We start from the raw sequence: 72,089 nt of genomic DNA on the forward strand, positions 1-72,089 counted from the left end.
ATATTCAATTATCGTAAAAAAATCAATCAATTATATTAGGTTTTCGTTCGACTTAAAAAAAGGGGAAAAAGCGCAATCGTGATTCCGTAAATGATACTTTTATCGCTAAAAGAGGGAAAAGCCTTGTTTGTTTAGTGTAGATAACAAATAATACTTGCAACAATCGGGATTAAAATCATTGAATTTCATTTATTATACTCCATTCATTTTAAATTTTATTCTTCTTCATTTCTAGATAATGATGCTCAATTTCAAAATTATTAATTTTTGGCTCTTTAAACTTACTATAATCAATTATCATCGATTAAAATCAAAATCGATGGGTTTTCCTAATTTTTTATCTTTTATTTCTATATATACATTTTCTATTTACACTGAATCAATTACAGTTTAGTGTATATGTAACAAACCCTAGATTATTTTTGATTTAGTTTAAATTTGAAATGCTGAATAATGGAGATTGGAACTGTTGTGTAAAGCGAGACAAAAGTGATGAAAGAAACAAGGAAATTTTTTATCAAGAACTAAAAAGGATTCCACTAGCATAATCCGACTACTGCTGTCAATTCACTTGTCCTATCAATGAATTTTTTTTAAGGAAATTGATTAAACACAAATTCTTAAATCAGACAGTTTTATAGTGAGTCATTTTTATTAGGGTAACCCATATATATTTAGTCTATTAAAATGATTACTTATAATTTTAAGATAAATAATTATAAAAGTAGACTAATTATAATAAGACGGTATCATACAAGATAAATTGTTAATTAAATAGACGTATACAATATTTTAATAATTTTACATTAACAATTTTATTTTAAATTTTACCTAATTTGAGTGAGAATTCTATCTTTATCCCGTAGCTTCAATTGAAGTTAAGGGTATACCCTTGAGGTTGACTGTGACTATAAGTCCAAATAGTGATGATGATGATGCATGTGGCCTGTGGGAAAAACTAGTTGCATTCCTTCTATCCTGCTTATTTTGGTGACCACTTCCCAATTGGACAAATCTCTTTTGGACTTCTTAAGAATACATATATTTCCATGCTCACAAAAATTCTGGTTCATTATATTACGGTTAATGTGCAAAAAATAATATATGCAAGTAGGTACTTATTTGAATCATATAATCATACATTTTCATGATCTGAAATTTTAATAATTTTTAGATATGCACATTGTAATATATAAATGATCAAAATAACATATTATGTTGCATAAAAAATCACATGTAGCAATTATAGTGAAACGATAGAAGTATAATTTATTTGTCTGATTTTTAGAGTTTGCTATATTTATTTTTAAAGGTTATCTAATAAACATAATGACGGAGTTGGAGTTGTTGCATAATGACTTATTCTTTTTAAAATTTATATCTATATCTACATTTTTGTAATGTACCATTTACTCATCCTATTTTTTAGAATAATTTGCAAATTACAGTTTTAAAAGTTTAGCACATTTGCGAATTACAGTTTTAAGGTTTATTTTTTGCGAATTACAGCCAATAAAGTATCAAAGTTTAGTTCAGGCAATAAACATAGAACTCCGACCACTTAACTTGAAATTCCGACCACCAAAATGGTCGAATTCTGTGTTTTGATTTGTACTTGCAAACTTTAATACTCTGGTGGCTATAATTTGTAAAAAAAAATAAACATTAAGATTGTAATTTACAAAAATATTAAACTTTGAAAATATAATTCGCAAATTATTCTATTTTTACATTTTCTCTTATAAAACAAAGTGCAATGACATGAACAATTAGAATTTGCAAGAATACATAACAATACATAATAAATGGAGGACAAGAATAAATTGAACTTAGAAAATTCTTGACATTATTGTTTGATATAGTCAACTTAATATGCTTGGAATAAGGCTTGACATTATTTTTGTAACACCTCGGTGTTATTGGATTGCCGGTCAGGCATTGACAATTTGACATGTTTAAAAGTAGAATTATTAGGAAATAAGCTATTTTAAATATAGATAGTCAATCAATCATTTTAAAGTTCAATATAGAATATCACACTCATTCTATAGACCGGCTTCACAAGTTAACATATGTCTTTTCAGTACACTTTATCCTCACTCTTACACATTTGGGAAAATTTCTCAGAAAGTCACTCGATCATCCTAAGATTACTCCACACCAAACACAATTAATTGTGGAGTTTTTAGCACATGAGCTCCTTTGAAAAAATGATAAACTTTGTTGATATAAATAATCTATCAACAATTTTTATAGCTCGAACTCCAACTATACAATTGTTATTGACTTGTATGAAAGTAAATAATTTTTTTGAATTAACATTAAGATCGAAAACTATTATATATGAATAAATGATATTAAGGTGAAACTTTTATATTTAATAAAAGGTGAGATTCTTATTATGGATGAGATAAAAGGTGAAATTTTTTATATCAATCAGATGTTAATTTTCATTGTCATGTGAGATTCTTATTAAGGGTTAGAAGATGTCACTCCAAACTATTTTTGTTTAGGTTACGCCACTTCTAATAAGTCTAATTTAGGTTAATTGATTTAAGACTTGTTATGCCAACTTATTTAAATTTAACGTAACAAGTGAACTAATTTTTGAGAAATGGTGATAATAGAAATGAATTTTAGTTGAAAAATCTCTTGGCTACCTAATGAACATGCTTGTCTAATTCAAATCATCTCATTTTCTTCATAAAATTCATTCCAATGCATTACCATTGGGGAATGTGGTATTAAGTGGTAATGGAAATTTGTATACAGATATTAGTTCTAACCAAACAGGTAAAAGAAATTAAAACACTAAGTATTTTAATTAAATTTCTTTTAACATGGGAATGATACGAAACTTTTGATGAATTTTACACTATAAATCATTCTCATTACTACAATTTAGTACTACTAATCACGGTCCTTTGTTAAATTTTTAGTGATTTAGGATAGTTATACGTTGGGTAAAAGAAATTTTTTAATACCAAGGAATTGTAAATAATCGTGAAATGATCGAGCATAACAAATTAATTCCAATCATGTATAGGAAGTTAAACTTTGCAAGAATCTATTTTTCAAAGAAAAATCTGAATGTGAGTATTTTTTTTTTCACTCCTTAGAGGGGCAAAGGTATGATTTGTTCGTTATAATATTCTATCCGAATCATATTTTATATAGAATATTAAACTGTTGACTATAACTATAACTATGTACAAGAATTAAGAAGTAATTTTTGAATGGCCAAGATTGTTGTTGATACTGTCAAATAAAGAACATCAAAATGCTCAACTTTCTACGAATTTTTATTTTAAATTATTTATATTGATGTGTTGGAAGTTAAAACTTTCTAGTAATTCTAAATTCCCATGATTATTAAAGTTCAATTGTCAAATAAAGAGCATCTAAATGATCAACTTCCCATAAATTTAAAATTCCTATAAAAATTATTTGTAAATAAACGACAACTTAGAAACAAAAAATTTTGGTAAAAGACCCAAATTTAGTGGTGGGGTTAGTTTATTTAAGATTTGATGACGATGGTAAAGAGTACTTAAAGATAAGTCTATTTCATTCCTCTTTTATTAATCTCAATTTTATATTAGATTTTATAAGAATTATTCTTAGCTTGTTTAAACTTGCTTTTGGTTTACAATCGAATTTAACAATTTTCAGGTATGTTAACTGCAATATTTTCAATATCATCACGTTCCTTTTGTTTCCACAGCTCTGTATAGAGACCTCATTTGAGCCTTTGAGCCATATTCCATTTTATATTTTAAATAGTTGTCAACAATTTAATGAGACTAAAATTTTATTTTAGAAAAATTTATCATTGGTTAGTTGCGTTAATACTCTAGATTAATGTTTTCCAGAATGTTGTTAATTTGTAGCGTTTTAAAATTAAAAATAATATTTTAAATTTTTTTTTACATTTTTCTCAATTAATTATATTTCAATAGCTTTATAACAGCTATATTACTTTACGTGTTCAGTTACCTAGTAGTTATCTCCACAACAACTATATTTTTAATATCATCTAGTTTTATACTTCCTCCGAATCAATTTAGTTGTTCCATTTGCTTGGGCACGGTTATTAGGGATGGTGTGGGGTTTATTAAAAAGCGTAAATAGTAAAGGGTAAGTAGTGAAGAGTAGTTGGGTAAGTAAGCTATATTGGGGTATATTCGTAATTACGTGTGTGAACTAAGAATATTTAAGTAAAAAAAGATTGACAAAAATAAAAATGTGACAACTAAAATAACTTTGCCAAATAAAAAAATGGGATAACTAAAATGATTCGGTGGGAGTATTAAGTTAATATCCGCCAAGACCTCAATTCGTTCGGAGAATGGAGCCATTCTACTCTACTAAATGTTGATAATTATATTAATATATTCTAATTTCTTTTGCTTGTTTATGTGAAAATGACGCGCGCAATTAGCAAGCATTGGATGACATGGCAAGTATTCAAGGAAATTGCATAGATATCTTTATGAAAGGAAGTCTAATTTTGATGTATAATTATAAGTGGCAAATTTAGAATTATTGGGTCATTTATCATCTTTTAATTGAATTAAAAATATTTATATTGTAATTTTGTAATTAAGGAAATAATTAATGGTTATATAAATTAAATATTAACATAATTTAATCATATTTGGTTATAATACTGAATCTCAAAATAAAAAAAAAACAAAATAATATTTAAAATCAGTAATCACAATGTGTCTAACAACCATAAATATGACAAATTATTTCACATGTACCAATACTGAATTCTTTTTTCAATTACAATTCTACATTAAAAGAAAAAATTAATAACTATTATAATTAATCTGCACTTAAGAAAAAAATATGCATTATAATAGTTAATTAATTCGATAAGAATTTTGTAAAGTTTAGTTGTTTCAAAAAATTATATTTTATATATAAGTATGGAATTATTTTTAAAAAAATATATTTATTTAGTTTATTAAAGGATGTTTGAATTACGTTATAATTTAATAGATTAAAATAAAATCAAATAAATTAATTTGAATTGACGGGAAATAAGTTTAATTCATTCATGATTAGTTAGTTTATCTTATTTAATGGAAGAGACCATCAAAAATATATTTTACTCCCTCCGTTCTTTTAAGTTCTTCCACCTTACTATAACGGGTAGTTTTATAAGTTCTTCCACTTTAGAATACTTTTTATTTTGGAAAGTTTTTATCCCACTTTTACCCCTTAAGATCCTCCTTTTTCTTCTAATTTACCCTTTTTCTTTTATTTATAATTATTTTCTCTCTCATACTTTCAATACAATCATTACTTTACACTACTATTTAACTAAAATAATACCCACTACAACCTTATACTTCCAATACAATCATTATTTACACTACTATTTAGTTAAAATAATACCCACTACAACCTAAAGATTCTATCTTCCTTAATATGTGTGAAAAACCCAAAGTAGAAGATCAAAAAAGAACGGAGGGAGTAATATAATTTTAAAGTTAAATTAGTTTAAATATTTTAGTAAGTTGTATTATTACTTTATTAGAAAATATAGTATTTATGTACTTTTCTTAAACAAACGAGTATATTTTACTTGAATTATTCTTTCTATTATATATTTTATAATAAACTCCGTTCATTACACGAGCATCTAAACTAGTATATATATAGCTAGAAATTTCGTAATTATCTTTTGTTTATCATACATAATGAAACACTAGTAAATAGATTGAATTATGACTAGAATTCATGTTCTCTTTGCATTGTCGGTCATAACAATTTCGTAAAAAGAAATAAATTGAATTTTGATTACTTCAATTTTCCTAATAGGTTAATTTTTAATTAATTTTATTCTTTATATTTATTGCTTTATTTATTTTAAATTATTAGTTGCGTTTGAAATATTTTATAGGAAGAAAGAAAAATTTAAAGATCATTTTTCCTAATTATAAAAAGTTTTTGTGTCTCAGCTTAATTTGCCGGAAAAATGAGCCTCTATGTGGAAAAATATAAGTATTGTATGCATGAAAACATTAAACAAAGAATTGGATCAAGATTGGAACAATTTCAACGACCATAGGGGGTAAGTCATTCGCATATAAAATAAAAAAAATAAAACAAAATTAAATTATAAAAATTAAAAAATCAAAAAGAGAAATCAAATAAATTTATTTTTTATTTTAAACTTTAAATTTTTAATATTTTTGAATTTTTATTTTATTTTTCCTTTGTATTAATTAACCTACAAAAGTTTGTAATAACTTAAACAACAATGTTTCTGACTAAGTGACCCTTAATTGGAATTACTCATGATTAATGAAAAATTTAAATTATTATAGGAAAATCAATAAAATATTAGATTAATCTGTGTAATTTTTCAAAAAATTATAACTTCAAAAACTAAAGGTTCGGACACAAAAATCTAACATGTCTTACTATTTTCCTCATAACTTATGATATACAAATCAAAATTATCTCAACTAGAGCTGTTTTTATGGGCGGATAGCGGACTGGATAGTGCCTAAAAAATCTACCCGTGGGCTCAAATATTTAAAAGCTCACTCGCATTTACGGACATATTTTTTGTCACTACCCACCCATTTTTAAAGCGGTTTTAAGACCCGTGGTAGGCAAATATTTCTTATACAAAAATTTAAAATATAATACAAATTATAAAGTTAAGTTTTGATAACAATTAAAATACAATTTATTGTCTAAAATACTCTAAATACATATGAAGTCTCAAAATAAATTACATGAATATTGAATGTTGACGATGGAGTCCTCTGCATGCTTGAACTTTGGTAGTCGGATGCTTGTGTGCTTTGAGGGTTAAAATATTGAATTTAGATGGTATAATTAGAAACTTTATAGGCTAAAAGAAGCAAACCCTACAGCTAGTACAATAGTAATATACTAAAGTTGGATATGGAACTAATTACTAGGACTGTTCAAATAAACCGGGTACCCAAGCTGAATGTACTACTAATAAGATAAATATGGGATGAATATATTTTGGGATATATTTGCTATATATGGCTTTATCTAAATTATGTAGCCAATTATTTTGATTGATTCCCTTGCCTATTATCTTGTAAATATATAGTTATGCATATTGAATGAAAAGACAGACAATTTAGCTTCCTTCCTCAATACAGCTTTTCATGGTATCGGATCGTTTTTTTTAACCCTCGAAAATATGACAGGCGGCGGTGAACCACCACCACCACCACCACTTAAAATTGAACCAAACTCCCCTTTTTATCTAGGACTACAAGATAAACTCGGAGAATTCATCATGGCTGTACGACTAAAGCTCGATAATTTTGACGATTGGTCTCATGCGATTTATGTGGCTCTTTTATCTCGTCGCAAGTATGGTTTCATTGATGGAACCATCACCGATGTCATATCTCCTGCTACTAAGGATGATTGGGTCACGATACATTGTATGCTTGTTTCGTGGCTCATGAATACAATTGATTCGAAAAGTGAAATCTTTGCTTTCACATTATGACAATGCAAAGAATTTATGGGATGATTTAAAAGAGAGATTTTGTGTGATCAATGGACCGCGTATACAACAACTAAAGGTAGAGACAATAGGTGTGAGCAAACAAAGACCATGTCAATTGCAACTTATTTTGGTAAATTGAAAGTCTTGTGGGATGATCTTGCCAAATATGAACCTCTGATCAGCTATAAGTGTGGTCTATGCACTTGTGGAGTTGGGAAGCAACATGAAACAAGGCGAGAGAATGACAGATTACAACAATTTCTGTTAAGCCTTTATTCCGATTATTACGCTTCTTTACGATCTAATTTACTATCACACGACCCCCTGCCTTCCTTAAACAGAGCCTATCAACAAATTTCCCAAGAGGAACGTGTTCGAGGCATATCACAAGTGAGGGATGAGAAGCCGGAAGTTGCGGGTTTTGCTGTTCGCATGGAAAATAGGACTAAGCCACTACTTAGTCGAGCAGAAAAGGCCGCGTTAACGTGCACCTATTGTCACCAAAGGGGCCATGATACCTCCTTATGTTTTGAACTTCATGGGGTTCCGGATTGGTATGTGGAGAAGTACTGCTCTCCTGGTGCAGATTCGAAGGGTACATCGAAAGTGAAACATGCTCCTACTACTGCAGGTCGCAGTCGTGGCGTTGTGAAGGCTAATGCTACGACCTCAAATGCTCCACCTATTGGGACTGACACACAGCCACTTTTGGGGTTCACTACCGAACAGTGGCAGTCCTTGGTTTAAGCCTTTTGGTACACCGCCACTTCCTTCAAATCGGTTGAATGGTGAGTGGATTATTGATACGGGATGCTCTCATCACGTCACGGGAAATTTATCATGTTTAACCAATATCAAGGAAGTGCCACCATTTCCTATTGGTCTCCCGGATGGCAAAAATATTGTAGCAGTTAAGGAGGGTGATGCCAAGCTCACAAATAACATCACCCTCACTAATGTTCTTTTTGTTCCCAAATTGCATTGTAATTTAATTTCGGTTTCACAATTGAGTGATGATTTAAATTGTTGTGTCATAACTAATTCATCTCAATGTATTATACACGACCTACACACGAGGGAAATGATTGGCACGGGTGATCGACGGGATGGACTTTATTTCTTGCGTGAGGATACAATGGTGCAAGTTGTTTCAGTTATTTCGGTGGATAACTCGTCTTCCTTGGAGTTGTGGCATAGTAGATTGGGGCATCCTTCCGAGAAAGTTGTAAAGTGGCTTCCTTTTTTTAATAATACACCATGTAGTTTACCTAAAGATTGTGAAGTTTGTTATCGTGCTAAGCAACCTAGGAGTAGTTTTCCTTTGAGTGAAAATAAAACAACTCGGATTTTCGAGTTAGAACATTGTGATTTATGGGGTCCATATGACCAACTCTCTTCTTGTGGTGCTCATTATTTTTTGACTATCGTAGATGAATTTTCTCATGCCGTTTGGGTTTATTTATTAATTGATAAAAAGGAGGTTTTTCGTATATTCATGTCTTTTATTGCTATGATTGACCAACAATTTGGCCAAAAATTAAAAATTGTTCGTAGTGATCATAGAACTGAATTTAATTGCTTGAAAGATTATTTTTTGGCAACTGGATTTCAAAAATCATGTGTCGGCACTCCTCAACAAAATGGGAGGGTCGAACGAAAACATAGACATATTCTTAATGTTGCTCGGGCTTTGAGGTTTTAAGGGGGGTTGCCGATTGATTTTTGGGGTGAATGCGTATTAGCCGCTGCTCATGTTATTAATTGAACACCATCTAGCATTTTAAATAAATGTACTCCCTATGAAGTCCTATTTGGTCATCCTCCCTCTTTTAAGGAGTTACATGTGTTTGGATCTTTGTGTTTTGCTCACAATCAACGGGCAAAAGGGGATAAATTTGCAAGCCGAACTAGGAAGTGTATTTTTGTTGGATATCCTTTTGGTACGAAGGGGGAGTCTCTTTGATTTGGACACTAACAAAATTTTTCGTGTCACGTGATGTAAAATTTTTCAAGCATGTTTTTCCTTATTTACATTCGGAGGATAAAAATCTTGTGCCTGAGAATGAGCAAAATGGTTTGGGAATTAATTTGGATCTTTATGATTATGATGACACTGATTTGGGCCAACTGCCAGCTCCATGCGTGCAGCCCTTACCTATGGCACAGCAGGCATTACAGCAGCCTGAAACAGCAACAACACAAGAGCTGTTGCAGCATGCTGCACAGCCTGTTGCCATGCCAATATAGGAACCGTTTTCTACTGCAGGGGCGGCGGCTACATCTCCACCAGTAGCGTCTCCTGCAGTAGGGGATGATGTTCCTCCATCCAATCATAGTACCACAGCAAGTGCAGAAACAGAAGAGAATATGGGTCGTGGTTTCCGAGAAAAATATTCTAATGTTTGGTATAGGGATTATGTTACTCATACCGTGTTCACGCAAAGTCCATCTCCCGACTCACCAACGCCCACATCACAACCTCCCTCAGGTATGCCCTATCCTATAGCACATTATGTTAGTTGTGACAAATTTTCTATGAAACACCGAAATTTTATTGCAGCTGTTACAGCAGAGAAGGAGCCTACATCTTTCAAGGAAGCAATGAAAGATGACGGATGGCGTAAACCTATGCAGGAAGAAATAAGTGCCTTGGAGAATAATGGTGCGTGGGTAATGGAGTATCTTCCACCGGGCAAGAAAGCCTTAGGAAGCAAATGGGTGTACAAAATCAAGTTCAAGTCTGACGGTAGCATTGAAAGGTTGAAGGCACGATTGGTGGTCTTTGGTAATCATCAGGTTGAAGGGATGATGAGACTTTTGCCCCTGTAGCAAAAATGGTTACAATACGAGCCTTTCTAGCAATTGCAGCTTCTAAGAACTGGGAGTTGCATCAAATGGATGTGCATAACGCATTTTTGCACGGTGACCTCGATGAGGAAGTTTACATGAAACTTCCTCCAGGCTTTCATTCGGATTCTCCTAGTAGGTTTTTCGCCTAAAAAAATCCTTATACAGATTAAAGTAGGCACCAAGATGTTGGAATGCAAAATTGGTCATCGCCTTGAAGAGGTACGGGTTTTTACAGTCCTATTCCGATTATTCACTCTTTACATATACTAAGGGTGAGGTTCACTTAAATGTGTTAATATTTGTTGATGATTTGATAATTTCTGGCAATAATTCCGCTGCAATTAAGGCTTTTAAATTGTTTGACAAATTGAAAAGAATTCTCATTAGTATTTTATTTTACTATTACTAGAGTCCTTGCCTTGACCAATGTGATACCATTGAGAGTTGGAAAGTGTAAAATGTCTTACAAACCTCGTGAGTACATTTGATAAACTACTCTGAATATTGTCAAACTCCGTTTTTTGTCCATATTCCTTTTCCTATCACCATTTTCTCTCATCCTTCTCAACACTGGCTTAGGTGTCTATCTTGTATCAAATATTTGCATTCATGTAGTTTAGAGCATATAGAATTCGTTGCATGTATTGTGTATGTATTGTATTCATATAGAATTCGTTGCATGTATTGTGTATGTATTGTATTCATATAGAATTCGTTGCATGTATTGTGAATGTATTGTATTCATATAGAATTCGTTGCATGTATTGTGTATGTATTGTATTCATATAGAATTCGTTGCATGTATTGTGTATGTATTGTATTCATATAGATTGTATATTACCTTCTTCATTTAAGTTGGGTGCATTTGTTATTCCCTGAAAACTTTTTATGTCGTTAGGAAAATTGATATATTTGAAAACTTCTAAAGAAAATTGATATCTGCGCAAGCCAAGCCCAAAATGAGAGTTTAGTTAGAGTTTTAAATAGCAAAAGGCTAATTAGTATTATTTATATCGACAAGTCTTATATGAGACCGTTTTATCATGAGACGGACTCTTATAATCATCTTATTTCTTCAATTGATCACTTTAAGATTGTAAGTTATCACTTTAATGCTATAAATAATAACTTTATGAGTACACTTTAAGCATATTGTTTTAAAATTCCAACTTTTTCTTAAAATCTTAAAGAAAAAAACATATGGATTAATAAATTGATACCACATATTCGTTTTTATTTCTGTTAGTGTTTTCAATAGGTTATGTATTTCAAACTAAGCTACCCTAAAGTTGGAATTTTTATGATAAAATGCAAATTTAAGATTTTTATAGTTTGAAAGTTAGAATATCTCAAGTTGAGAATTTAAAAATTATTTTTTCCTAAATAAAAATATGACAAAATTTAATAAGCTTACTATAAATAAAATAATAACAATTGATAAGAACAAAGAAACTATTCTAGTGATAGACTTGTATTTCTCATTTTACACTTGTTGTATATTTCATTCACATTGTTACATTTCTTTTAAATTGCTCTCATTTAAAATGTTTGACAAATATCTTTCTTGGAAGCTTTTCTAGACGTCTAAACATATTTTTTCTATTCCACAAAACATTACAAAATTAATATTTTATGGAGAAGTGAGATAAATATTTCGTGAACGAGATGAGAAGGAAAAATTAAATGTACGAATGAGAATTAATAAAGCTTATAATTCATGATCAAAAATAAAAATGACAAATTTAATAGAACAAATTTAAAACAAACTTAATAGGACAAAAACGGTAGCTTTTATATCATATTGAAAAAGTTGCTTTAGATGATTTAATTTCCTTAACCTTGGGTTTCAATTCTTTGCTATTTTTCTAATTAATAACCAACCTTTAGTAATTAATTTTATCAAATATTTCTACAAATAACCGACTTACTATACCGGCTTATTAAAACCAATAAAAATATTCAACAATTTCAGTCAGTTGAACAAAATAATAAAATAAGCAGACAATCATTTGCAAAATACTGCAACAACTATTTAATCTCCACTTATTTTGGCCCCTTAACCTTTTCACAAATTATTTTAAGAGATATATCTTATAATTGAATTAAACGATACATCTAATATGTTTCTTTCTATGAGAATACAAACCTGTTGAGATGTGATTTAAAATTAAAAATAATTATTATTTAGGAGTTAAGTTATTATAGTATTTTATAATAAGTTAGTTATTTTTTTAGTTACTTTAATTTAGTGGTTATTAGAAAAAACAGAGGTCTACTTAACATTATGCTCCCATGATTCTAGACCTGGGAAAATTTGATCTGACCCGAAAATGAACCCGGGACCCGACCCGACAAAACCCGAACCCGACCGACCCGAAAGCGACTTAATCCGAAACATGACCGACCCGATAATTACCCGACCGAAAATGACCCGACCGGAAACCGACCCGTTTTGACCGATTTAATATCAATTTTTAGAGTAATTTCAATGTTAGAATTCATTTCAAATAAAATTTTAGTTTTCAAAGTATCTCAACATATTGAGTATATCACTTGAACCCTAAAACTCATCAATAGATCTCAAAAAACACGTATTTAACGTCTTTTTAGCCATCGTAATTATTTTTCTTCAAAAACAGGACGTTATAATCATCTTAATTGAATACATGTATCTTGTTAAATCAGTCAAATGAGTTTTTAATTCTTCTACATTTCAGTAAGCAAATCAATATAATTTATACGAACGTTTCGCACGTTTGAATGAGCTTTTCAAAAAACGAATGTCGCTACCCTAAATTATAAAACGCGTATCTTATAAGACGAAATAAGTACTTAGTTAGTTGTATATCTTTCCAACATGAAAATTGTGAAGATAATTTTAACGTCATTTTTATCTAACGTTACAATTATAATAAACAAAATAACTTTTATAAAGCACGTATCTTACAAGTCTTTCAAAATAAGTATTAATTCGGTAATTCCCCTATTTTTCTTGCACTTAAATGAACCTGACATACCAACTATTTTTTGAAAATCGTACATGTAATTTCTCTAATGATTTTTTTTAGACATTTTAATGATTTTTTTTTATGTTGAATTAGTCGATTAGATATTCTAATGTTTTATGGTAACCCGTTGGATCAATCCGAACCTACCCGAAACCTAGAGTGATCTGACTTGAAACTGACCTGATCCGAAACTGACCCGACCCGAAAATGACCCGACCGAAATTGATCCGACCCAAAACCCGACCGACCGACTGTTTTCCCAGGTCTAAATCTAGTTGATTATAGTTATTCTAGTGCTATAAATTAGATTGTAATCACATTTAATTTAACATTATTATGAGAAAAAAAAAAAGAAAAAATCAATAATATAATAGTAGTTTTAAGTTTTACATTTATCACTTTACTATATTTACTTTCTTTAATTTTTTTTCCAACAAAACTCTATATTTAAAATCATTTCACTTAAAAACATTCTTTTTCAAGAGTAAATCTATTTTCTTTCTTCAATAAAAGTAGCAATGAAAAGCAAATTTGTTAGTCTCTTAACAGACCGATCTGTAAAAGATATATCTCAATCCAGTTCATAATGTCTACTTACCGTATTCTTAATGTCTATTTATATTATTCTTAATGTTCAAATTCAATATCTTAAATGTCTATTTACATTATTTATAATGGCTATTTATAATATTTTTAAAATTACAACCGATCCAATTAAAAATCGTTTTTCACAAGAATTTAAAAAATCAAATAAGTACTTATTAGGAGAGTAAAAACGTAAAAAAAAATGATATTAATGGATAATAGAGGAGAGAGAAAGAGAGAGAAAAAGGAAAGTAGGGGGAAAATAGTCAACCGACGCTTTAGTTTAATCCTGTGGGGTGGGGTGGGGTGGGGTGGTGTGTGTGTGTGTAAGTGTAAGTATTTGTATTTTGGAGGCAACTATTTGTAAGGCTTCGAAGACTCCACATATTGTCCTTTTTATCTTCTTCATCTTCTTCCTTCGCATTTCTTCTTCTTTCCCCACCTAAAACCTCTCTTTTTCTTTCTCTCTCTTCTTTTTTTTTGTTTTCTACTTTTGTAGGTCTTCAAATGGGCGCACCACCTTTTCTTTGTCAAACCATGCAGACACCCTTTTACATAAAAGACACTCTTTCCCCTTTTTAACTCACTTTGAGCTTCCTAGGGTTTTTTTTTTGAAGGAGGGTTTGAGAAGGAAAGGCTTTATTCTTTATACTTTATACTCATCATCAACAACACACATCACTGCCCTTCTTTCTCTAAAAGATAACTTCTTTTTATCTTGAGAGGAATTGTAGACATCTGGGTATTTTTATCCCCTCTTGTCTTCTCTATCCTCTCTTGCTTTCTTTCTCTTTCTTACACTTAAGAATTTTCCATTTTTTTGGGTGTTTAGACTTCACTTATACCCATTTCATACTGGGTCATTTTCTTATTTAAAGTCTATCAAGTGAATAATTAATTGCCATTGTTGAATTTTAAGGAAACAATAATAATAACAATAATAAATAGAAGGTGGGAAAAATTGAAGAACTCATAAAGTTCTGATATTTTTTCATGAATTTTGGGGGATTTCTTGATAGTAGTGGTGGTACTGGAAGCGAAGGTGGCGGCGGTGGTGGTGCAAGGCTAGTTACTGACATCCCCTACAACAACCATAACATGCCTCCCGGTGCCATTTCTCCTCATCATCAACAACAACAACAACAACAACAACATCGTCTTGTGGGTCCCACTTCCATGAACAAGTCTTTCTTCAATACTCCTGGCCTCTCTCTTGGTCTTGTATATACTTTCTCTCTCTTTTTTTCCATTTAACTAAGATTATTTTTATTGGGTTTAATCCTCCCTTTTAATGCTTTTTCTTGGTTGTGTAGCAAACAGGAATGGAGGGGCATGGAGAGGTAACAAGAGTAACAGATCAAAATTATGAAGCAAATGGAAATGGTGGAGGTGGTGGTGGTGGATCAACCATAGGAGCAAGAAGAAGTAGAGATAATGAAGAACATGAAAGTAGATCTGGAAGTGATAACTTGGATGGTGCATCTGGTGATGATCAAGATGCTTCTGATCTCCCTCCAAGAAAGAAAAGATACCACCGACACACCCCTCAGCAAATCCAAGAGCTTGAAGCGTATGCTTCCTACATCTTTTCCTCACTCTTCCTTTTTTTTTTTGCATCATCTTCTAATTTCTCTTTGTTTCCCCAAAAAAAAAACCACCTTTTTCCAGTGTGTTCAAAGAATGCCCTCATCCTGATGAAAAGCAAAGATTGGAGCTCAGCAAAAAACTTTGTCTTGAGACTAGACAAGTCAAGTTTTGGTTCCAAAATCGTCGGACCCAGATGAAGGTTAGTGAGTATAACTATCATTTGTATGTTAAATATAATAATTAATATAGATTTTTGAGTAATTATTATGTAAATTTGGTTTGTAGACCCAATTGGAGAGGCATGAGAATTCAATCCTAAGGCAAGAGAATGACAAGCTAAGAGCAGAAAACATGTCTATTAGAGAAGCATTAAGAAACCCAATTTGTAACAATTGTGGAGGTCCAGCCATGATAGGAGATATATCAATGGAGGAGCAACACTTAAGGATTGAAAATGGGCGTCTAAAGGAGGAATTAGACCGAGTTTGTGCACTTGCAAGTAAATTTATAGGTCGACCAGTATCATCCCTATCAGGCTTATCTGCTCCACCAATGCCTAGCTCATCTTTAGAGCTTGCTGTTGGGACCAATGGGTTTGGTCCTTTAAACACTGTGACCACATCTTCATTGCCCTTAGCACCTGATTTTGGAAGTGGGATATCCAATGCTTTGCCTGTAGTTTCTCCTACTAAATCTACTGCCAATGTATCGGGTATCGAACGATCTTTCGAGAGATCCATGTATTTGGAGCTGGCTTTGGGTGCTATGGATGAACTTGTTAAGTTGGCTCAAAGCGAAGAGCCATTATGGTTAAGGAGTATGGATTCTGGTGGAAGGGAAGTGTTGAATCATGATGAGTATATGAGATCTTTTAATCCTATTATTGGTATGAAACCTAATGGTTTTGTCTCTGAAGCTACTAGAGAAACTGGTATGGTGATCATCAACAGTTTAGCTTTTGTTGAGACTATTATGGATGCGGTATGCTTTTTTTTTTTTTTTTCACAAATCTCAATAAATACTTAATTCTATTCTTTGGGACATCCTCCTTTATGGGTATGGATTGTTGCCACTTTTTTCCCTTCCCAGACGATGATATATCAGTTTTCGATGAGCGGGATACACTACATATTATATAATCGTTAACTTAATGATGTAGAATCGGTGGGCTGAAATGTTCCCTGGGATGATTGCTAGAGCTACAACTACTGATGTGATTTCAAGTGGAATGGGAGGAACAAGAAATGGTGCACTTCAATTGGTAATTAACATTGATAATTATTCATTAATCAAACCAATAATCTTAATAATAATAATTATTGTTGTTGATTTTAATTAGATGCATTGTGAGCTCCAAGTTTTATCACCATTGGTGCCGGTTCGAGTGGTGAACTTCCTGAGGTTCTGCAAACAGCATGCTGAGGGTGTGTGGGCTGTTGTCGATGTATCCATCGACTGCATCCGGGAAAGCTCCATTTCACCTACGTACGTAAATTGTAGGAGGCTTCCCTCTGGGTGCGTAGTACAAGATATGCCAAACGGCTATTCTAAGGTACTTATTACAACACTTTTACTTAATGGACCATCATTCCTTCCTTACTCAACTGTTTAGAATAATTTAATTAATAAATTTAATTTAATTAATATACCTTTTTCTTTTTATTACCTCAATATCATTAAGTGCTATTTCACGTCCAAGTGGAATCTAGAACGATTGAATACACGCAACCTTATTTTTTGTGATAATCTAAATGTTTAAACTTTGACCCTATGTAATAGACCGAACTTAGCTACATTTACCCACCAAGTAATATATTTTATTTGTCTATTGAGTCGACCAAGTTTCTTTCATTAAGAGTAAGCCTTTAACATGATGTTGTTGTGATAATTAATTTAGTCTTATTATGTTAATAATGACTCCTATATTCATTGAGTTGATCCCAAGTTGGGTGTCCTCTCCACTTTAGCCTTTAATGAGTTTAGTTGCAACTGCTAAATTGGACTTATAACCAGCTAACATAAAACCATTTGATTCATGAAAGCAACATGTAACACCATCTCTATGTTAGCTTTTTTTATTTTTTTATTTTTATTTTTTAATTTTCAAGCTCATGCATCAATGAATCTTGTTTGTCGGCCGATTAATCACTTAATTCATTAATTTAATTAAAATCCTTCCTAATTATTTTATTGAGTTAGATGCTTCTTTTGTGCCATATATATTGCTAACCTCAAGTTTCGACAACTCCTTGTTCAATGCTCAACACCATTAATATATCATTAATCCGTACGCCACCAGATCGAGGATTCAGTCATTGTTTAATGAATAGAAGCCTCTATTATCCGTTTTTTTTTCTGAACCTTCAACATATTAATTTTTTAATTAATTAACTAATGCCTTGTAATCCTCAAACATAGGGTCATTAAACTATACATTTGATGTTTCTATTCTGATTCCTCTGATTAATTTTTTATTATTCTAAATTCTTGCGCATTAATTTATTTGTGTATTAGTTGCTCACTCATCACTATGTAGTCAAAAAAACTCTCTAGACTGTCAATATTATCTTGTTCTCATCTAATTAGTGTCTAATAACCCATATGTGATCTCACATCGAAATATTATAGATAGATTAACTGAGATTTATATAAGTTTGATGAGTTGATTTTAAGATGGAACCTTATCGGACTTGTGTTCAGCCAACTTTCCTTTTATACGAATTTTTACTGTGTACAAGCCCAATAAAAAATTTATCTTATAGTCCGCATCTCAATGCTTAAATGATCTTACTATGTTTGAATCCTTGTGTCTTATCTCACATTATTATAATAGTACAGACCAATCTGGAGCAAAATATCCAATATTTTTGCTTATCATATTGTCTTTATCATGTAACTTAATTATTTTATAGTACCCAATTGCATTGTGTTATGTTTTTGCAAATAATTTAATGTTGATATTATTATTTAGCGTATATGAATGATAGAATTCTTCTATTCCACTGTGCTTCTCCCCTCACTTGCGCCGTCTCTAGTGTCTTCTGTCAGAACTCTGACTGTAATGCATTGATCTTTCTTTTGTCCTCTTCTCTTCACAATTTGACTAAGCCATCTGTGACTAACGTTCGCACCCTGCTTAAGTGAGAGCCACTTGGTATCGGGATAATTACTTGGTATAATCGACATGTACATACGCTAATAAAACGCTTATATTGATAACAATAGTGATGTATAATTTTATTTTATAGGTTACATGGGTGGAACATTCTGAATACGAGGAAGGTAGCATCCACCAACTCTATCGCCCATTAGTTAGCTCGGGATTAGGCTTTGGCGCCCAGAGATGGATCACCACCCTCCAACGCCAATGCGAGTGCTTAGCTATTCTCATGTCCGCTAACATACCTTCAGGAGACCACAACGGTAGCTTTTGTTTTCACACTATTTAATGCATTGTATGTTATTAAATATCTTAGTTATGTATAATTAAAAATTAAAAAATGATGGAAATACGTATTGAGATGAATTAAATAAATCTGACTTGACATCGACTATGTTTTCGTCATACATAAAAGAATAAAAAGTAAAACAATAGATACGAATTAATAATTATTACTACGCAAGTGTAGCAACTTTTTCAATCCGAGATATTTAGTAGATTTTCATGTAGTCTTAGTTAAAAAATCTAGGAATTTTCTTGCAGCTATCACAACAGGCGGGCGTAGGAGTATGTTAAAGCTAGCACAAAGGATGACTAACAACTTCTGCGCCGGAGTGTGCGCATCAACAGTACACAAGTGGAACAAGTTGAACATGGGGAATATAGACGAAGATGTCCGGGTTATGACCCGAAAGAGCATGGATGATCCGGGAGAGCCATCGGGTATAGTACTGAGTGCAGCAACATCAGTATGGTTGCCTGTTTCCCCTCAGAGACTGTTTGATTTCCTGCGTGATGAACGGTTGAGAAGCGAGTGGGACATCTTATCTAACGGTGGGCCTATGCAAGAGATGGCCCACATTGCCAAGGGCCAAGATCAAGGCAACTGTGTCTCTCTCCTCAGAGCTGGTGTATGTCTCCTATATTTTCTTTTTTCCTTATATTTATCTGCATAATAAATTAATAATAATATTAGTATTATCTTTTCCTGTAATGCACGATGATGGTACAAGAGAGATCTGAAAATGTGCCTGTGTCTTGGAGTGAAAGGTCAAAAAAGAAGTTTGTCTTTGTTATGGTAAAAAATTGGGTTCCAAATCATAAACTTGGAAGCATACTAGTACTAGTATGTTAAAGGACATGTTACTTTGAGGCAGATATAGGGACAGCTTTTTTGTAACATATTATTTCTATTTTTTTCACAATATTATCAGAAAAGTCAATATGTTTGGACACATTTTAGTTTTTTTTATTTTTTATTTATTTTTTTTTTATTTGGACCACTCAACACTCAACAGTTTATAACTATTGGGTATTCAATTTTGACCCTTTTTCTAGGTGTAGTAACAAAGTATAGCAGTAATTAGAGGTATTTACAATAGACCTGACGATCCGAAACTTACTCGATCTTGTAATCGAATTCGATTTCACCCGACTTAAAAAATGAGCTACAATTGTGTAAAACACAAACCCGATTTTAAGTCGACCCGAAATAGTTAATTCGAAATCAACCCGATGATCCGAATGAACAACTGTTAACTAGTACTGTTGTGATTTCTGATTTTCCAACTTTTTAGTACAAAAAGGTGAAATATTATTTTATGGAAATGTGATAAAGATTGAGGGTATTTTGGCTTTTGTGTACTGTGTGCAGGCTGTGAACCCCAATCAGAGCAGTATGCTGATTTTACAAGAAACATGCACAGATGCATCTGGGTCACTTGTTGTGTACGCTCCGGTTGATATCCCGGCAATGCATGTGGTTATGAACGGTGGTGACTCTGCCTATGTTGCGCTTCTTCCCTCGGGATTTGCAATTGTCCCTGACGGTTCAGGATCTCGTGGGCCCAACATTAGCATGGATGGAGGCCAACAAAGGGTGGGTGGATCCCTCCTTACAGTTGCATTTCAAATTCTTGTTAATAGCCTCCCTACTGCAAAACTCACTGTAGAATCAGTGGAAACTGTAAGCAACCTTATATCATGCACTGTTCAAAAAATCAAGGCCGCTCTTAACTGTGAAAGTTAGCTGATCCGACGGCTGAGATTTATCAATCATGACAGTGGCTGAGATCATGAGTTACTGTACAAATAAATTTTTGGTGTTTTTTCATTGGTAATCTTTGAATTTGTAATGCGATGGTAAAAAAGGAGGAAATATGGTGAGTTTTAATGGGGAAAACTCAGAAAGTGGGGTGTGAGTCAAGAACGAACCGCGTGTGGTTTGCAAAAACCCTTGTGACAAGGTGGTTTTCCGGTTGTGTTTTCCGAGAAAACTAGCTTGAAACAAGGGTGGTGGTTCGGGTATTGACTCAGGGTTTTGACCCATATGAGTTTTTGAACTTTTGGTTAACTTAATTAATTAATGTAACCATGTAATTTTCTGTACTTGTTCAATGATCAAAGGAATTGTTCATTGTTACTAAGGTTTTTCAGAGGTAAATCTTTTAGAGGATTTAAGATTAAGTACACTTCTCAATTACTAGTAGCTCTTGGTATGATCTTGGAGTTTAATGATTTGAGTGCTTGTTTTCCCCTTTAATTTATATCTTGGTACAGTTAAATAGTAAGTATTAATTTGATTTTTTTTCTAAGTCTAATTCCAATTCATTTTCTGCAATGTAACTCTCAATTTTATTGCATTGAGATGGGTTTTTTTTTGTAAGAAAAAAGTTATCAATTTAATTTTTGTTTCATTACTTTACTTAAACACACTAAAAAATACGCACAATTAGCAATGACACTTGGTGTCGACTAGCGGCCTCTAAATGGCTTCAGTGAGGGATGGCTTTTTAAGTGCACGCTAACTTAAAGCGCCATGCTCGGGCTTCACTAGATCTGGCGGCGCCTCGGGCAGTAGCTCATCTCGATGCCATCTTCTAGTATATTATGCTGATTGTTTGGTTCTCGTCAATTCATTGTCCAACTTTTTTTAAAAAAAATAGCAACAATTTGTGTCGCTGGGACGTTGTCGCCATTTTGAAAAAATGTCCACGTTTTATTAATTGTTAATTAATTGATTACTCTATTGTTATAATAAATATTAATAATTTTTCATTGATATTAAATTAAGTATTTTATTTTATTAATTATAATAATTTTTTATTTTAAATATTTTTTTAATAAAATTTAAGTTATATCAAAATTAACTAATATATAGAAGTATAATACAAACTAAAATGCAATTTTTTTCCTTCTATATTTGCATTATTGTTTTTAATTAATAAATTCAAAATTAAGAGATAAGAAATCGAAAATGAAGTTAGAATAAATTCATTAAAAATTCAAAAATGAGGAAAAATCTTAAAGAAATTTGAAGTAAGGATAAGTCTTGAGAAAGTCGAAATGAGAAATCAAAAATGAAGTTGCAAATTTAGATACGGATTCTTTTTATTGATAACGTTTGAACATAGTGATTGACTGACTACAGCTTGGCAACAACATTGAAAGTGGCAACAGTTGGTGATTGCACCAAAAATGGCGATGACCTAGAGCCTTAGCCATACCGTCGCTAATTTTATTTATAAATTATTAAAGATGAAATGAAGACGACGTAAGGTTGCAGTTAGGCAGTCACTAAATTTTTTTTAACAATAAAATGGTGATGATTGTCACTAATTAGGTTGTCGCCATTTTAAAAAAATAAAATAAAAAAGTGCTATACATATTTAATACTAGGAGACAAACTGGCGACCAACAAGGGTCGTCGCCAACTTAGGTTATCATATCGTCGCCTTTCTTGAACATTGTCGACGAACTTGTGTTCGTTGCCTTTTGACCGTTGCAATTTAACATTTTTTTGGTAAAATAACAAATGTAAAATTTTAAATTAGTTAGTGGCGTCATGTTATGATAAAATATGAAATAATAGTGAGAATAAAAAAAATAATTATCTTTGAGCTAGACTATTGGATTGTTTAGAAATTAGAACACAGGGATCAACATTTATTTTGTACTTGGGATTCTTGATGTTTCAATCATAAGATATTAAGATTTACCCATCACATCACATTTGATGTATTGGTTCAAAGTTACATGGGAGTTTATATGAGAAATCAAATCTCATTTAATTAAATACACCAAGTAATATAACTTTGGCTCAATCAAAATTGAATAGAGCAATTTGAGTATGTATGGCTTACATAAGTAACATATTCAATTGACAAACTCACCTTAACTCAAATTGTAGGTTGCATCTAACATTAGCATGAATTTTGTTTACTAATAAAATTTAAGTTAAAACTAAAATTATACTATTGCATCTCAATCAACAACTAACAATAATATTGTCAAAGTTTTAATCTTGAAAATTTGCGATCGACTACATATAAAATGTGATTAGTTTTATCAGAGTTGGCCATCATAAGCCTACTGCTGACCCTTTTCCTTTTACTCGGGCTTGAGATTAACAATAAATGATATAACATTGCACAAATTTTACAAGCTTTACCACCAACTCAATTCTACTACCTCACAAATTTAACAAAAAAACACAATAATTATAAAAGCATTGGGAAAATTAAGAGTAGCACATAAAAATTTGTAGGTTCATAAAAGCGGAAAAAAGGAGTAAAGGAATAAATTGGAAATTGAAGTACATTTATGTAGTATAGTCCCATAATATCAAAGTAGAACCTAAAATGTTTTAAACTCTAGTGTGTTAATGATATTCTTTCTTCATTCCCTCATATAAAAAGTGGGCGCAACTTACAAATATAGCACCTACCCGTAGCCAACAGCTAAGGTAGATACTGTGAAAATAATACTCCATCCCCTTTCATTCTTAATTTTTTTCCTACCTAAAATATTCTATTTTAAATGAAAAATTTGATTATGACTTTTAAGATGTGTATCAATGATAAAATATATTTATTTGAGATCTCGTTTGATTCGTCTTAATGTATACTTTTTGTTATATATTTTTATAGTTTTTTATAATGTGTATTTAGAGATATTAAAGCTCATAATTTATTTTAAAAATTATACAAAAAGTAAATGGAAAAAACATTTGAAAATAAATAAAGTTGCTACTTCTTAGACTTTTTCATAATTCAATATGTTATTTAAATTATTTATATTTTAAATTATGTATATTTAAAAATTATAAAAAGTTAAAATTATCAAAGTATGTGATTAGACTATTCCAACAAGATCTTGACTATATTTTTTCTTACACATTAGCTAAGTTTGAACGATAAATGATGTCAATAACCGTGACGTAAAAAGTATTTCAGAACGGATGAAGTATATTATGGTTATTGACACAGATGATTACCATTTATTGTTTAAATTTATATTATATATTGCGGTTAATGTTTAAGAATACAATAGTCAAGTAGAATTTTGTTTGAATCGTTTAAACATATATTTTTGCTGACTTTTAATTATGTATAATTTAAAATATAAATGATACAGTTACGTAAAAAGTCAAATATAATAAGTATAATGCAATCATCTAGCGGAATAAGTAGAGCTGTTTAAATGTGACCCAACCTGAAAATCCTAACCGAAACCAAAAGTAAATCGACCCGAAAATATGTTCCTTTTTCAGGCTTATCGAACCGACATTACCCAAACTTAAGTTGTACCCGAATCGGTTGACAATCGAAAATGGGAAAAACTGAACCCAAGTTGCGATCGATTTTTGTAACCAACATAGAACCGTTAACCGAGATTACCCGAACCTAATAGTGACCGACGAGTCATATCCGAACCGAATCATGCTCGAAACTGAACTCAATCCGGCTAAAACCGACTCAACCCAAATGAAATTGTATCGAACTACTGTAAATCTAAACCAATTTTTAACATAGAAGCATGATCGACTCATATTCATTCATCTTATTAATTAATCTAATAAAATGATAGATATTTTAATAAAATTTATTAAATACATGGTTTCATATATTTAGAGTTAATAATTAATGATCAATGTTTATTGAACTACTTTAATCAAATTAGATGAAAATTGATAGTTATTTAATTTTAATTTACAATCAAATAAGTAAAAGTAACAAAGTTACAAAGTAATAATCACTAATTGATTTGCATTTTAACTATATTGCTTTAAGTAAAGGAAATCTTATCATCAATTAAAAAAATGACTAACAAAATCTGATATTGACTCGATCAATATTAATTAGTAATTTTTAATATTACTAAAAATTAACCGGTGACAACTCGAGACCGATTGACACTCAACTCGAATTTCAACTGAAACCGAATCGATGCTAACCAGATAGTTCGAATAACCGATTTTCACCGAACCGTGACTAACCGACCCGACCCGAGTGTGATCCGCCGTAACATATATCCGAAAAATAACTAATCAGAAATGCAGCCGAATCAAATAATACCCGTCCGAAATCAATCCAATTATCTGAATGAACACGTAGGAGGAAGTACTTCTATGTGCTGTAGTGTTTGCAGATCAATGAAATACTCCAGTTTGGTATTTAGTAATTGGTACTAATGTTATTTGGCATTTTTTGGGCTATTTTAGATTGGTGGTGAATGGAGATGATGAAATTTTGCATTTAATGAGGAGAGATAAATTTTGCATATAAAGGCAAGAGGAGTTGTTGAGTATTGCATTTAATGCAAATGGGCCTTTTCCAGTTTTTTATTTTTTATTTTTTATTTTTTAATAAATATATTATATTTTTACTTCTATTATTAGGAAGAATTAATCTACATAGAAAGAGTTAGATTTAGAGTTATATTAGTTAGATGAAATTAGAAGAAATCTGGACCAACACTTACATTCAAAATAGCCAAAATATAACTCTTTTTCTTAATAATCGAATGCATGACATTAATTTAACTAACTAAAGCCTAAACTGAAAAAACAAAAAACTAAAGCAATACTTAAAGTTGATAGTTGAAACTTAAGACTTGGATTTAAAGGATTAAAGTATTATTTCAATATATTTTTAAATATTTTGTTAAAAGTAATTTTAATTATTACTCATTTATTTAAAATTATACTCTATGTTTTTTAAGACTTGTATTATTTTCCTTTTTAAATATTTCCATGATTTTTGATGTATCTTGCTCTTTTTTACAATTATCATTTACATATTTCTCCAATTTCACTATAAAATAAATTTTCTTAGCCTTTTTTAGTTGCAAGTTGCAACCAAGAACAATTGCACAAGTAATAAGATAGTGTATACGCGAAAAGAAATATCAATGTTGCCCTTACTTATAATGAGATTAAGGATTATAGTGGTGCATTAAAATAAATAAATTAAAGTTTAAATGTGAAAACTATGATTTTTTTTTATTTGAAAGTAAAAAATATCAATATTGTTTTTTTTTTTGAAATAAATATCGAAATTACTCTTGTTTAAGGGTTTTATATTGTGGATCATGCACATAAAATTAAGTATGGAATAAAATAACTTTTTTTATTATATAGAAAAACAATGATATGCTAGTAAAAAAATAGGGGAGATAATATATTACTCCTATAACCTTTTTTATATTTTCTTAATTTGCATAACAATCTAGTTGGACCAACTTCAATACTAAAGACAACCGACCTGTTTTCTGTTTTATTTTTTGTTAACTTTTGACTTTTGTTTTATTTGTTGGTTAAACAACTAAAAAAATATTTGGTAAATGGATTTTAGTTTTTAAGCAAAATAAAAATGCTACTCTAATTAGTTTTTTTTGTTAGTTTTTAGCTTGTTGATTCACTTTTTCTCTTATAAATAGCCAACAGCCAACATCTAAATTTACGAATTATCAACATCAATAACTGGTATATTAAGATAGTTTAAAAGCCAATAAAAATAACAAATAATTTTAATTGGTCAAACAAGTTAATTAAAAAACCATCAACCAACATCTAATTGCCAATGGGAGTAGTACTAAACTTAACGATATAAGACGATTAGAGATAAAGAGATAGGGAGTAATGTAGAACTAAACAGGTGCAGTATATTTAGACAGAGTAGAAAGCAAAAATGTCAGGTCATGCCCTCTGATGTTTGGGCGCAGCTTCACAATGACTGGTGTGCAGTTGCACCACAGCCAGGCATGAAAAGAGTTTCTGACATCTTAAAATAATACCACTGTCTACTCGTACTCATGAACCTTGAGTGCTAAATTACTAGTGTCTCTATTTTAACACTTATTAATTAGAATTTTCTTCTTTCAAGCTAACCTTGCTTGATTTGCCAAGCTGTGACTTGTGATTCAATTTTCTTTAGCGATTAGAATGGGAGTAATTGTAAAAAAGATTTGGTTGCCTTTCTTATTAGTAATAATGTTAATATATATAAAATTACAAACTATACTTTAAGAAACTAAATATTTTCCTAATATTCTACACAATCATAAAGATTATACAAAATATGCAAGTAATCAAAAGATATTATTCTAATATATTCTAAGACACCCCGCAGTCGAATCGGGAGCTTTATAAACGCTGAGACTTGAACGAAAATCATCAAATAATACTTGAGGAAGGCCTTTGGTGAAAAGATCAGCAATCTGATAACGAATTGGAACATGAAGCACCCGAACATCACCACGTTTCACTTTTTCACGAACAAAGTGAATGTCAATCTCAATATGCTTAGTGTGTTGATGATGGATCGAATTACCAGCTAAATAGAAGGCACTAACATTGTCACAATAGACAAGAGTAGCTGTAGTAATAGGACAGTGTAGCTCAAGAAGTAAATTGCGAATCCAACAAATTTTAGAAACAACATTAGCAACACCACGATATTCAGCTTCAGCACTAGATTTGAAAACAGTAGGTTGTCGTTTAGCGGACCATGAAATTAAATTGTCACCCAGAAAAAAACACAGTAACCAGAAGTGGAGCAACGAGTGTCAGGACAGCCACCCCAATCAGCATTGGTACAGGACAAAAGAGTCAAAATATTCGAACGATATAACTGCAGACCATAGTGAATAGTACCTTTGACATAGCGAAGAATGCGGTGAATAGCAGCCATATGTTCAATTCGAGGATCATGCATATAAAGACAAACCTGCTGAACAACATATGAAATATGTGGGCGGGTGAATGTAAGATACTGCAAAGCACCAGTTGGGCTACGATACAAGGTAGGATCATCACAAGGAGAACCAACATTAGCACAAAGTTTTCCGGAGGTAGCAACAGGAGTAGCAACAGGGTTACATCACTACTACATTAACGAGCAATGGCGACGATCTATTGCGACGGTTTGTTTTGAACCGTAGCAATAGATACTCTATTGCGACAGTTAGGACCCTATTGCTACGGTTAGTTTAAAACCGTCGCAATAGACTATTTATTGCTATGGGACGGATACCTATTACTACGGTTGTGTATAAACCGTCGCAATAGACCTTCAATTGATGAAATTATATTAGGGCAGTGTTTGCCGGGAAATGAAAAATTAAAATTTCACTTACTTTCAACTTTCCCACCTTCACTTACTTTCTAATTCATTCACTCTTACTTCTCAAAAAATCCTATTTCACAAACTAAATTGTAATTTCCTCTAAAACTGAATTTGATTTCTTCTAATTCTTCTTTGCGAATTTCGATCTACTGTTGCTGCTTCGACTTAGCTGTTTTGCGCGGCTGTTCGGAGGTGTTGCGCGGCGGGGGCTGCTACGCGTTGGCTCCACTCATCTACTGTGGTTGGTCGGCGCTTCTAGTGTTCGTTGTTTGCTGCGGGCTGCCGTAAGTGGTCGTTGTTGCTGCTGCCGTTGGACGGTTCTGTTGGGTCGTGGGACGGTGCTGTTGCGTCGTGGGTAGCTGCTGGTTGGTCGTGGGATGGTGCTGCCGCTGTCATTGGTGGTTGCTGCTCTGTTGTTCGCCGTCCTGGCTGTTGTTCGCTACTGCTGTTGAGTTGCTGCTATTTTTTGCTATTTGTTAATTAATTGGTTGAGATAATTTCATAATTCAAATCTCTGGTTAATCATAATTATAATTCTAATCTCTGGTTGATCATAATTGGTTGAGTTGCTGCTATTATTTGCTATTTGCTATTTGTTAATTAAATTGTTAATTATTTTTTATTTGACTTATTATTAGTAATATAATCATAATTCAAATCTTTGATTTCTTGACACAAGTTGATTAATTGTTAATTGATCTAGTGTTTTTGCCTTTAGTATAAAATCTTATAATACTTACTTTTAGGAAATGGATAAGTGGTGGGAATTTCCTAGATGGAGTTATGATTATCAAAAAGGAACGGATGAATACATTGAAAAAGCTTTTGCTACAAGGTCCCAAGGAAATCAAATTAGTTGCCCATGTTGTATGTGTTATCATCAATATTGGTATGGTCAGAATGACGTGAAAGATCATATCATTTGCAATGGTTTTGTACCAAGAAGTGATGAATTTTCTGGGTTTGGGAAGATGGGTGATGAAACAGAATTAGAGGCACATGATGAACCATTGAACATGAATGATGGTATACAAGAAATGTTCAACGTTACTCTGAGAGAAGGGCCAAATGATGAGGCAAAGAAGTTTCTTAGTCTAATAGAAAAAGGCCAACAAGAATTATATCCTGGTTGCAAAAAATTCTCTAGACTTGCGTGTACAATTCGCCTTTATATATACAAGTGTGATCATAAGTTGAGTAATGTTGCATTTTCTGCTTTGCAAGCATTGTTTAAGGAAGTTCTACCCGATGATTCTGTATTGCCAACATCGTTGAATGAGGCAAAAAAAGTGTTGAAAGTTTTAGGTTTAAATTATAAAAAAATCGATGCATGCCCTAATGATTGCATGCTATATTGGGAGGAGCATGCAACTGCAACAAGTTGTCATATTTGTGGGGCCTCAAGGTGGAAATCGAACGAAAATGATCACACTGAATATACCTCATAAAAGGCACATAAAATTCCAGCAAAAATTCTAAGATACTTTCCACTTAAGAAAAGGTTGCAAAGGTTATATATGTGTGCCGAAACTGCTAATTACTTGAAATGGCATGCAAATGGTCGAGGAAAAGACGGACTTGGACTTTTGCAATATCCGGTGGACGGTGAAGCTTGGAAGAACTTTGGCAAATTGTATCCAAAATTTGATCAAGATCCTCGTAATGTGAGGCTTGCATTAGCCACAGATGGGTTTAACCCATTTAATTCAATGAGCATTGTGCATAGTACATGGCCAGTAATTTTGGTCAATTATAACTTGCCTCCATGGTTGGCCACAAAGTCAGAGTTTCTAATTTTTTTCATTACTTATTCCGGGCCCATTGTCTCCTGGAAAAGATATTGATGTCTACTTGCAACCACTTATCAAAGATCTTAATGATTTGTGGGAGTTTGGCCTAGAAACATATGATGCGTCAACAAATACAAGGTTTGACATGCAAGTAGCTTTGGCGTCTATTATTAGTGATTTTCCTGCTTATGCAATGGTATCTGGTTGGAGCACAAAAAGTAAAACAGCTTGCCCATATTGTCATTATGAAATTGATTCAGTGTGGTTACCATATAGCCACAAGTATTGCTACATGTGTCATCGCAAATTTTTGGATACTGATCACCCGTGGCGTTTTAATAAAAGAAACTTCAATGGAAAATTTGATGAACGAATTGCACCCGTGCCTTTGACGGGAATTGAGATTGAGGAATTGCTTTGTGATTTTCGAAATGATTATGGAAAAAAGCAACCTAAGATGAAACAAGCAGAGGATGATCCTAATCCGTGGAGAAAGATGTCCATACTTTTTAAGTTGCCTTATTGGAAACATTGTTCTAATCCCCATAATTTGGACGTCATGCACATAGAAAAGAATGTGTTTGATAATATTGTTGCGAAATTGTTAGCCATTCCTGGGAAGACAAAAGATAATTTAGCTGCTCGTTGAGACCTAAAAGACCTCCGAGAAAAGAAAGACCTACGTTGGGTTCCTGAGTTGGAGATTAAGAGTTAGAAGATGGAACTGAAGAGGTTCCAACATCAAGGTTTTGGATGAATGCTAATGAAAGACGATTGCTTTGCCAAACCATAAAAAATGCAAAGCTACCACAAGGTTATGCCTCAAACATTGCTCGGTGTGTGCAAGTAAATGAACGAAAAATCACAGGATACAAGAGCCATGATGCACATTTTATGATGCATTACTTGCTCCCAATTGCCGCAAGCATTACCTTAAATAAAGAAGTTGCAACGCCTTTGATAAGGCTTTCTAATTTTTTCAAGGGTATATGGAAAAAAACAATTAACCCTCAAGATGTTAATAAACTTCATTCTGAGATAGTTGAAACTTTATGTCAATTTGAGAGGAATTTTCCACCAGCTTTTTTTGATGTCATGGTTCATTTGCCGGTTCACTTAGTAGAACAAAAGCTTGGTGGACCTGTTGCATTAAGGTGCATGTATGCAATTGAGAGATATCTTCGGGAATTGAAGTCAGATGTTCGGAATAAGGGTCGTCCGGAGGCTTCAATGGCTGAAGGCTTCTTGGCCAAGGATTGTGCTAGATTTGTTGCTCGATATCTAATTAGGTCAAAAGGTCCAAGTCCACAAGTCAGTAAGCCTTCTATTTCACAAGAATTTCTTCCAAAGCTTGGACATCCTATCAGGGGAAGAGGAAAAACTTCAAAGAAGAAACAGGTTGGGTTTTTTATCGATCAAGTCACATGGAGTCAAGTGCACTAATATGTCTTGTTCAATTGCAATTGTGAAGAAGTTGAGAGATACATTAAGTATGACTAGTAAACCTTTAAGCTAAGATTTATTATTCATTTTTTATCTCTCGTTTATTGTTTAACATTTTCTATTCTTCTATCATAGTGAGCACAAAGCAACAGTAGAGACTCATCGAAAGAGAAAATGGGACAGGGCTCAAAGTGATTGCAAGGATTTCAAAGATTGGTTTAAAGTGGAAATCACATTGAAGGTTGATGAAGGTCAACCTGTCTTAGACCATGTCAGTTGGCTATCAAAAGGACCCTCTTCTAAAGCAAAAATGTACAGTGGGTACTATGTCAATGGTTACAGGTTTCATACTATGGAACGAGAGGCAAATTATGCCACACAAAATAGTGGAGTAACTTTAACGGCGTTAACACATAGTTTTGCTAGTAGTAAGGATAAAAATCCTTCAGTGGGAAACGTCATGTATTATGGTTCTGTGGAAGAGATTATTGAGATATCTTATCATGATCATTTTAGTGTTGTCTTGTTTAGATGTGTTTGGTTTCATTCAGAAATAAATGAACATCAACAATCATTAGTTAAGAAAAATAAAACAATATGTAAAGGAGAACCATATATCTTGGCATCTCAAGCACATCAAGTTTTTTATGTAGAAGATCCAACCAAAGAAGGTTGGCATTTTGCCATACATAACAATCCAATGGAATTGTCTGATGGTACCCATATATTGTTATTGTATGTTATTTTTCTTAGTTCTTATTTATATGATTGTTTACATGTATTTATCTAACTTGATTGATATTTTATGACTTGTAGATGAAAGGGACTAAAACGAAAGATGTTGCACAACAAAGAGAAGCAAATGAATATGAAAGGAAAAGAATGGAGACAATAAAGCAAAATGCAGAATTTATGACAGCTAAAGGATGTGGAACTGTGGCAGCAAAGATTCTTCAAGCTAATGCAAAAACTTTTTCAAAAGATGTTAGAGATGACACATTATCTCATAGTGATGATGAAGACTACATACCTATTGATTATGAGGTTGATACTAGTTCAAAGGTATACAAAATGATGTTGCATCAATTTTAATTATAATGTATCTAATTTTTTATATGTAATGTATGCATCTTATTTTGTTGTTCCAGTTTACAATGAAAAAATCCACAAAGAAGCGATCATGTTCAAAGAGAGGGTGTATGTCTGCCTTTTTATCACCTTCTAGCCAACAACATGAACAACTCAAGCAAGTAAAGGTTGCACAACATAACAGACAAAAACATCAAGAGGATGTGGAACAAGAACAACATCACCAACAACATCACCAAGAGCTTTCTGTGCAACAACCTTTGTTGCAGCAGTCTATGCAACAACAAGATATGCAACCACAACAACCCAAGAAAATGAACACCAAGTTTTATCCACCAGGGCCATTTTCTGACTATCGTGATCATCGAAAGAAACAAATGCAAAGAAAGGATCCTGAAAATGAAATTAACAATGCAAATGAACTAAATCTTTTCGAGTGATCATCAACCTTCTCCCACAAATGCAAACGAAGTAGGTTGTACCGTAGGTGATATTGAACCAATACATGAAGAACATATAGAACAAGAAGCAGAAGAAAATAGAATTGTGGTTCACGTTTTGATTTGCAACACAACTTATTTTTTTAAAAAAATTATTATTATGCTTCAGTTTTAAAGTCCATCACATGTCAATGTATTTCTATTTTTTTCAGCTCCAAAAAAGAAGCATCGAGGTCCCACAAAGCTAGTTGAGGCTCATGCTTGTACAATGCATGAACAACCAGTGGTCGTCCTTAACGCAGTTGGACAACCAATTGGTCCTACAAAAAAAATTATCAATGAATACAGTCGATTTCTAGGGACTGTGGCTTGGAATCCTGAGTATGCACCGCTGAATTATTGTGAATGGCCAAGCTTACCCACACACGACAAAATGTGGATGTATGTCCAAGTAAGTGCATGAAATTATTATTTGCTCATTTCTACTTTAATTTATATGTATGATAAAATGTTGACTAGTAAAAATTAAATATATAGGAGAAGTATGTGGTACACGATGCTGGCAAAACATGGGTGTTGACCACTATGAATGCCATGTGGAAAGATTGGAAATGTAGGTGTAAGAGATTATACTACTACAAATATAACACTTATGCTGAAAGATGGAATAAGCGTCCACCAATAATTCCAGATTACCAATTCAAACTACTTATAAAGTATTGGGATGCTGAGGAAGTTAAAGTATGTATTCCTCTTCTTATATTAGAAAATCTGAAAAAATAAAATGGAATAAATGTGAGTCATAGTTCAACAGCTGATCATAAACTGCATAAAACACCAACTTATTATACAACTACATAAAGCATGGGAAATCAGACATTTTGGCTCACACAAATAGTTTTAGGAAACAAGATGTGTGCTTTAGTAAAATTTAATCATTAAGAAGAGTAGAAATAATTGTTTACACTAGCGTTGTGTTTTCATAAGTAATTGATAAGCATTGTTCGACTAACCCTATACTAGGCATCCTGAATTCGACATTTTTTTGGTAATGATTTTTCTATTAGTGGATGAATAGTTTTCTACTTTTAAGTCTATAGTGCTGTTGTATCTTGGTTGAATCATGCCCTTGTTTAAAGTTGGTATGCGATGCTGTTTCTCACTTCTCACATATGCATCTTCGAAATGTGTGGATTTTAGTATTAGCTAATTATGTTGGTTCCCAAATGTGTTATTCTGAGTGCTGATTATGATTGATTACTTTTGGCTCACAGACATTCAATGGTTCTAGCCTCTATGATTGAGCTTTTTTTTATGTGAGGATTTGGTTCTTTTACTTGGATTATTGATAAAATGTTCATTGTCCTTACAACTTGATTGTCCTTACAACTTGTTTGGTAGATGGTATTAAATAGTGGTAGTAATAGATGGTATTAAATGGTGGTAGTAAGAATGAAAACCAGTGTAATTTTAGTTGAAAAATCTGCAACAAATTGAATTGTCCTAATTTTGATTCACTGATTTCTTTTCTTTTCCATCCAATAGAATGAAAGTGAGAAGAATAAATCTAATCGACAAGTGGCGGATGACTTTCACACTATGGGTCCTACATCCTATGCAACGTTGCATGAAGAATTGGTAATTATTTTTTCATTTTTTTTATCTATTTATACGAAATAAACTTAACTAATGAAATTATTTTGAATAGAAACAACAAGATCCAAATAAGGAAGAACCTTCAAATGCAAAAGTCTACATCACTTCTCGAAAAAGAAAGCTAGGAAAGTCATACAAAACAAGCTTCGATGTTACAAAATAAAATATTGTATGTTCCCGTATATATTTGCACTTATTATTTGTGTACGAAAGCCATGATATCATGGCTCGAATTTTACAGTGTATTTTTGACTTGATTTGCATACACTGGTATTTTAAAATGTTAATAGGAGAAAATGAAAGCAATAGAGTCGCAAGAACATCAAGGTTCAAACTAAAAAGATGCTTATAGTGAAGTGATAAAGAAACCAGAGCATAGTGGACGTGTGCGAATGTATGGAAAAGGTGTGACAAAAACTTCTCTAAGGAAAGTGAGCACTAACTCGAGCTACATATTTCCTCCCGAGTTCTTACAGAACATGCAATCGCAAGTTATGGATCAAGTACTTGAAGCTAATCCCCAACTACAGAAACTACTTGAAGCCAATCTTGAGGTCAATAGTGTGCTTCCAGATCTATGAAAAATAGGAAGTAATGCTACAATTCCAACTACTGAGTCAAATGGACATTCTTCTATTGGAGCGCACTCTAACAATCGATGATGATTGTCACGGCTAGAAGTGTACGTGTTGTTCATTATTGGATGATGATTGTCGATGTTGAAGTCCTTTTGTAATGTTGCATGTATCAAAGCCACTAATTGAACTAATTACAGTTGGTGCTTTATTTTGTATTAGAGTTGATGAATTATATCAAAGTTAATTATACATATGTAATTTATAGGTTTAACAAGGCGTTGCAATAGAGAGCCATGACCGTCGCAATAGACCTATTGGAACGATTAAAACATGGGGTTGCAATAGGTTGCAATGACCGTCGCAATAGACTTATTACAACGGTTTCAAAGTAACCGTCGCAATAGGTCTATAGCGACGGTGATAAGAACCTATTGCTACGATTATAGTGAGACCGTTGCAATAGATATCAGAACCGTTGCAGTAGATCTATACCTACGGCCACAAATGCGACGGGTATTGAACCGTCGCTATAGACCTATTGGGACGGCTTTTGAGCCTATTGCTACGGGTTTTTGGGGTAGTAATAGCTCATTAATGTAGTAGTGCATTGAGACATGCCAGCCTTTTCAAGAATTTCAAAAGCATACTATTGTTGAGAGAGAAAGAGGCCCGTGGAAGTACGATTAACAGCAATACCCAAAAAATAATTAAGAGGGCCCAAATCCTTCATGGCAAACTCAGAGCTAAGTTTGGACATAAGAGACTCGTGGAGTAAATCAGAAGAGGCCGTAAGAATAATATCGTCCACATATAATAGCAGATAAGCAATATCAGAACCATGACAATAAACAAAAAGGGAATTATAAGAAATGCTGTTAGAAAATCTAATAGTAGTTGCTAAAGTGGCAAACCGGTGGTACCAAGCACGAGGAGCCTGTTTGAGACCATGAAGAGACTTACGAAGAAGACAAACATGATCAGGATGAGTAAGATCATGAAAACCTAGAGGCTGACGCATGTAAACAGTCTTAGTCAAGTGACCATGTAGAAAAGCACTCTTAACATCTAGCTGATGAATAGACCAAGACCTGGAAAGAATGCGAATAGAAGCAGGTTTCACAACCGGACTAAAAGTCTCATCACAATCAATGCCTTCCTTTTGAGATTTACCATCACCAACAAGACGCGCTTTATAGCGCTCAAAAGAACCATCGGACTTGGTCTTGACACGAAACACCCACAAGGACCGAATGATATTAGCATTAGGAGGACGAGGTACCAGATCCCAAGTGTGATTCTCGAGTAAGGCATCAAATTCCGCTTGCATGGCTATCTTCCAGTTCGGGTCACGAAGGGCATGAAGGGGATATTTGGGTAAGGAGGAAAAAGAAACAGATAAAGCTTGGGAATAGTATTTGGGATTGGGTTTGAAAATACCATGTTTACTACGCGTAACTATGCCGGGTGGTGATGATAAAGAGTAGGAATGGGATGGGCTGTGTGAGGCAGGCCAAGAGGTGGAGGAGGGAGTGAAAGCTGATAGGCGTAAGGGATTAGTAGGCCCAGCAGGAGATTGGTTTGGGAAGGTGTCTGCTGGGCTGGAGGAAACTGTTGGGCCGGAAGCTGAGGGAGGCCCAGTAGAAGAAGTAGGCTGGCAGAGGGAGTTGGAAGCAGGTATTGGGCTGGACGAAAGATTAGGCCCAGAGGGTAGAATGGGTTGGGGAGGTGAAGATGCGGGGCTAAGCTGCTGGAGCTGAATAGGGGAAGGGTGAGAAGTTGGGCTGGGCGTAGGAGCAGGCCTAGTAGGGGAGGATGTTTTGAGTAAATGAAGTGGGATATTAGCATCTAAGAATTGGTAGTGTTGGGGTGACAGGAAGGAGATTGAGAAAAGGGAAAGGTGGCCTCATCGAATAAAACATGTCGAGATATAATGATTTTACGGGATGAGAGATCATAGCACTTGTAACCTCGATGAGAGGACGAGTATTCTAAAAAGACACATGGAGTGAAGCGCGGTTGGAGTTTGTGGATAGTAGTAGAGGGAAAAAGGGAAAAACATAAACACCCAAAAAACCGTAGATGAGTATATATAGGAGACTTACAATATAGAAAATGAGTGGGAGTGAGATTACCAAGAAGTTTGGAAGGAAGAATATTAAGGAGATAAGTAGCCGTGTTTAAGGCGTGAGGCCAAAAAGACGGAGGAAGGGAAACATGACATAAAAGAGTACGAGTAATGTTATTGATGGAGCGGATTTTGCGCTCGGATTTGCCATTTTGAGAAGATGTGTGAGGACAAGAAAAACGAAGAGTAATACCCCGACTAGTACAAAATTGATGAAACATATTATTGTCAAATTCACCCCGTTATCACATTGGAAAGATTTTATATTAAGTACAAATTGGGTATTTACAAAAATTATTGAAATACACAAACACATCATAAACTTAAGATTTGCGAAATAAAGGAAAAATCCACAAAAAATTAGTATAATTATCAAGCAAAAGAACATAGTATTTATATCCCGATGGACTAGAAATAGGAGATGTCCACAAATCACTATGAATAATATCAAAAGGTTTAGTACTCATAGACATAAAAATAACAAAAGGTAATTGAATGTGTTTCCCTAAAGGACAAGAATGACAAACAAAATGAGGATCTTTATTACGTTGAATTAAACGAGAAGAATACAAGGAATTTAAAACCGCATTGCCCGGATGTCCTAAACGGGAATGCCAAATACTAGAGGAAAAAACGGAAAAAGCTGATGATGTGGAAGGCAAAGGAGAAGCTCCATGTGTAGATGGAAAAGGATAAAGATCACCCGTGCTATTAGATCTCAGAATGATGCTCCCCGTGGCCAAATCCTTCACAGAAAAGCCAAAAGGATCAAATTCAACAGAAACCATATTATCATGAGTGAATTTACGAACGGAAATAAGGTTTTTAATAAGTTTAGGTGCATGTAAGACATTTTTTAGAGTAAGGGATTTTTGGGAGGAAGGAAAAGAAATATGCGCGTGACCAAGAACTGGAATTAAATTACCATTACCGACAACAATAACATTATTGAATTGATGCTTTAAAGGAAAATAAGGAAGTAAAGTACCTTGAGAGCGAGTAATGTGGGATGTGGCACCGGTATCCATATAAAATTGCTCATCCGGAGTAGACAAAGAGAGAGTGTTCATAGCATGATCGATGTCCGTAGCAATATAATTCATAGAAGCATTAGTCCTGGTGTAATAACTTAGTGCCGGACGCCGACCAAGAAGACCAGTAGAATATCCATTGTTTGAAGAAGGAGGAGCCCAAGATGTAGTGGAAAGGGGGCAGCAGGCTGGGCCCAAGTGTGTCTGGCCCAAGAAGGCCACCTAGGATAATAAGGAGAAGGAGAAGAAGGTGGGCTATGAAAGTTTCTGTTGGGTCGAGAGTGATTAAAAGGAGTGGGCTTGGAATATTGCTGCTACCAGGGGCCAGATGCACTGGCTGAGCCATGGTGGCTACCACGGTGGGTCCGGCCACCAGGACGAGGGTGGCGGTGGCCACCACGGTGGTGGGAAGGGCCAGGATTGTTAAAAGGAGCAAAATTTTCAGAAAAGGAACCTTTGTTTGTGGTAATAAGGGCCGAATCTTGAGTGGGAGAATTGTGTTTATGGTTGGAACGTTCTTCTAATTCTAACATAGAACGAAGAGTATCAAAGGAGGGAATGGGATTCATATGTTGAACCAAAGACCGAAAAGTTTTGTATTCCGAAGTCAACCCATGAAGAATTTGAAGAGCCAATCGATTATCGGTGATGGAAGTGCCAAGATTATTAAGAGAAGTAGCAATAGTTTCAAGTTCATTGCAATAAGACTTTACATTGGAAAAAGTGGATAGAGAAATGTCATTAAATTGAGACTCACGATGAAGAATTCGAGAAGTCTTATTATTTTGAAAGTTGTTCTCAAGAAGATTCTAAGCATCAAAGGCACAATCATTGGGACAAACTACAGATTGAAGGAAGGAGGGACTAATAGACCATAAATCCATGTGCGAACAATGTCATCAAGACGTTGCCATTTGGAATCTTTAGAAACTAAAGCTTTAGAGGAGTCATTGGGAAGAATATGAGAATCCACAAGGTGAGCTCGATAATGAAGCTTGAATAAAGTGACCCAAGTATGGAAATTGGAACCATCTTCATTAAGTTGAATAGGGACACTTGTTTTAATGTTAGTAACCAAAATGGCGGGATGAATTTTGGTGGGAGAGGTCATGGAGAAGAAAGAATAAAGAAAAGAAGAAGGAAGAAAGGTGGCGGAAGCCGTGAGGAGTGTTGGCCGGCTGCAAGGGGAAGAAAGGGAGGATCGGGATCAAAAACCTAGGCTTCTGATACCATGTAAGAATGATTCAGGTTGCCTTTCTCATTAGCAATAATGTTAATATATACAAGATTACAAACTATACTTTAGGAAACTAAATATTTTCCTAATATTCTACACAATTATAAAGATTATACAAAATATGCAAGTAATCAAAAGATATTATTCTAATATATTCTAAGAGTAACTACTGATTATTCATATTAGTCCCTCTTATTTTGCCTACTAGTTTTATTTTCTTTTAATTTATAAGTTAAAATATAGTAAGTGAAATTTAATTTGATGACTCTAAATTGAAGAATTAGTAGAGCTGTTTAAAAGTGACCCGAAAATCCGATCTGAAACCGAAAGTAAACCGACCCGAAAATGCGTTCCTGTTTTAGGTTTATCGAACAGACATTACTCGACCCGAAGCTATACCCGAACTGGTTGACAACCAAAAATGGGAAAATTGAACCCGAGCTGTAACCGATTTTTCTAACCGACACATAACCGTTAACCGAGATTACTCGAACCTATTAATGACCGATCCGAGTCATATCCGACCCGAATCATGCTCGAGACCGAACTCGATCCAGCTAAATTCCACTTAACCCGAACGAAGTTTAGATCGAACTACTGTAAATCTGAACCAATTTTTTACATAGAACTATGATCGACTCATATTCAATCATCTTTTTAGTTATTTTAATAACGTGATAAATAGTTTAATAAAATAAATTTCATAAATACATGGTTTCATATATTTAGAGTTAATAATCAATGGTCAATGTTTATTTAACTACTTTTAATCGAATTAGATGAAAATTGATAGAACTTTATAATTTTAATTTGTGGTCAAACAAGTAAAACTAACAATGTAATAATAATCACTAATTGATTTGCATTTTCACTATTTTGCTTTAAGTAAAGGAACCTTATCATCAATTAGAAAATGACTAACAACTCAATCTGATACTGACTCGATCAATAGTAATTAGTAATTCGCAATTCGTAGCCGAATTCTACTTGAAAAATACCCGAACCTGATCTGTACCCGGTAAAACCAAACTAATTATTAACCGATCACAACCCGAGACCGATTAAACTCGACACGAACTTCAACTGACACCGAACTGATGCTAACCTGATTGCTCGAATAACCGATCTTCAACCGAACCGTGACTAACCGACCCGACCCGAGTGTGACCCGTTGCAACACGCATCCGAATAAACGATCCGAAATACAATCGAATCGAATGACACCCGTCCAAAACCGACCCGATCACCCGAATGAACACCTCTAAGAATTAGTATAATGAATTTTTTTTAATAAGTAAAGAGGTACTCCCTTAAATTCACTACTAATGTTTCATTTGCTTTATGCACTCTATCCAAATCACTTATTTAATACTTAAATCTCTAATTATGCATAATTAAAAATTATGGAAAGTTGATATAAATAATCTTTGCATTGAAACGAATCAAATAAGATCCTACTTGACTATGTTTTAACTTATAGATTAATAATAAAATACAAATTAAGAGTATGAGATGAATAGTGTTCAAAAATAAATGGGCCTTTAGTAGTAAATTGGAGAGATTACTAAATAGTAGCAACAGGTTTTGAAAAAAAGCAAGTGGTAATGTTTTTATAAAGTTTTTCCACGTGATAGTAATAAGTATCAAGTAATTATAAAATTTCGTAACAAAATCAGTTAAATATTTGTTAAAATTAAATGAAAAGACATAAATACCCTCCCAAATCACTGTAGGCTGCTATGGATGATTTCTGAAATATGTGTCTTTAGATATACTCCCTCCATTTCTTAAAAAGTTGTCATTTGCCATTTTATGGTGTTTTATTTATTGTTCTTATAATGAATATTTTTATTTGTATTATAAATTTTGAACATAAATAACCTTATCATCCTATATTAATATTTTAATAATGTTTATGGTCTCATTTTTACATTTTTATATTCTTTATGGTCACTACATGTTTTCCACTAAATTTATAAAAATATTTTTTTATTAGTTGTGATTACTATATTTTTTCTACTAACTTTCTTTTAATATTTTTCTTGATATTTAATCCCACGTTTCCTCCATCAATTATATTATTTAAAAAAATAATATATCCAATATCTAAGATTCTATCTTTCTTAAATTTGTAAACATTTTTGTGGAAATTTTATTAAAGAATGAAAGGAGCATAATATTTTTTACTTTAATGGCTGGGGTAGGAAGGCACTCGGTTTAGGGGGACGCTAGGGGAGGGTTAGGGTGACTGTGTCCAAGGTTTTGATTTTTTTTAACATAAAATATAAAAAAGAAAAAACTTTTAAAACCCAAAGCTAACGAAATATGCTACTTTTTAAAAAAATTTGTTAAACTTTTTAATTCTAAAATCTTGCTACTACCATTAGAAAAAAATTAAAAAATGCTACAATTGGCATTATTACTACAATTCTACTCTTTTAACAATGCTATTAATATTATCATAGAAGTACTACCTGTCTTTTTAAAAACTTAATGCATAAGGATCGTTGTTACTAATTATCGTTCAATCTTATTTTTATATTATGGCTGATATGTTAGAAAATATAGTTAAGTACTATTTTTTTAAATTGTCGAATAAAATATTTTTATGATGTTTACTTTTTATAATTTTAATTATTTATAATTTAAAATATAAAATCAAAATAATATATTAGAGTTCGTAAAAATGTGAAATGTATGTATAATAGAAGTACATGTATGAATGTACAAATACCGTGTAATGATAAAAGAATATTTCCCGTAAATGAAGGCAACTAAAATCAAAATTCTCAACTTAGTTTTCAATATGTAATGCCTAAGATTATGAAAGTGTTTAACAATTGATTATTGATCAAGAGTTATTTTTCAATTTCACTAACATAGCCGCCATTGAACGATTTGTTGAAAAATCAATATTTTCACTGTTGATTATTGTTTGTTACATGTTAATTAGAGAATATAATGATTCAAAAACAAAAAAACAAATTTAAAAAGCCAACTTATGAGGTCGTTAAAATAAGTTTATCAAACAAATTTTTTAGTTTTTAAATTTCACTAACGGTGAAAACATTGCTTATTAGAAGTACTCCTCCGTTGTTTTAAGTTTGTCCACCTAACTATATCGGGTAGTTTTAAAAGATTTTTCACTTTAAAATACTTTCCCTTTTTAAAATTTTTTTTCCCTAATATACCTTCATTTCTCTCTCTCACTCCCTTATTTCTCTAGTTTATTCACTCACTCGCTCCGTTTTTGTTCTTTAAGTTTTGTTTTTATTTTAATTTTCTCTCTTATACTTCCAATATAATCATTACTTTACACCACTATCTAATTAAAATAATACCCACTACAATAAAAGATTCTATTTTTCTTAATAAGTGTGAAAAACTCAAATTGGACAAACTTAAAAAAACGGAGGGAGTATATAACAATACAAGAGGAGCTAAGTTTTTAATCCCAAAAAGTCATTAGGGAAAATCTTACATTTTTATTAGTTTTATTCTTAAAAAGATCTTTAATAGTACTAACAATTTCTTTTGTTTTAGTCTAAAATTAGTTTATATATATATATATATATATATATATATATATATATATATATATATATATATATATATATATATATATATATATATATATATATTTGTTATGTATAAATTGCCTAATTAGTTGTGTAAAATAATATAATAGTTTTGAAAAATTAATTGTCATGGTAGTTGTTAGTCTATAATTTGTTGAGAAAAATATGGTGAAAATAACATCTCTTTTGATTTCATAACATTAAAATTGTAACGTTTTAAAAATAAATTATGCGCACCGCCAAATGCTACTTAAACTACTGCATTGAACATGTGTTTTGATTGATAAGCAAACTATTCATTAGAAAGTTTAATTTTATGGAAGACAAAAGATACATGTCTTTATTTTTATTGATATATAAAAAAGTTTACTTCTCATGAAATGTTTTGAAAATTATATCACGCCCCAAAAGAACTATAAAATTTATTATTGTACAAGTTGATGATTTTTTAAAAAAAAAAATTATTGACATATGAAATGTAAAATTTTCATTCAACTCCAAGTGACTCCAAGTCATTGCTAAATTGGATTTATATTTTATAGACATTTAACACAAAGATTCAATGCATGAAAAATCCTCTCATATTAATCTAAAATTACAAAAATGTTAATAAATCAAAAATAAAATATAGGAACATGAAGAAAATGACTCTAAAGTGCAGCAAATAAAAACTGATGTAGAACAATATCATATGTTGATAAAATTAAAAAATATGCTTTAAGAATTTGAAATAAAGTCAATACATTTACATAACAAAATTTCGACAACGTAACAAATATATATATATATATATATATATATATATATATATATATATATATATATATATATATATATATATATATATATATATATATATATATAACTTTGTATATATTTTGTATGTCTTTATCTGATCTTAAATCAGGCCGGGCAGATAATAGTATTGTTGTGTAACGTACTTATAGTCGGTGTTAGAGAACACGATTGGTAGTATCAATATTCATTGTATGAAGCTGATTGGTGTATGGATTTCAACAACATGGTCTACTTTTATTATGGCCTACCTATTAGAAATATTCACAGAAGTGATGTTTATGAATTTTATTTTAAATAAAATAAATCCATGTGTTGGGAAGTTGGACGTATAAATTGTTCAATACCATATGTAGGTGTAATTAATTTGAGGAATACTTTTTACATTTTCATACATCAAACTATAAGTTCATATTATTGACACATTCAATATTGTTTGTCCAAGTACAAATATACAATAGATATTATCAGATACTCTCACCGTATATAAAAATTGTCATATTCGTATATTATACAAGGATTAAGAAATATTAAAACCATTTAAAATTTACAGATGACATTGAAAAAGAGTTGAAATTTGTATATGGAAGAGAAAAAGTAATGGAAATATTTACATATAAAAAAGTTGAAATATAAAAAATTGACTAAAGAGTAAAGTTCGACAATCTCTTAAGAACAAAGAAAACCTATTTTCTAAAAAAAATCTATTAAATAATTATATTTGATAGTATATTCTTAAAAAGCTCATAAAAAATTTGAAGAAATATAACAATCATGAATTAATGATGCTTGAAATAGGTGTAATAATTAGTACTCCTACTAGGCTACTACACATTGATTAGAAGCACTGATAATTATTGTAAAAAGTTTCATTAAATTAATTTGTTTTCTTTGAAGCCGCAATTTCTAGTCCATTGTTTGGATGAGTTATTTTTTTTGACTCTTTAGTGTTAAATTTGACAAAAAGGTTTGACGGCCATATAATTTTAATAGTTTGTTTGGTTGTTGTTATTAATAATTGATAATAAAATATATTTTTAGCATAAATTTTTCACAAAATTTATCATGTTATTATCATGATAATAAAAATTTATGAAAAAAATAACAAATAAAATAGAACAAACATGATAATTAAACTTATTAAGCGATTTTTCCATTAAAATTATACAAAATTTATTTTCACTATTTGATATTTGGCTACTAGAAACTAATAGGAGTACTTATTGCACATCTTTTTGCATGTTGCGATGCAAATAATAAGGGTGTTGCTATTTTTCGTCACCTCCTTCCAAAATTACTTAATTGCCCCTGGATTTAAAAGAATTACAAAAATGCCATTGGAGTTAAAAAATAATTAATAAATGTAAATCACGCTTAATAAATGTAAATCACGCTTAATAACACTATTAAGAATTTAATGAGGATGATTTGTCTATATATATCGAACTCTGAGATGCGTTTGAAATACGAATTGAAACACGGTACTATCTCACTAAAAACTGGTACTATCTCTCTAAAAAGTGTTAATGAAGTTGTAAGGCGTAGTTGGTTGAATATGGCTAACGAAAGCGACTATGAGTCGGATGCGGTACGTAAAATTGCCGTTCGAAGGAAAAAAAAAAAAAAAAAAACAAGTCACACAAATCTGGGCGACTGAACCATGGTCTAGTCGCACAAATCTGGGCGACTGAACCATGGTCCAGTCGCACAAAAATGGGCGACTGAACCATGGTTCAGTCGCCCAGTTTTGTGCGACTGGACCATGGTTCAGTCGCCCAGATCTGTGCGACTGCTATTTTTTTTTTTTTTTTTAAATTTACGTATTAATGTATTTTTAAATTATTTTTATAATTATTGTTAGTATTATTATTGTTGTTGTCATTATTTTAATTTTTATTGTTGATATTTTTATTTTTTAAATTTTTTAATATTTTAATTTACGTAATTTATTTATTTATTATTGTTATAATTATTATTATTATTGTTGTATTTGTTGTTATTATTATTATTATTATTGTTATTATTATTATTGTTATAACTATTATTTATTTATTTATTTATTATTGTTATAATTATTTATTTATTTATTATTGTTATAACTATTATTATTATTGTTATTATTTTTCTTGTCATTATTTATTTATTTTAAATGTTTTTAAATTTTTTTTGTTAACGTAATGTTTTTATTATTATTAAAATTATTATTGTTATTGTCATTATTAATTTGATTTATCGTTATCTATTTATTTATTAATATTATTATTATTATAAATATTATTATTATTATTATTATTATTATTATTATTATTATTATTATTATTATTATTATTATTATTATTATTATTGTTGTTGTTGTTGTTGTTATTATTAATCCAAATATTATTATTGTAGTCATTAATGTACTTAATTTATATCATTTCAAATGTGCAGGAGTTTGAAAATTTTGGAGACAACGTAGACTACTCCGGTCGCTTTGTTATGGATATGGAATTTATCTCCATAGATGAGTTACATAGTTGGGCCGATGCGATAGCAATTACAATCGATTTTCTATTTACACGTGCTTCTTATAAAAAGAAAGAAGGACGTTCCAGAGTTAGTTGTTATTTAAGATGTCACCGCTATGGTAAACTTAGGAGTGATGTAGATAATGTAGATAATGCTGCCCGACCTGGTTCTAAAAGTAGGAGTTGTGGGTGTAAATTTATGATTGTAGGAAGTAGTCGTAAACCAGGAGAAAGACCTTGGACGGTAAGGGTGTGTCCTGGTGTAAAGGGAAAACATAACCACCCGTTCTTGGTGTACAGAGATGGTCATGTAAGGGCGAGGATTAATGTAGATATTCGGGAGCACATACGACAGCTTAGTGCAACCATTAAAAGTTGTATATAATCCATAATTATACTACAGTGTGTGCTGTTAACAATTTATTTATTTCTTTGATTAATAGGAGGAATTTATAATGCTGGTAGACAAATATACATGTATTTTTGTGATGTGGGTTAGTGTGTATATTTATGTAAATTAAATGCAATCATTGACGAAATTAAATGCAATAAATAATGTAAAATAGTTTCAGTACAGACTATTCAGGGCCTTGCCCTTGATCAGTTTGCCATTGATCATATAATTCTCTACAATCATTAAGGTATATTTCTAACGCATGTCGTTGACGGGAGTTCAAATCCGCAAGCCGCGTAGGTAGTCTTGCCACTGGAGAGAATCGACTGGCCTATTCTTTCGTGAACTGTAAACACAACAGTACAATGTGCGTTATTAAATCATTAAATAAAAGAAACTTGAAAAAAAATTTATAATAAAACTCACGTAATCACATCTGCTCTGACCAGGACCAGGACCGGAAGCCAGCAATTCGTCTCGGGATATGTACGGGTGCGAGCAAACTCTGAACCATTCAACGTAATTAGGTTCAGTCTCTGAAGGAACAGTAGCCCGTCGAAGTCCCTGCTCAACAAGGCGGCCACTGTAGGGGAACCTACTCCACGCCTCCACAAATGCAGCAGCAGAAGAAGGAAAGGTCACGGAGTAGGTTCCGTGTGCCGGTCGAAGAGCCTTGGCTGGTCTCATAGGAGCTGGAGGAATACACTGCACGAACCCAATCTGTCGCAATGCCCGCTCCGGCAAATACACCTCCACAACATCAAAGCAGGTGATACCCCCGATGACTGTGGTGCGTGGGTGCTCATTCAGTAACGCAGCAGCTCCACAATTGTAGGGAGTCCATTCAACCTGCTTACAGGCCAAGTTAAAAAACAAATTTCCTACAGATAAAAAACAACATGCATGACAAAATGTAATGTAAAATACCTGAGTCTCTGTCATTGAGTCCAGAACCTTGCGGAATGATATCAACCTGTCCAGCTCACGACCTACTTTCTTCGGCGTCCACATCTCCGCCCTAGTCGTGTTTGGCACATCATCTCGGCGAGGATGAGGGCGGAAAGTGGGTAAGTACTCATAGATCCATGTCTGGAGCAATGTGAGGCATCCAGCAATGGTCTTGCAACCAGCCCTAGATGCCATTCCGAGCTGCCTGTACAAGAACGCCAAAGTCACCGCACCCCAAGCCACGTCTTGTTCATCGTCGTTGACGACAACTATCGGGTGAGGTCGCATGCCAGTCCTGGTCTTATCCGCCAACAAGGTAGAGCCAATGACAGCCATGTAGTACGCTGTGGTCTGGGTATCCAAGGCATGCGACCTATGACACAGCCGCATCAGTTCAGCAACGCTTATGCATCCGCTGGTGAATGAACCTTTACGTCGAAGCTCAGACAGAGGCTCGCCGACCAGATTGGTGATACCAACCTCCCACTCCGCCTCCGAAGGCTCAGCCGGCAGAGAACCATCAATAGAAATGCCCAATATGCGTTGCACGTCGTGCAACATAATCGTCATCTCTCCCCAGGGCATGTGAAAGGTGTTCGTATCCGGCTGCCACCTCTCGACGAACGCCGATATCAAAGCAGAGTCGATGTGCTGGTGCATAATGACCGGTAGTCGACCGAGGGAAGTGGAAGGTAGAAAATCGACTAGCTCAACGGACAAATCCCTCAATCCGATGATGGACTCCACCGGTCTCTTCCTAATACGGCACTCCAGAATCGGAGGCGTACGCTCGGAGCCGTCATAAATAAGTTTAGCTATGTGCCCGCCATAGCTAGGGATCAGTCGCGTATCTGTCAGCCCCCCGGGCTGGGGTGATGTCACTAACCAGTCTGTTTTAGTGGACTGTGAGGGCCTGCCCCGTGGCGGCTCATTATCGACAAAACTTCCTCCTGCACGCTCAGATGCGGCGGAAGAACTAGGGCCGCCACGGGCAAATCTGCCTTCGGGGCCACGAACTATAGTCCAGTCCAATGGGGTAGGCTCAGGACCTTGGAACTGAACATCATCAGCATCATTATCATCATCACTATAAACCCCCCAACTATTCTGGAGGCTATCAGCCTGGTCATCAAAATGAGTACGCACTTGGTTCAGCGTACTCGACCTTTGGGCCTCACTGTGTCTGGCCGCCTCTTCCTGCCTAGCCCTCCTAGCAGAACCCGTGACCCCTCTCTCATGCGGGTCCCCTCTGAGTAAGGTAGGCCTAGAACTATTACCTCTCAACAATTGCCTAAAAAACCCTTTCCTTTTCCTTGATTACCAGCCATTTTCTACAATTTTTTACGGTTTCATGCAATATTATAAATAATAATATTTCTAAATACATAATAATCATAAATAAAATATGGAAAAAAATAACAAAAAAAAACAAAAAATTATTAACATTTAATTAAAAAAAATATATACAAAACATAAACATATATTTAATAATAAATAAAAATAACAATAACAATAATAATAATAAAATTAATGATAACAACATTAACATATATTTAATAATACAAAATTAACAATCACAATAATAATAATAATATTAATAATAATAACATTAACATATATTTAATATTAACAAAAATAACAATACAATAATAATAATAATTAAATTAATAATAATAAAATTAATAAAATACATACGGAAAAAATAAAAAAATAAAAAAAAAATTATAGGAGTCGCCCAGATCTGGGCGACTCCTTTAATTTTTTTTTTTTCGTGATTAAATTTAATTACAAATAACTTAATTTATTAATAAAAATCAGGTTTTTTTTTTAAATTTCAAACTTTAAATATATTTTTCCTAAATATAAGGAAAAAATTAAAAAACAAAAATTTTTATATATACAAAACATAAACATTTATTTAATAATAAATAAAAAAAAAAAAATTATAGGAGTCGCCCAGATCTGGGCGGCTCGACCCCGGTTCAGTCGCCTAAAATTAGGCGACTGAACCGGGGTCCAGTCGCCCAGATCTGGGCGACTCCTATAATTTTTTTTTTTTCGTGATTAAATTTAATTACAAATAACTTACCTCGATTGATAAATTCCGGATTGAACTTAATTTTTGCTCCCAAATTTTGCTTTTGTATGTTGGTTTTTAGTTGTAGTGAGAGTATTTTTAGTGTGATTGTGGTTTATATAGAAAATTTTACCTTCAATGGCATAATTGTAATTTTTTCAAAAACCAAGGGCAATATGGTAATTTACTAGGGGGGTGGCGAAAAAATGAAAAGGGTGGCGAATTATAAGGATTGGGAATAATAATACTTGTCGAGTTGGGTAGTTTTGCATAGAAAGCTTAACTTGTTTCAATTAGTATTCATTTAGGAGTAGACTGCATTGTTTCAATTAGTATTAAATCCCAAGGTTCTAATAATAGAGTAGGGTATATTCTTTATTGAGTACGTAGGCAAAGCACAAAGCCCTTGATACATCATACAAGTAGCAAGTGCTCACCCAAGAAATTCTATTATACTTAAAAATATAATATAAATGATAAAATGTCCAACTAATCTAATTTTAATATGACAGATTTATTGAATTTACTTTAAAATGTAGTTGAAACTATAACAATTTTGACGTAATCAAAGATTCTAACCAAAGTTGACACAATTTCTAAATTAACCCATAAAAAGTTATTATTTTTTTTTATTTTTACGAAAATTATTTTTTTGAAAAAGTGGGAAAAAGTATCTAATAAAAAATATTTTTTCCAAAAAGTACCTAATAAAAAAAGTTTTGTCAAAAAATACTTAATAAATTTTACCAATTAACATTTTCCTTTAGTTGACCGTCAATTATAAAGGTTGACTGGTCAAAATCAAAATTTTTTCTTCTTCATCTTCATAATTTTTCCAATTCAATTTCCTCATTGTCTCTTTCCTCTACTTTTTACTCAAAATCGAAGTTAAATTGGAAAAGAAATTGTAGATAAGAAAAAAGAATTTTCGATTTTGACCAGTCAAGGGTTATATTTAACGGTCAATCGAAGGAAAACGTCACTTGGTACTCTTTGGAAAAGAAAAAATTTTGTTAGGTATTTTTTGGCAAAACTTTTTTAATTAGGTACTTTTTGAAATTTTTTTTATTAGGTACTTTTTGACAATTTTTCCTTTTATTTAAAAAAAATCAAATAAAAAATTAGTGAATTTGCTGATCATTGTACCTACATGACCAACACTCTCTGTTTTAAAAAATTAGTCCTATTTTTTTTTTTTTCAGATTTGTCTTATTTAATTTACTCTATTTTTTTTGTAAAAATAAGCCATAAAGATCAATTATTACATTTTATATTAAACTAATAAGAATTGAAAAAACCAACCAAAAGAAGCAAAACATGGAGAATATGGAGTATGCTAAAATGAGCATTAGTATCAATATATTAGAGTCTTTTATATATAAAATAAAATAAAAATAATGTACTTCTATAATAATGTATTAAAGTGGAAAACTCAAACAAAGCTTATTAATGTGACAAATTGAAACAAATAGAAAAAATAATTACTTATAAAACTAATCTACCTACAACGACAAATTAAGCGCATAGCATATTTGCATAAAATAAAATACATATATCTCAACTTCCTTAATTATTATATCAAATCAATCATAAATTTAAATAAAAATTAATTAATTTATGATTAATTATCGTATTTTTTAAATTGATGATTGATTTCCTTGCAATATGAATAAAAATGTCATTTTATTTGCTTAATTTACCATTTATGTATTATATAATAATCGCATAATATGAACTTATATGATAATATTTATATTATTTATATTCTTCCAAAAATAAGAGCCAATAAATTTTTTAGCTTAACTAATTACTACATATTAATAATGGTTTAATGATCAAATTACATATCATTAATTATTCATTTAATCAAAAAAATTGTTCATTAATAATTAAATTAAATTAAATTAAATAATTGTAATTATGAACATAAACCCTTATTTTCCTTTTTTGTTAAATCATTTGTTAGCAATATATATTGCCGCCAAATGAATATTTTTATTATTAGTTAGTTTAGATAAATCATTTAATTAGTATGAAATTAATGAAACCTTGTGTTATTAACTAATTATCTTGTAATTAGTTTACTAATCATTTAAGTACCTGAGTAAATAATTAAATTAAATTATTAGTGTCAAAAGTTGTGCTAGTTATCCCAACTTCTATATTACGTTGATTGTGTACATAATCTTTTGATCTTATTTCTCATTCTAATACAAAAGATTAAGTCAAAATAATTTATTATATTAATTTCTTTAATTGTTATATGTTTTAAAATATTGATCCACCATTTTTAGTCCTACTATTTCTAAATAAAATTAATCACTATATATGTCAAGTAGTTATTCATCCAATAATATTTTTCTATGTGTTATGCTTCTTTAAAGGATAACACTTGAATATTATAATATATTTTCGTAATCAAAATAAAAAAGTCCAATTACAATTAATTTTATTAAAGTCAAATAATAATATAAATAAAGAAAGGACAGGCTAATTACTCTGAAATAGTGCAGAGTTGCTCAACCTCTTCCCTCACAACCAAAAAGTAAATTAATGAATTAATGTGAAGATAATTAGATGGTGATGGGATAAGGAGAGAGTTCATTGATTGAAGAAAGGGGAAGGTTATTCATCACACGTGAGAATCGGACGTGGGTATCACAATCGTTACAGCTATCTCTATCTCAAGTGTCATCTTATTTATTTTTAAATACTAGATCGAAAGATAAAAAATCTTTTAAAAAACTTAGACATAATGACTAATATAATATTTTATAGTTTTTATTATTAATATATTTGAACTACTTAATCAGAAAAAAAATTAATAATGCACATATTCCATACCAAAACAAAAAATAAATTATATTTAAAATTAATTTAAGTAATACCATCCGTATACATTAAAAAAAAGTGTTAATATTTAAAGTTATAGGATCTTGAACAATAGTCCGATGTACCCTTTCGAATAGAAGTCATGTCCATGCTATTCAGGTGTAGACGAGACCCATTAAAGTCAAAAAAAATAATCAAAGGCTAAACAACAATTTGTTAGACAGATACACAGAAAGTGAAATTTCTTGTGGGCTTCTTTTATTTATAATTTATTTGGACCTTTGCATCTTATTCTTCTTTTTAATTTTTTTCTTCTTAATTAGAAACCTATTCACACTTTTTTGAGGTAAATAGTTATCTATATAAAATTTTATATCCATTAATTGGAATGGTTTTTAAACTCATGCGGGGATCTTAATTTGTGAGTTAAATTAACCACATATCAAAAGACATATATGAATTTTTGCTCGCTTTTTTCATGAGGATCCTATTTTCAAGCAGAATATTAAGTTGATGATGATGATATAGAGGTAGGTAAAATAAAATTAATTTGATCCTACTTAAAATTGTGACACATACAAAATGAAATCCACTTTTACATGTTCTCTAAACTAATAACAAATATGGCTGATATTATAAAAGATAATAAATAATGAATGATAAATAGTATAAAGTACATAGTAAACAACAAATAATGTTGAGCTGTTCAAAAGTGACCCGACTCAAAAATCCGAATCGAAACCGAAAGTAAACCGACCCGAAAATGTGTTTCTTTTTTTTGGTTTATCGAACCGACAGTACTCGAACCGAAATTGTACCCGAACCGGTTGACAACCGAAAATGGGAAAGCTGAACCCGAGCTGTAACCAATTTTTATAACCGACACATAACCGTTAACCGAGATTACCCGAACCTAATAATGACCGACTCGAATCATGCTCGAAACTGAATACTATCCGGCTAAAACCGACTTAACCTGAACGAATTTTAGATCGAACTGCTGTAAACCTGAACCAATTTTAGATCGAACTGTTGTAAACTTGAACCAATTTTTAACATAACAGTATGATTTACTCATATTCAATCATCTTATTTGTTAATCTAATAAAGTATTAGATATTTTAATAAATTAAATTTTATAAATACATGGTTTCCTATATTTAGAGTTAATATTCAATAGTCAATGTTTATTTAACTGCTTTTAATCGAATTAGATGAATATTGATAGAACTTTATAATTTTAATTTCCGGTCAAACAAGTAAAGGTAACAAAGTAATAATGATTACTAATTGATTAGCATTTTAACTATTTTGCTTAAATAATGACTAACAACTTAATTTGATATTGATTCGATCGATAGTAATTAGTAATACGTAGCTGAATTTTGCTTTTAAAAAAAAAACTCGAAACCCGATCTGTACCCGACAAAACCGAACCAATTAGTAATCGATGACAAACCGTCACCGAACTGATGCTAACCCAATAGCTTGAATAACCGATCTCCAATCGAACCGTGACTAACCGACTCGACCCGAGTGTGACCCGTTGTAACACACAGCCAAAAACTAACCGATTCGAAATGCAACCGAACCGAATAACAACCATCCGAAACCGACCCGATCACCCGAATGAACATCTCTAAAATAATATATATTCAATAATAAATAATAAAGCATTAGGTGTAAACTATATGTCATTTGTCTATAGGTATATACACTTGACAAGAAATATACTAAGCGTCCTTGAATTGAAGTGTTGTGTGATTGTCTTTAATGGATATCGTCTGGGGTTCCATTTCGAGCTCATGCATGATTTTTCGGCATATGGAGAGATTCATAACTGAAGACTATGGTTCTCGTAAACGTGTTTTGAAAATGGGTTAGTAAGAGTGCAAAAAGTTTGCAGAATGTAATTTATTTAGGGTGGTTTTGACCAAATGGCGACCAGACTGGTGGTAGCATTCGGGTTACCGATTGTTACCGATTAGTAACCACTTGTGTGGTCGCTAATGGTTTACTAACCAAAAGCATTATGGTTGCCATTGACGTCAGCATTAAACCATTTCACTATTGTGATGGTTTGTATATCGACTAGCTAGACATCAATAGTCACTATAGGCATGTAGCAAATACATGGCTACCATTTTGTTTAGTGACTTTTAAAAAAAATTTTATAGTAGATATCATGAGGTCGTTAATCTAACTATTTTCTTTAGATCTAAGTAAATTCTTTTTTGATTTTTGAGGAAGACATTATATATATATATATATATATATATATATATATATATATATATATATATATATATATATATATATATATATATATATATAAAAGCTAAAGTAGTGATTTGAAATGTCTAGACACGAGTCAGACTATTATGACTCTCACATTGTATATACTTGAATTCGTGATCTTATGTATTATATATGAACCTCAGATTATCTATTAATTGATCTAAAATGCTAGATTTAGGTATTTGGAATGAGGGTGATAAAACAATAATAACCACACTTCATTAGATTGAAATTCAATGATGTTGAGATCATGAATGAGTCCCTATCAAATATAAGAGTATTTCTTATAAACATACACAAAACCCCTTTCTCATTCTGTATCCTCCTCACATGCACTTGGGTCCACTTCCCATCCCGACCTAATGACCTAACGGATCTTCCACTGCCATTTGGTATAATACATGCATTTTGGATTCGCTTACCTATTCAAGTTAAGCTAATACATAAGATTTATTATTAGTAGGAGCAGAGCAAAAATTGAAAAAGTATTTGAAGGTTCTATGCAATTTTAAAAATTATAATATTTTTTAACAATTTTATATCTTTAGACATTAAATATATACTAAGTAATTTAACATTGAGTCTCTAATTTTAGAGGCCCTGTGAAATCGAACATGTTAAACATGATCAGAACCTTCATTGATTATGAGCTATTTCAAATAATTGATGACTGATGTTATCCAATGTTATGTGTATGAGGACCATGCATTAACATGATTAGGATAAACAATTTGTCAACATCTAGTAGAGGTATTATTTTAAATAATTAATTTAATTTAATTTTGCTGTTGTTGTAATTTTACATAATAAAAGGATCAAAATTTAATAATAAAAAATAATTAAAAAACAGAGTATTAATCGTTCTTGGGTTCATTGATCAAGTATTCAAGAATAAGGATATTTTTGTGGTAATTATGTTGCGTGCTTACTTTTATAATATAGATAAATTTAAAAAAATATTCGTTTTAAGTGGAGCAAACACAATCGTAAAACATGGTCACTGTTCATTAACCCTCAAAGCCTTTCTTCAACTAACTTTAAGTGCTAAATGTTCATGTATAAGTTACAAAAGTTGCAATTCAATTTTTAATCATTGATGAGTATTTGAGTGATGACTCATGAGACATCGTGATGGAGACACTTTAAACGTTTTTACAATAAACTCTTTTTGTTCCGGTCAATTAGCAACATTATGAATGCCAATACTAGAACCTTTAAACTCAAATGTTACAAAATTAATATGGAAAAATTAATATTAATAATTCAAACTTTCACGTATTCGATGTGAATAATTATATTTTTAGATTATTTTTTAATAATTTGATTTTTGTTCTTAGTTTGTTATCATCATAATTTTTTACTTTATAATAATTCAACTTTTGTCTTTAGTTTGGTATAAACATACCTTATTAGTATACTGACAATAAATTAAGGAAAAATTTTAGTATATTATAATTAATCCAAAGTTGGAATTATTCATAATAGATTGGTGAAATATTGAATTATTAAAATCAATTTTTTCAATTAATAAAACAGAGTAATAAATAAGTTAGAAATGATAGGAGTAAATATAAGTGGCAATATGCATAGAATCTCAATATTTTCATTTTATATAAAATGCTTTTACCATTTGAAATTTAGTAAAATTATTGCAATAATTGTAACTTAAAACAATTTTCCTTTAATACAAAAATACAATGGGATTGTTAGGAAATTTATAAAAATAATTACAGAATACATTATTACAATCAGAATAATTAGATTGTTTCCTTAATAAAAGTATGAAATTTCAATTTTTTCCTTTAATGCAATATATTGTACGATCTAAATAATTATTTTCCAGTATTATTAGGAAACCTTTTTGCTAACTACATTATATTATTCCATTCAAAATGAATTGAAATTTTATGTTGTTGTAGAAGTATTAATTTAAATATATTATTATTGCATTTTTGAATTATTATAATTCCATAATGATAATATGCATTTTTTATTACTCTTTTATTTAATTATTTATTGAGCCATTATATTGTTATAAATGATTTGAATATATTATTAAATTTTCTTTATAGTACTATATTTTCATAATGTTGCAATTAGGCCGACGTTGTTGTATGGGATAGAATGTTGGCCCGTAAAGAAGATTTTCGAATGGAGGATGGAAATAATAGAAATGCCTATGCTGAGGTGGATGTGTGGTAATATTATGATGGATAGGTTAAGAAACCAGGAGTTCAGGGAGAAGTTAGGGGTTGCACCTCTATAGGAAAAGATGCGGGAGAATAGGTTGAGATGGTTTGGGTCTGAGCAGAGAAAGACACATGATGCCCCAGTAAGAAGGATCGAATGCGTCATAGTGGAGGGTAAGAGAAGTCGAGGAAGACCTAGGAGACCGTGGGAGGAACATATTAAAAGTGACATACATGAACTTCACCTTTCCAAGGACTTGACCAGGGATACGGGCAGTTGGCGGCGCCTTATCCACGTCTTAGATTACTAAACCCATCTCTTTTACCCATCGTTTGTTATTGTTCATTGCCTTTAATTATCGCTCTTTACATTCTTCTTTACTTTTATCTTTATTTTTAGTTATTTGTATGTATTCTATTTATTATATTTGTAAGTTATAGGTTTCTCTCTTTGAAGACCTTTCTTGAGTCGAGGGACTTTTTTACCGCACTCCCCTTTATGGGTATGAAATGCGGTCTTTCTTCCCTCCCCAGACCCTTACCATAGTTTTTATGAGCGGGATACACTGGATATGATGATGACGACGACTATATTTTTATAATAAGAATATGCAATTGCACAATAAATTAAAATTTACGTTTAAAAAACAATTAATCTACAAACTTAGTGCAATGCAGGGGGTTTATAATAGTAACTTCATAAAGTCTTACCTAATAAATTAATTTAATACTTCATTTTCCTAGATAAATTTGAAGCTAATTTAGCTTTAGAATTTAAAAGATTTTATTACACCAAGTTTTATAAGAAAAGTTGCCTTTATCGGGTCGAATTTTAGGCAAAAATAATTTATTTAGGCTATTGCCATTTCTTGTACTATATGGAGGCTTCTTTGAATGTTGTTAGTTCAATGTAGTTTCAGGTTACAACAGATGCTTGATCACAACTCTTTATAGTTCTGAGGAAACAAAGATAGTATGGAAAACTACTAGAGAAGTGTGCCTTCTTTTTAAAGGAAATTAGTTTTCTAGGTTTTATCATTAGACTACCAGGCATCAAGGTTAACCTCTCTAAGATTATCTTTTCTTGGCCCATACCCACCTCTGTCACATAGGTTAGGTCCTTTAATGGCCGAGCTTTTTTTTTAATAGAAGGTTCATCAAGAATTTTAGCTCAATTATGGCTCATATTATTGAGTGCGTTAAAAAGGGAGTTTTTGAGTAAACAAAAGAGGCCCAAAGAGTTTTCGAGTTAATCAAAACAGAAATGTGTAGAGCCCCAATCCTTGAACTTTGTGACTTCACAAAACCTTTTGAGGTTGAATGTGATGCTAGTGGCAAAGACATTGGAGCTGTGTTGATTCAAGAGGAAAGGCCAGTGGCTTACTTCATAGAAAAGTGAATGGAAGTAGATATAGACATTGCTAATGAGAATTTCAATTTTGAACTACAATTTTACAATTCTATGATTCAAAAATAAATGAGTAATCTATATCTTAAGTAAGATCTTAATAATGGTGGGATCGTTCGATCCTACAAGATCAAGAATATGTGTGATAGGAACATAACAGGATTGTATGATCCTAGATCACACGATTCCATCCGAAAGGCTAGTCATAAAAAATTTTCTTATATTCTTATTTATACTTCAAAAATATATGGTCATTACGATTACGAAAATTCATTTACTTACTGATTCGCAATTCATAAATGATTATCAAAAGTATTTCGTTTAATTGATTAAAAAATAAAGTCAAATAAATTTATATTTATAGCTCAAAACTGCAAAAATGAACTAATATGAACAAATATCATTGATAATCAATCATCTTATAGTATTTCAAAATATATTTGCAGGATTTTACGATCCTACGATCAGTTTCTACCGATTTTAATTCTACCCCTTATCGATGTTAGTTAGGTCTCAATTCTAAAAACTTGCTAATATATATTACCAAACTTTCAATGGTCACCTTTTGACGGTAAGAGGACCTTCCATAGCTTTTTTCTCCCACCCAAATACAAATTAAAGACCCATGGATGGGAATTATTGATGGGTCGACTGTAATTTATGGTCTTATTATGCATATTGTTGATTGAAGATAACTTGTGTTTAGGTAGTGTATGTGAATATGTGCCAATGTAATGATAGTCTTAAGTGACACTTTTTTTTCTCATAATTTAAAATGATTGATTTTGAATTCGATCTAAGTAGAGTCAACTTATTTTATAAGATTTGATTTCGAATGTGGGTTTTTTAGACCTAATGAGCAGTATCTGAATCTTCCGCTAAAATATAGCCATATAGGAGTAGATAGCTAGGAATCCAATTCTTATATTGAGATTTAGACTCAAAAGTTGAGAAATCGTTAAATATTAAGAATGTAGTTTAATTATTAATTCTTGTTACATAAAATTAAGCATATACTTAAAGATAAAGTCAACATCTATTAAATTATTTACTTTTGCTGCTTATTTGTCTCAAATTTTCCATTATTTATTAGTTCGTGACTATTCGTCACATAATTTCATCGTGGTCAACTCGTGGGGACACTGGATACTCGTAGGCTCGGGCCCACAAATCCACGAGTTAAAAGCGTTGACTTGCACATATACTTGGTTAGATTTATTGTTTCCAAAAATCATATGGTAGTAGGAGGATTAACCCATCTAATATATATACAAGTCTACAACACATTATTTTAACGACGTGAGATCACACGTAAAGCATTTCCAACAGTAAAAACCTAACACAAATAAAGATCATAAAAAATCAACATGTTTCTTGAACTTAGATTTAAATATGTGCAATCCACAAATTTAGATATCCCAAAATCATAAAAACCGAGGAGTGTGGTGGATATGAATTATCATATTATCGATAGACCCTAACCAAATTCGATCTATTATCATTCAGATATCTAAAAAATTAATACGTTTTTGTAATTTTTATCATGTTTGATCAACTATTTTCTCTAATTAAATTATGTAATAATTATATTTAACCTTTTATACAAAAGTGTAGTATAATAAGTACAATCATGTCTATGATGATTTTATCTTTGTGATTGGATGATAAAACTATAATTTCAATGGTATATACATACGTGTATGATAATTCTCCATTTTGGTGGGTGCATGATATGTACATAACGTAAACTACTAACAATAAGTTTCCAGTAATATCACTTCAAGAACAAAATATATAACACAAACTTATTAATATTTTGAGGAGACCAATTTTATTCCCGAAATGAAATTATTTTATGTCATGTTTGGGTATAATAATTTCATTTGAAAATTTGAAATTGATTTAAATTTATTGTTTAAGAAATTAAAAATTTTCAAATTTGGATTTAGATCAATTTCATACCATTATTTTTAAAGTAATTAAAGTTGAAAATTTGAGAATGACTATCCAAACATTGTCATTCTCAAATTCTATATTTATGATTTTATAATTGAAATCCATAATTTGAAATAAATTACTTGTTCCCAAATACTACATTAGTGATTTTTTTTATAATTTATTTTTATCTATGTACTTATTGACCATTTACATTTGAAGCAAATTAAATTATTTTTCATATATATTGATGAAAAGAATAAAGTTGTGTGGCCGTGAAGCACAAGAATATCTATTTAGCGATTTCAGTGAAATTTACATAATTATCATATCTTTAAAATTTTTTTATCTACTTGCACAAAATTGCTTAAATTCCTTTGAAACAAATCAAAACAATCAAACAGGCCGTTTGGTAATCTGTACTATATAGTGGTAATGCTAATGAAAAGTTCGTGTGATTTTGGAAGAAATATTTCTTGACAAATTCAATGGTCACGATTATTTTCCTTCAACAATTTCATTTCTTCACAAAATTCATTCCAATGCATTACCATTTGAACATGTGATATTAGGTGGTAAGAAAAATTGTGAACAAAAAACTTTTTAGATTAAAGTTTTCTATGGGTTACCGCCTTTCTTTCTCCCCAGACCCTGATTGTAGTTTTCTATGGGCCGGATACAATGGGAAAGATTATGATGATGATAATATGATCTAAACTTTCTACATATTATGAAAAAATTTATAATACAAATTATTTTCATTACCGTCAATTAAAAGAGTTAACCAAAATGCTCCTAAATTATTTGAATATCACTACTTACTAAACAAAACAAAAGTAAATAAAATTTCCACACCAAATTAAAGCTAACCATAGTGTTGTAATAAAAGCTCCAATAATTTGTAAAGGAGGCTTTATTTTCTCTATGATGTGGAGCCAAGCAAAATTAGAAAGGTATGAGATTAAAAATCTTTGGTGCAATTAATATTGGAAAATGAAAGGAAAGTAGGACCATTTACACGACTAAATTGATGGTCCCTTTTCCATAAACAATAGATGATGACGATAATATTTTAACTTTTTAGTTTTATTTTATTTTACTTTTGGGGTGTTAATACTTAATATTGGGTGACAAAAGTCATAAAGTAAGTAGTAGTAGTACAAAGAATAAACTTAAAACAAGCTTGCAAGGCACTTTGTTGATTTTATACCTTTCCTCATTTATTACCATGAATAAATTTGGTCAAAATTGAAAAATGTATTGTTACTGTATAATGTATATCCTATTGAGGGTTATTGTGCTTAAAATGTCAAATTTTATGTGACTTTCTATGCCAACAATGTCAAAGTAAAATTCTATTTTGGCTTACATTGCTTTGTGACTTGACAATGGAAAAGATTAGTGTAACGATGTTGAACTAACATATGAATAATGTATAGACAAAAGTTTACTATTTTTACAACAAGAATCCAATTAAAATGTTATTTTTCAATTGATTATGAGGAGGTCAAGTCATACAAATAAGACAAATGTTTTTTTTTTTTAAAAGGAGGTCAAGTCATCTAAAAATTTGGTCTTTCTCACTTGATATAATATCAGAAGCCAGTATGGTAAAAAGGTCACGAGCAGTTCTCTAAAATATGCTAATAAAATAAAAGAAAAATTGTCATGAATAATCCCCCATATTGCCTATTTGTTGTGAATAATCCCATTTATTGATTATTTCTAAATAATCTAATCTTTGTAGGAATATATTTTTTGTTGACAACACCCCTTACCACATTTTATTCGACTATTGTAGGTACCTATTAGCCGTTACACTTATTTCTTCTTCCTGCTTATGCTTTTTCGTTGGTCTACTCTAACTCTTCTTTGGTGGTATGTATCTACAGTAGTCGATTAAAATGAATAAAGGGCTTATGTCAACAAATACAAATGTTGGATTATCCAAAAATAATCAATGATAGGGATTATTCGTAACACATGGACAATATGTCAAATTGTTCAAGACAATTTTTCGTAAAAGTAATTATTTGATTAAAAACTTTATCATAACTTTTGAGTTATAATTTGTGCTTTAATATAATTTTTCTGAGAAGTTTTTGCAAGGAATGAAGTAATCTGTTATAACAATTACTTTTATATCAAGGCGACTAGGTAGCTGGATTATTGCAAGTATAACGTTGATAATAATAATCAATAAGCAAGAATGTACAAGTATTATTTATTTTCTCTTTTACTTAAAAAAATCAAATTCAAATGTAAAATTAACCAATCCTTTTTTATAAAATTTTCTTGTGTATATAATAATTTAGATTTAAAAAACCAATTTATATGTATGAGCATTTAGGTATTCAATTTCCATGATATTTCATATGATGGATCAAAGGTGCAAGTATTAAGGTACCTACTTGGCTTGACAACAAAACATGTGAGTACTAACTTGCTTGTACAAGAAAATAAGAAAGTAGTTGAATTGAAATGGCAAACCATGTGAACATGTCCATTATTCCAATTATGTACTTTTCAAAATGCATTCATGGTTATCTCACTTTACAATTCGCAAAGGGTACGTTCATATGTTTTCCATGGTATAGTAGCGTTCTAAGTAAGTTACCCTCATATACCCTAATCATCATCAATCTAATATCTCGATCGAAAACAGAATTTAAATGAGAAAAATAACAGACGATTTATACCCGTATTCTTTTCAGAGAGAGGACCAGAGAAATATAGTCAACTCAATAGTTGATATTTGATACGATTATATTAAAATTTGAAGGGTTATATTTTTAGTTGTTAGTTTGTGTAATATACTAGTTTATAAACATATAGATGGAAGAAATATGAGATAAGACTAAAAGGGAGATGGTGTTTGTTGATGAGATTAAGAAAAACATTTGTCCATCAATAAGAATGTAACAAAATTTATTGGGACAATACTAAGGGTCTTAGGGGATGTTTAGTTTGGTGGAAAAATATTTTACTTAAAAAACAATATTCAATTCTAATGAAAATTATTTTTGCTTAGGTATTAACTCATAAGAAAAATGAAGTTGTTGAGAATGCAAATGTGGAAAATTGTTTTTCTTCTATGTTCGAAGGCAAGTGTTTTCAAATTTATGAAAAACTGTTTTTACGAGTTTTCCATTTTAATTCTTTTGTTATAATGAAGCATCTTTTAGTTTATGTTGTTTGTTATGTCGCGGATTAAAGATTTTTAAGGCTCTAATTATTTGTCCTACGAATATTCAATTATCCATATGACCTTCATGATCTATTATTGAATTTTCTTTTTGTATTTTTTGAAATGCATGCTTGAATGACAGAAATGAGCCACTTCCTTCTTACTCACTCACCTCTCACCGCTGTATTTTGGACAGAATGTATGTTTGAATGAAAATAAGATAATTAAAGCACAAGAACAACCATATGTAGCTTCACTTAATCTTTAACCCAAGTTAGACATGTAGCAAATTCAGATTTCAAAGGATTAAAACCAAGTATTTCAAGAACTAAAGCAATGGGCTCATGAGATAATGTATTTGATCTTGGATCACCTCTCACTCACAGCTGCATTTTGGGTATAAGAGGACCTACTCTTATCATCATGTTTTAATTTGTTTATGCACAATCTTTATGTACATAAAGGTTTAAAATTGTGTACCTAAATCTTTTAATTGAACATGGGTGGTTATAAACTAAAGTTAGGTATGTTTTGAAATAGATTGTATAACATAAGAAAATTGATAAATTAGTTTATAAACTAAAGTTAGTGTTGTTTAGGAAAAAATCCCACAATATAGTGTTATTTATGGTTAATAAAAAATTAGTATTATTATAGAAAAATTAACAATATATTATATTATTTACGGTAGTTTTTTCATTTAAATATGAAACGTTAAATGTGGTAAAGATGTACTGCTTCAAAAAGACAATAGCCTGTTCCAAGAATACAGCATCTGACTTTTGTCTCAATGATATATATTCAATTATTTTTATGATCCCAGCCCTACCAAAAATCATTTATTTTATATAATCTTCGTGCTCTATTATGAATTTTCTTTTTGTAATTTTTGGTAGATCCATGCTTGTATGCTGATTACCAAAATATGATGATTGAACTTAAAAAATGACACAAATTAGCCTGTTCCTCATTGCCCACTTGGCTCTTTTTGCTATATTTTTGGCGTATTGGAATTAGGGCATATATTTTTGTCTTATCTGATAGAATCTGATCTAACTTTTTTAAGGTTTAATTTGTACTAAAAAAATACGCGTTCACTAATTGACATTACCAACTAACCCCATTACAGTTGGAAAATACAAACTAAAATATCGACTAACCAGGTTTACTAGGAACCTATGATTGAATACCTACCGAAAAACCAAAGAAATAGTCGGAATCCCACCGACTAACCTTCCGACTACTCCATTTTAGTTGGTAAAATTGGAGTTGACCATTTGGTCAGTATTTAGTCGAAAGTTTAAATGTTCATTTTTTCCGCCAGCCGTCATTTTCCATCTATTAATAACATCATATTATACAATAAATCATTTACTATTCTTTCAAAAATATCAAATTCTCTCCATATCTTTAAAAATAACATACTTTGATATTTTGTTGTAGAAGCTTCTTCAACAAAATCATATGTTATATTTACGTTATTTATATTTTAAAAATAATTTATATTTTTTTATGATATATATTATTTATGCTATATGTTAATTATATCTTATATGTTTTTGTCAAATAGGTAGACATTAATGTTTTAAATTTTGTTTTGTTATTAATCAAATTATTTATGATATATGTTAATCATATACTTTATTTATTTTATTTCATTATATATGATATTAAATATATTTATTTGCGTAATTTTTTTAAAAACCGTGTACCTTTCGACTGAATGCTGATCGCATTTTGGTTGGTAAAATTTCTGACTTTTTTTCAGTTAGTATTTGTTCGAAAATTAGTTGGTGATGTTGTTTTTTATATTTATTTTTTTAATTATTTCCTAATGTTTTTTTTACATTTTTAATTTAATTTTAAAATTAGTTAATTATGTTGTAGAAGAATGGATTTACATAATGAAAGAAGTTGAATGTATAAGTAATGTTGTAAAGGAGTTTATAATATTAGATATTTAGAAAGGGTTGAGGAATTTATACAATTTGCGAACCGTTAGGTGAACAAATTTGGGGATTGAATTTCTGAGGTTTGCAAGATAGACGATTTGTGAAGAAAAGAGGTAGAGATAAAAGATCGATCTACTTAGAATCAAAAAGAATATGAATGGATCGGAAACTTTACATTCAAACTCTTCATTCATGTTAACTGTTATTCCAACTTTCAAATCCTAGATTCCTGAGTTAGGGAATATTATAATCTTTCGTCATCTTAAATGAAATTTAAACATGCGATCAATATCACATTAACATAATTATAACATGTAATCTACACATGGTCACACAAGCACAAAAGAAAAAAAAAATGAAAAAAAGTTATTTGGAAAAAAGACTCGTTTGAAGAACAAACATCTTTTTATTTTTATTTTTAAATATCGACTATCGAAAACACTCTTTACATTGAACCGAAGTTTCGGGATTCGAGTAACTTTAGCTCTGATACCACGTGTAGTAGGAGCGGCACTCTTGATACATAATTAATATTTAATAATAATATTTCATACAAAAATATTGCGGAAGTCTCAAAATGCCGAATGATTAAAAACTTTAAATCATAAAAACTGAAAATGTTTAAGAAATAACTAAAATATTACATTTGATAGCTCAAAATGAAAAAAATACATCACCATCAAGTCATCAATAAAGATACAAAAAGCACCTAAGTTCTCGATAAATAGTAATTGCTGCGGCCTGGATCGAAACCTGAACTAAATCTTGCAAAATGCTGCCATCCATGATACGGATGATAGCCGATTGAATCGGTCAGTGCTTAACGCCGAGCATAACTTCTTATCCAGCTCATAATACAAAAATTATACGCTACATTTACAAAATAATAATTTTAGTATGAACTTATGATGTGCTCGTTTGTAGAGCACATTTATCTCCTCATTGTAGTGTCGAGTTTCGCGTTTTAAATGCGTTTTACACACTATACTCATGAATTTACCTTGTTCTTGTCTCTATGGTGTTTTGAGGTAATTTTAGGTATTTTCGGAGATTTCAAGGTATTTTACGTTGCGTACGGGACTTAGATACTTTGATCGAAGATTAGACATGTGCACCGAAGCTTTCCCAAGCATTCCAAGTCTTCCTCAAGGTCCCCGCAAAGTCCGGAAGGCATCCAAAGCTTCAAAAGACGAAAATAGGCCAAGTAAAGAAACCATTCGGCCGAATCAAAGCTACATTCGGGCGAATGGGCTTAGAACTTCAAGTAGATGTGCTGAAACATGTTGGAAATGGCGAATGAAGCCCCATTCGGTCGAATGAGACCTCAATTCGGCCGAATGAGGGTCTTTTTCTGCGCGACTTGTTTTCTTCGCAAGTTTATTTCCGAGGGCTTTTAGGGCTTTTTACCCCTTTTGTTCCTTTATAAATACCCCCTTGTATCTGAATAAACCCCATGCCTAGTTTCAGTGCCTTTGTCCCTCATTTTAGAACATCAACCCCTTTAATGCTTTCTCTAGTTTTTGCCCTAATATGGATTTATAGTTCTTCATTCTTGCTTTCATCTACTTTCATGTCACTTCATTTATGTAAGTTTATTTCTTTAATGCTTTGATGTCTTTATTGCTTTCCTCTATTGCTTTCTTCTATTGCTTCCCTTTAATGCTTTCATTTGATGCGTTCTTAATTTAGATTTAATGCTTTCATGTTCTTCAATTCCTTTAATGCTTTCCTTGCTTATTGCTTTTACATCTAGTATGTTAGAATAGTTTCTTTAGGGATTTTAGGTTAGGGAAACCCTAGGTTTGGTCTTGTCTTCAATGTTAAGGATTAAGGTTGAGATTGATGATGGTTGTTGATAGATATTCGATTCGAATCTTGTTCTGCCACTCCTAGAGAGAGATAGGGCGATTATAGGTCGTTCGTGTGGGTTATAGGGTCACCAACTTCCTCTCGATATCTAGAGTGTCTTGATTGATTATCATTCGAACTCCCTTGACCTAGCTTATCTTTATTTCCAATAGACCATCCTAGGGTGGACATAGTCTACTCCCCGCTTGTCTTTCATTGTTGAGTTTCGCTTCTTATTCTTGCTATTAGTTAAGTTCACCCACCAACCAACCTTCCATATAGCCTTCCCACACCAAGTCTTTAGTTTAGCATCCCTTATCCTTGTGGTTCGACCCCCGACTTACCATTACAGTCATTGTAGTAGTATCAGGGTGATTATAAATATTGTTCGTATAACTTGGTTCATAGTATTAACGACGTGCTAGAATCCGGTTATCAAATTATAATTAATTGACATCACCGTATACTTTTACCATATTTTTTTTTCTATTCCAACTTTTAAGTCATTAAGATACCATTCTCAATCCTGACAGAAGTACGTTACTGCCACTTATACAATTCGGTAACCTTAACACTTAAGTAAGTTCATTTGGTTAATACTCATTGTTGGACCTCTTGAGTTTTGATGATGACTACACTTTATTTAAGCAAATATGTTTGTAGAGATTGTGTGCAGGTCAATATCTGATCTTGACTATGATCGTTGATAGCACCTACGACTAGGCCTATGGAAATGTACATGTCAAAAGGATCCAAAAGATGTTAGGAGAGTATATCGTTTGGGATGTAAAATGGAGACTGGGGGTCTACTGTTCCCAAGTTTGATGTTCAAACAAAACTGGAGATTGGAGACAGCACACTGTTCCTTTGTCGAAGTCAACTGAAAATACGTCTACTAAATTTCTGTTTATAATTATATTCTTATTTTTAGTTGATGTATGAAATAAAGTTAATTTGTTGCGATTATAATTTTTTTTAATTACCTTTATTTTAGGATTTATATTTAGTAAATAAATTGAATTTACTATATTTAGGAACAGCAACCGTTTTTCTGTGGAAGTTTAGAATAATCATTTCCTAAAAATTAGTAAATGGGTAACCATCTCTATTATTAGTAATTAGCAACTCGTCCCTATTATTAGTAAGCTCAACAGTATCTATTTTTAGCTTAAAGTTCCAGTAGTTATAATTGGAAAAAGAAACTGCAGCTAAATTTAGTACAAGGGAATTGCTGTTTAAGGGAACAGAAGCTATTATTAGTAAATGGGAACAACAGTTATTGTTAGAATAACCGTATACTTGAATTGGTCAAGTTTAATGCCTCTTTTCAGAGAATAACCATAGGTCTTGGATTTTAGGATCCACATTATTCCCCTTATTATTTGGGTTAATGGAATAATGGTTGGAATATTCCATTTTATTAGGAAGTTTATTTCTATAAATAGCAATCCAATTTCGGCTGTTCCTAAGTATCCAACGTATGAGCTTTCATCTATTCATGTGATATTTTTGGAATTTTTACAAGAAAATTTTGTTTTAAAAATTGCCAATTAATTTATAACATTTTCTTGTGCAACTTATTGATTTTATTTGTAGATAACTTTTATCCTTTTTGTAAGGGATTTTGAGTGATATTTGTAATTAGACTTGGGTGAGTCTAAGCGGAAATAGATAGCTTTGAGTGAAGCTAGTGAGGAGTTTAGCTTTTAGTGGAGCTAAGTTTGTTGCTTTTAGTGGAGTTACTTCTTTAGTTGATGCGCTTCAAGTGAAGCAAGGTGTTTAATGTAATTGTAACGAGTTGCCTTAAACATAGTGAAGAATTTAGAAATCATGTAGGGTCGTGGTTTTTCCTTCTAATTAGGCCTAGAAGGTTTCCACGTAAAAATCGTGTTGTCTCTTTCATTATTTCACTCTAAGTTTAGGCTTTATTTATTTTATTTAATTCCAAAAACAGGGCAAAAACGCTTGAACTCGTAACAACAACAATTCACCCCCCTCTTGTTGCTGTTCCCGTCTCTAACTAAGTCTACACTCATAACCGTACCATGCATCATAGCATCAACACTAATCAAGTTTATCACTGATCAACATGCACATCAATATGACACCTGATATATGTAAGGGTATGGTTAGGTGAGGACCGTAGTCCTAAATCCTAACTGTGGTGGGAGTCGTCACCCCTCCAATACAATTTATGCTCGAGCTCTACAATATAGATAGCTAACCCTCTGTCTTACACCGCATTTTACGTGCCAGCCAACAAGGGCGCCGGGATTTTACAAGCCGGTCCATGGTTCGACATTACCTTACTATCAGGTTCATTCAACCAATATTCATTCACACAAGTTCATCACATTTTTATTAGTACAATTTGACTTTGACTTTGACTTTGATCAACTTAGGTGATAACATCCTTTATTTAATAAAATTATTAATCATAACGTAAAATTAACCTTTATGTCTTTATACATTCATTATTAAATTTTATTTATAACTTTATTTTAAATAGTTCACTAAATGCACAATAATAACTTAATATTCTATCAATAGTCTCCAAATTAATATTTTTCACAGGTAGCTACTAAAATCTATTTCTCTTTAAATATGTTACCAAAATCAACATTTCCAACTTTATAATAAATAGAACTTTATTCTCTTCAAAAAAATCAAATATTCTAATTAAAATGCAAGTTAAAATTGCATCATTTGGATAAGTTTTCAAAATTCTACATGTTCACAAAAAATCAATATTTCAAATTTAGAAAATAAGTAAACTTATTAGGTTTGCAAAAATCAATATTCTAGTTATAAAACAAATAAAACTTATAATTTCACAAAAATCAATATTTTTAGTTTTAAAACAAGTCAAACATATAATTTTACAAAAGTCAATATTTCTAATTATAAAACAAGTAAAACTTGTAATCTCACAAAATCAATAATTCACACATAGTTTGAGCGACAAATATACTAAAAATACTTTTACATAATTTTACATAAATTTTGGTCAAATAGTTAGCAAATAAAATATTTTGTACTAAATAGTGATTTAAAGTTACTTTTATTATGAAATCTCATATATTTAAGAAAAACACTTCAATATTTAATAACTTATAAAAATTTCTCAAAAATATCTTTTTAAATTGTTATTTTATTATTATCATCTTTTTAAATTGTTATTTTATTATTATCACAAAAATAGTTGTAATAATTAAAATAGTGAATCAAAATCTTTTTTTTTTATATTATAGTGGTCGAATGGCATATGAGTGTTTTGGGCCATTTTCACATAAAAAGAACGACTTAGTTTAATTTATGCTACTAAATCCTAGATTTAAATAATTAACATAACCACTTAAAAAAAAAAAAATGTTACGCAATAACTTAAAAATTTACTATAAATTTAAGGATAAACTTAAATCTCAAAATAAAGTATAATAACAATATTCTTAATGTAACCATACTTAATAAAAAAATAAGTTCATAAAATAACTTACTACCTTATAAACTAATTTGAAGGCTAACATAAACATATTAATAAAGTTCTAACATAAAAATTCTTAAATATAATAATATTCGTAATGTAACACATAACTCATAAACATACTAGCACTAGTTTATAACATAAATCATACTTAATATCATTATAATGTAATTTTGCATCTAACTTCCTAAACTTGTTCAAAGATTATTAAATTAAAACACTAAAAATACTTTTAGCGTACATATACTTAATATAATCTTGATCATAATTTCATTAAAATAACTTCCTAATAAAATATATCAACAATTTCATACTTTGCATATTATAAAGTAAATATAATGTAAAATTCCACAAAAAGAGTAGGGTAAGAAGTTATACCATACTAACACCAAGGATTAGTGCTAAGTACTAATTAGGAAAATAATAAGAAATAAGACCCTACAAGATAGATAATAATGCTCCGAAGATAATTAATCTAAACTCCCAAAATAATGATGATCTTCTAAACTCCCAAAATAATTAAATCTAAACTCCAAAAATAATAATACATAAAGTACCCAAAGTGATAACCCAATAATGCTCCATAATGATGTTGATTTAAGCTAAATAAAGAGTGTTCTAAGCTCTATGTTCTTTAATTTCTTCAACTAATAATAAAGGTATTAATGTAGTAAGATTTTAATGAAGTGAAAATATAATAAAGAATGTTATAAAGATTTGATGATCGTGGTGTAAGTGATCTGATGATTAAGGGGGCTATTTATAATGGGTTTGGACAACTTTGTAGTTCATTAGATTGTATGAAAAAGAGTATTAGGAGTATAGAAGAAGGTTAACTTGTGTAAGTGATTTAGAGTGTGTAAGTGAATGTGTAAGAGTTTGAAAGTGTAAATGAATGTGTAAGAGTTGGAGTGTGTAAGTGAATGTGTAAGAGTTTGGAGTATAGAAGAAAGTTAGCTTGTGTAAGGAAATGTTGATAGCTTGTGTAAGTGATGAACCTTATGGGTTACTATAGAAAGGATTTTGGTTCATCACATTTTTGTTCTAGTATGTACAAGTGAATATACTTTAAAATAATGGTAAATTTAATCATGAAAATATGTAGTTTACTTCGAAAATTTTGCTTAAAATATATTTAATGTTAAATAATAA

The 72,089-nt window shown here is 31.3% G+C and overlaps 2 protein-coding genes across 2 annotated transcripts; both read left to right on the plus strand.

Moving 5' to 3' along the window:
* The first annotated feature begins 14,299 nt into the window (after positions 1 to 14,299).
* LOC130809940 (homeobox-leucine zipper protein ANTHOCYANINLESS 2) lies at positions 14,300 to 21,188 on the plus strand. The gene is made up of 9 exons (XM_057675815.1): positions 14,300 to 15,183; positions 15,276 to 15,532; positions 15,631 to 15,748; positions 15,835 to 16,530; positions 16,709 to 16,810; positions 16,889 to 17,101; positions 18,798 to 18,972; positions 19,253 to 19,620; positions 20,364 to 21,188. Exons 1-9 carry the CDS (start codon positions 14,956 to 14,958, stop codon positions 20,736 to 20,738), a joined length of 2,532 nt encoding a protein of 843 aa, XP_057531798.1. The 5' UTR covers positions 14,300 to 14,955; the 3' UTR covers positions 20,739 to 21,188.
* Positions 21,189 to 33,146: 11,958 nt separating this feature from the next.
* LOC130810740 (uncharacterized) lies at positions 33,147 to 35,115 on the plus strand. The gene is made up of 6 exons (XM_057676873.1): positions 33,147 to 33,329; positions 33,416 to 33,619; positions 34,424 to 34,516; positions 34,587 to 34,685; positions 34,776 to 34,804; positions 34,887 to 35,115. Exons 1-6 carry the CDS (start codon positions 33,147 to 33,149, stop codon positions 35,113 to 35,115), a joined length of 837 nt encoding a protein of 278 aa, XP_057532856.1.
* Positions 35,116 to 72,089: the final 36,974 nt, after the last annotated feature.

Source organism: Amaranthus tricolor, chromosome 4 (assembly GCF_026212465.1).
Source record: "Amaranthus tricolor cultivar Red isolate AtriRed21 chromosome 4, ASM2621246v1, whole genome shotgun sequence".
NCBI lineage: Eukaryota > Viridiplantae > Streptophyta > Magnoliopsida > Caryophyllales > Amaranthaceae > Amaranthus > Amaranthus tricolor.

Excerpts from the sequence above, each read along its gene's own strand:
- LOC130809940 (XM_057675815.1), top strand. The coding sequence starts at position 14,956 with ATGAATTTTGGGGGATTTCTTGATAGTAGTGGTGGTACTGGAAGCGAA. Across the intron at positions 15,533-15,630 it reads CAAATCCAAGAGCTTGAAGC|TGTGTTCAAAGAATGCCCTC; the intron begins GTATGCTTCCTA and ends ACCTTTTTCCAG. Across the intron at positions 15,749-15,834 it reads ATCGTCGGACCCAGATGAAG|ACCCAATTGGAGAGGCATGA; the intron begins GTTAGTGAGTAT and ends TTTGGTTTGTAG.
- LOC130810740 (XM_057676873.1), top strand. The coding sequence starts at position 33,147 with ATGCATGAACAACCAGTGGTCGTCCTTAACGCAGTTGGACAACCAATT. Across the intron at positions 34,517-34,586 it reads CAACGTTGCATGAAGAATTG|AAACAACAAGATCCAAATAA; the intron begins GTAATTATTTTT and ends TATTTTGAATAG. Across the intron at positions 34,805-34,886 it reads GACTTGATTTGCATACACTG|TGAAGTGATAAAGAAACCAG; the intron begins GTATTTTAAAAT and ends AGATGCTTATAG.